This window comes from Vanellus vanellus, assembly GCF_965231255.1.
Source record: "Vanellus vanellus genome assembly, chromosome: 10".
In the NCBI taxonomy this organism is placed as follows: domain Eukaryota; kingdom Metazoa; phylum Chordata; class Aves; order Charadriiformes; family Charadriidae; genus Vanellus; species Vanellus vanellus.
This window is the reverse complement of record NC_138915.1, coordinates 16,197,434-16,269,522: the sequence shown is the minus strand read 5'-3', so window position 1 is coordinate 16,269,522 and position 72,089 is coordinate 16,197,434. Positions and strand designations below refer to the sequence as shown.

The 72,089-nt window shown below is 38.9% G+C and overlaps 2 protein-coding genes across 11 annotated transcripts; one reads left to right on the top strand and one right to left on the bottom strand.

The window, feature by feature from the left end:
- Positions 1-15,310: 15,310 nt before the first annotated feature.
- On the top strand, positions 15,311-35,989 carry POF1B (POF1B actin binding protein; the record flags this gene model as incomplete). The annotated part of the gene is made up of 15 exons (XM_082488124.1): positions 15,311-15,796; positions 21,690-21,728; positions 22,208-22,309; positions 24,197-24,412; positions 25,716-25,846; positions 26,857-26,884; positions 27,863-27,937; positions 30,607-30,699; positions 31,602-31,715; positions 31,868-32,020; positions 32,110-32,220; positions 32,940-33,068; positions 33,354-33,427; positions 33,788-33,902; positions 35,738-35,989. The coding sequence occupies 15 exons, from the start codon at positions 15,311-15,313 to the stop codon at positions 35,741-35,743; spliced, it is 1,872 nt and encodes a 623-aa protein (XP_082344250.1). The 3' UTR covers positions 35,744-35,989.
- Positions 22,936-68,639, bottom strand: ZNF711 (zinc finger protein 711). 10 transcript variants are annotated; one of them, XR_014269526.1, is made up of 16 exons: positions 68,518-68,639; positions 61,447-61,551; positions 59,392-59,922; positions 52,464-52,622; positions 49,014-49,160; positions 48,286-48,423; positions 46,869-46,916; positions 46,143-46,286; positions 44,925-45,682; positions 41,995-42,101; positions 40,844-40,889; positions 38,887-38,965; positions 35,999-36,085; positions 34,723-34,816; positions 24,302-24,402; positions 22,936-22,965 (listed from the first exon to the last, which is right to left on the bottom strand). XR_014269526.1 is itself a non-coding variant. In XM_082488122.1 (9 exons), exons 2-9 carry the CDS (start codon positions 61,523-61,525, stop codon positions 44,505-44,507), a joined length of 2,424 nt encoding a protein of 807 aa, XP_082344248.1. In that variant the 5' UTR covers positions 61,526-61,551; positions 68,518-68,639; the 3' UTR covers positions 42,823-44,504. The 10 variants fall into 10 exon arrangements, 2 of the variants coding, with proteins under 2 accessions (XP_082344248.1, XP_082344249.1); XR_014269528.1 differs by lacking the exons at positions 22,936-22,965; positions 24,302-24,402 and adding exons at positions 29,571-31,222; positions 41,509-41,568 and having other exon boundaries at positions 40,805-40,889; XR_014269529.1 differs by lacking the exons at positions 22,936-22,965; positions 24,302-24,402 and adding exons at positions 29,571-31,222; positions 41,509-41,568.
- Positions 68,640-72,089: the final 3,450 nt, after the last annotated feature.

The window sequence follows — 72,089 nt, the reverse complement described above, 5'->3', positions numbered from 1 at the left end:
CTAATCTTCAGTTGTCATGGTTTGAAACCCATATTGCATTAAGGAGTATTCACTAGTTTTGAATGTCATATTACTGGCTTGGAATATTATATAGTTACTATCTTTTTTATTGAAGCTCAAAAATGCAACCTGCGTTCATTTAATTTCTTTGACATTCTCTACTGAAGAAAGGGAATATATCAGATTGAATAGTTAATCCAGGGACTGGTTTATGTTCTTGATAATGCAACTTGTTCTGCAGTGGGTATGGACAGGTTACAGCATGCCTATAATTATATATCATATAAACACATTACAGCAGTAGTTTCTATAGGCACAGTTCCAGGAATAATCTGGGTTTGTTCTAAATAACAAATATAACACACTTGCTAAGTGTGGGAAACAGCACGTAACATCCAGTAAAAACGCTGATGCTGGTAGGACTGTCATTTGGCTGTTATGCACATAATAATACAAGAAAAAAATAATTAATTGGAGATTGTTAGGAAGGGGTTGGAGGTATTTGTTTTGCCAAATTAGTAGTCTTGAAGATAAGACCAAGTTCACTAGAAAATTCCTTACTGTCACTATTTGGCAAGAATACATGAAAGGGGAGGTTAATCAGCTGTTCTTTAAAATAATTGAAAAAAGCATGTTGTTGAGAAAGCACCTCCTTCCTACCAGTTACTATTCCTTGCCAAATTACCAGCTGCTGAACTAGTTGATGTTTCAACTATATCAAACTGAGTGATGGACATGCACGTAGAATATGCAGAAGCATTTTCTGTTGGTTACATGTGGACCAAGCTGGGAGACACTTGCAGCTCTTTGTGACCACGTTCCTTTTGTTTTATTCTGAGAGTGAATTTTCTCTACAGCATGGTGGCTCTTGGAATTCAGACATTAGCTTGTGTTACATCTCTGCATTCAAAAATAAATATACGGTGGTTTCTTCTAATGATTCCTCTCTATTACTGTTTTTATCCTTAAGAAATCTGGTTGGAACGTAACGGATACCTTTCTTTTCCAAGAACTCTTCATAATAGTCCTAGGATTTCCTAACTAGTAATGAGGATACCACTGGTGGTTTTTACACTTGTTGAAAGTGGCTCACTGAAAAACAAACACACAAACCTCACAACAAAAGAAATAGCGCTTCAAATAACTAGCTATTACATAAGCTGTAAGGAATTGAAAATGCACAAGGAAAAGAACGTATCATCCTCTCAGCTTCGTCCTAAGAGGAATAGCACTTGTTGCTTGTGGGTAGAGTTTTAGTGTAGCTCTAGTGGACCATGCTGACCCTTTTCTACGAGCCATATAGCTCAGGAAGAGCTTGAAAGGTTCCAGCATGGTATCAGTGCTTGATTGCCAGAAAGCCACTTAAAGCAGATCCAAAATCTGCAGTAGGAACTGCTGAGGTCCATCAACTTATCCTTTTCTACCCCAAGTATTTCAAAACCTGCACTTTTTTTTGTTTCTTTCTGGAGCATGAATTATGGCAAAACTGATTAAATGTATTAATTTACATCCTTGTAATCTTTTTTTTATTTTAGTGTTTTATTCAAAAGGTCTGAGGGATAGGGTTTAAACCACCCATTTATTGAAAGACAGTTTATTTTATAATTGCCATACTACAGAAGAAAGGACTGTATATATCTAATCCAGTTTCTTATGCAGGAAAGGAAAACAGTGTAAAAATCGGAGAATAAAAGTCAAGATTCTTATTCTGGGTCTGCAGCTACAATATTATGCTTTGTGATGAATCCTTTAACATCCCTTTGCTTAGTCTGCCTCCTGTAATATGGTACAAAATTACAATTTTTCATGAATGTGTACTGACTAAAAAGAAGAAAATTATTTCACATCTTTATGAGAACACATAGATGTAATACAATGACAGAGTATAGTTGTTGTTTCATTTAATGAGTGGGGACTGTGGGATTCTTTGCAAAGGTCCTCTTTAGAGAAAGAAATTTACCAGGATATGTTCCAAGAAAATATTTGGACAGTATTTACTGTCTAGAACACCTTGTCTGAAACAACTTTTAGAAACATTGGGCATGTGATCTTGGCTTGCACTCATAACAACTTTGGTGATGATGCTTATCATTCTTATTACTATTATTATTTTTATATGGCTGATTAAATGTCATAACACTTGGAAATTAATGCAGTATTTAATTACAATAGAAGGACAGCTGTTAGGTGTAGTGATGACTGTTCTTTATTTCGCTGTCTTTGAAGTTTAACTCCACCCTACAAAGCACCTTCTTCCTGATTTATTCCCATAATTCTCACTGTAAAATGCTTGCACAAGATCGATGTGTATTGCCATCCATTCAAAACAACACCAAGGTTACAAATCAGAAGTGTTTGAATCTAAGTCACAGTAAAATTGCCTAGTCACTTGTCTTTCCCAGTGCAGTGGGCTAAGATAATTCTGACATACTTACATTTCTGCACTAGTTTACAATGGAAGTTACATAGCATGCTCTGTTCTGTTGTTCTAGTATTTCCAGACTATAAGCATTTGAATTATGAAACTACGTTACATACAAGTATTTTGTTAAAATTAGCCGGATCACTTATGTGCTATATTATTTTACTTTGAAAATTTTCTGTATTTTCTGTATAGATACCTTTAAGGTAATTTCTGTCAGCTCACTTACTTTCCCTTTGCACTATATTTTGCTCAGTCATTAGCCCAATCAGCGGTGACAAAGCCATTTCAAATTTAAGATTTGTTTTCAGATCTTGTTCATATTTTAAGAATCCCAGAACTAGGTAACTTCTGCAAATTATAATACAAAATTGATCTGAATGAGAGAAGTAAGGTGCGGGACATAAAACAGATTCCATAATTTGTAAAGTTTAGGAAAAAAGTTGAAGATTCTCAACATTGTATTTTATTGTTTGTCTTCAAATGCTACACAGAGTAAAATCTATCATAATTACAACAACATTGTAAGTTTGAATTACTGTGTAAAACTATTGGCACGCACAACTTTTGGAGTTAATGACTTCAGCATTTGGCAACAAATTCTAAATTCTTGTGAAAGAATTTATAAAAGTAATTATGACACCATGCTGACCTTTACTTTGCACATAAAGAATTTGAGTCTTAAATCTGAGATGAAATGTCATCCTCTTTCCTATTTTGAAGAGAGCATATTGGAATATGGCACTCTGCTTTAATACTGTGATGGGGCTCTTGCTGATTTTTTTATAACAAAAGATTCTAGTTCCTGGCTGAACAGCCCCTTGTAGGTCGCTCCCGGAGAAGGGAAGGGTCGGTCCCAGCAGGAAGGTAATGTCGCATGTAAGCAGATAACCTGTCCCTGTGCAATCAGCTCTCAAACGTCCTGTCTGGCCTAAGGGCGGTTTGTAACTTCTTGAGCAAACAGCTTCTAGGCTAAGTGTAGAGATTTCAGGATTTTTTGAGTAGTTTTGCAAGCCCTGACTAATTCTAAATGAGTGTGTTTGGTTTGCCCGAAGAATAATAGCCTACCAAGATAATTGATTTCTCCTTTTGGTACTCTTTCAGGTATTTCTAGAGAGTCTCTGTTTTGGTTTGGTTTGTTCTTTTTAAAGTGGATGTTTCTTTGAGATTATTAGCTTTGTTGTCTTGCATTCTTTAACCTGTGAAAGGGAAAGAAAATAGCATTTTTCTCTCTGTTCACCACAAACAGTTGTAGAAGTAATGGTCTTAAGTGGCAGCTAGGGAAATTTAAGCTAAACTTGAGGAAAATACTCTGATGACACCAAGCACTGGAATAGATTGTCTACAGAGGTTATGCTGTTGCTAGAAAGGGACCGACAAACTTAAGCAGCATTTGGGTATAGCTGATCCTGTCTTGGCACAAGCAAATGTATGAAATGACCTGTCAGGGTCCCTTCCACCTTCCGTTGTCAATGAATCAAGAAGAGAAATAAAGCGTGCCTCATTCCTCTCCAGCCTCAGCAGAAGCTGAGCTAGATTTCTTTCCTTTCCCTGTCAAGGCAGAAGTTGTGACCCTGATAACCTTTAATTCTGTTTTTTTATTGGTTTATTACCTATTCAGTTTCTGTGGCTTGGAGAAGCAGGTTTTGCAATTGTATGCAACAAAAATAATCATGGTGCTTTTATAGTTCTCTCACTTTTCTTTTAAGACTGACAAAGGATCTTTAAAATATGAATGAAATTATAATGGTCATTCTTACATGCTTGAACTGTCACATCCATAAAAAATAGACCAACGTATATAAGTCCACACAGAAATGTAACAGAAACAGAGACCAGTTTTGTGTTCTCAAAATCCTGTCCCTCAAAACTCTAGTTGGAAAAAAAAAACCACAGACTTTTGACTCTAGGAAGCTATACTACATTTTCCCTTAAATATATGCCATAGGCAAATTCAGAGTTCGTCATTTAGAACTCTGAAATTCTTATTTGTGAAGCCAGGACAGCTTTTGTAGGTGGAAATATGTTTAATTCACGGGGATTGGGGAATGGTAGTTAAGCTTATTTGACAGAGAGAGCGCTCTCATGTCCGAAATCCTAAAATGAAATTCTTTGCATGTGTTTATGCATTTGGTGAAATCAGAGGTCTTTGTACTGTGTTTACTGAACAGCTTTTATGAGATATAAATACCAGCACATTCTGGTAAGTTTCTAACAAACAGAATGGTCTGCTCAATCCCAATATGGTCCTGTGTTAGAGCAGATTGGGTAGTACACTTCAATGATGGGAAATGCATTTAAATTTTATCCAATGGCGTGTACAGTTTATAAATTTAGAGACATTGTGGGTGTATGGAAGCTGATTGTATAGCATTATTCATTATGTGCCTTGTATCAAGTTTTGGCTCCTATTCTGTTCAATGATGGCACATTAGCATTCTTCTTGATCTTTGGTGCATGAAGCTTCCCGCAGAACTGGTTTGAACTAGTCACTTGTGCTTAAAGAATATTCTTTCTTCTGTTCCTGTCGTTAGAAAAAGTTATTGTTGATAGTTGATGATTTTCCAGTACTCTTCCCTGTTCATAAAACTACAGACTGGATGCTCACGGACCAGCCGCATCTCTGAAACAGTGTGATAGGTGCGATAGAGCGGGGACTGATGGATCATTTATGAAAGGCTCCTGCTGATTAGCTTCTACTTTGGCCACAGGCAGAAAGTTCTTCTGTGTCTTTCTGACTGATCGGTTGGGTTATCAGCTGACTTGCAATTAAAATAATAAGGCAATTATTAAGTCAAGAGTTCTGGAAGTGATAGCCTAAATTGTACTCGCCACAGAATTAGTAGTTTGTGAAATAGCAGCTTGTAGGGGAGAACACAGTTATTCTCTCTCTTCGCTCTCACTGTCTGCAAAGCACATCCCTCTTTCTACTATGCTGAGTTTATTTTAGCCACGTGCTTTTTGCTGTGAAATGGTTTCATTCTACTTTGTGGATAATCTTCCTTAGAGACAGAGAAGTTGGGCTGCTAGGAATGGGGGAACATCTTTTCTGTTACCAGTTAAGGTGGTTGTTTTATTGTTATTGTTATAAGGCAAGAATTTTACCAGTAGCTTTAACGGCTGATAAGAATAGCTGATAAATGAATGAAGCCAGGTATAGCATAGCCCATGCACACAGCGTCTGAAACTTGCCATCTCTTACTTAACCTTCCAGTTTTACTTTAGGAAAAAAAAAATCCAATATTCTTATCTTAAAATAATAAACCTTGTTTTTCAGATGGTATAAATTAGCATGGAAGACCCGTCTCTTGCTTGCAAAGGAAGTGAAAATTTCTCAAGTTGGTCATCTTCAATAGCCTCTCAAGTAAGGACTGCTCTCATTCCAGGTGTTACAAAATATCTCATGTTGCATTTAAGATTTTATGAAAACAGGGTAGTCTTAAAACAGTCTCTTTTATCTTTAAGATTTTAAGCCTCTTTTAATTTGTCTTAAGGCACGAACCTGTTTGTGACTGAAGATTCTAGCTTGTTCACTGGTCTAACAGCGATAGTAAGTAGGCAAATGACCATGTTGGAAAGTATTCCAAGATACTTTTATCAGTTCATGTAGGTCACCGACTAGAGCAACTAAATAGAAGTGAAAATGTTGTTGCTAGCTTCACCTGCCTTAAGGTTAGGGCCACGCACACACCTTTGGATACCTAGTCACTTCTTTCAGCACTGTCGAGCGTGCCAGTATTGAAAGAACAGGGCTGTAGCATCCTGACTCTTCATGCCACAGAAGTAGCTTGACACTTGGTTAATAAATTCCCTGTGTAACAGATAAATTGAAAATGAAAAGTTTTGTCTTTCTGAATACTGAAAATGCACTTCAGGCAGAATGGAAGTACTGTTTTACACAACACACTCCAGAGGCTGTTAATTTCTGAGAAGTTTGTATGAAGGGTCTACATTATGCCATTGTTACAGGACAAAAGAAAATGAGTGTTAAAGCATATTCTTTACATTATGCTGCAATATTACATATCACACATAGGCTTGTTTTAACGTGTGTGTGTAGGTATGCTTGCTTTTCTGTACATGTATTCCTGACAAGCTGTGCAAGAAAAGACTTTTCTTGACAAATATAGTAATGCACAAATAAAAATAGTTGCAAAAGAACAACTATGTGTGAACCAGATAACAGAAAGCAGAGCAGGAAAGCTGAAGTATTACCTATGTGAATAAGTTAATGTAGAAAACAGAATCTGGTAATATTTAAATGTAGGTCTGTACTATGGAAAAATGTTTGCGGGAAAAGTAAATAATTTGATATAAACATAAAAGCATCAGCTACTTTAGATTTAAAGAACAGCATGAATTTTTGGTTTGGTGCACATATAAACCCATATACCTGTGTAAATCTTCAGTATTCTCACAACAGGGAATCTCTTCAGAGTGCTACTTGCTTAGATTAACCAATATCCAGAGACGATAGGAAACTACTAATTTGTTAAGCTACTTTAAATGAAGAAACAGAAGACAGTTAGTGAAAGCCAAGACTCTTTAATCCCTCACTGCTCAATGGACTTTGTTCTTACTCTGTAGCCTTATATGGAATATGTGTGTATACAGACCTGCCTTGGAGGAAGATGCAAAGTATAACAGTGTTCATAAAAGATTAATCCTCCATGTCATGATAGGTTGCTTTAAACATCATTCACAACCCAACTGAATGTGGTTGTCTAGCAGAAGGTATGTGGGGGAGGTTGCACTTACAGAATTAACATTTTCACTATTTTGTATGATCTCTTTGACTCTCTGATCCAGAAGAAAATGTACAGAAATTGAGAAAAGAGTAATTACATTGAGAGAAGATTAATACTAGAAAATGCTTTCTGGGTCAAAGTTACAATACTTAACAAAATGGTGAGTTGTATGTTACCCTGCTGTGTACCTACACAATTCCCGAATTTGTTGTTGTTAAAGCCAAAGAAGTTTGACAGTCCGGTATGATGTTTCCCATTCTGAAGCTAGTGCTCCTCTCCGAGAATTAGAAATAAAAACAAGTGTGCTAGCGATAGCACAGGGTGACAGAGCCCTGGCTTTTTCTGTCAGGGGTGCTCTGTTCACTTGTCTGATGCACATTGCTGATGCACTGATCATTAATCATTCCTCTTTCGACTTTCATTTTCACAGACTTGTACTGTACGTAAATAAGGGTGAGATACTGAAGTAAGGAAGAGTTACAGGATTAATGTTTGTGCTTCCTAAAGCCCCTTTCCAACACTGTGTACATGTCACTGATTCGGGGCAGTGAGTGGTTTTACTAGCACCATGGCATAGGGTTAGTTCTGCCTCGGCACAATTAATTCTTGTATTCTCGTTCTGGCAGAGGGGTAAAACAGATTGGCCAGCTGCTTCCAGTGGGCATGAGAAAAGCAAGTCTGAGACTAGACAGTAAGTAGGTCAAAATAAAAACGCCTTCCTCAAGAAAGCCCAGCAGTTGTGATTTTGAAATGCAGTCTTTCTAATCTGGAAATTAACATTAAAATATACATTTGACTGAAAAGTTTTGATTTTTACTTCTTTCCAACTTTAAATAAAAATTAGTTATGAAACTAAGCGTAACAGCACGCTTAGTACCTATCAGCAAAAGAATCTCACTTCTTGAAGAATAAGGATAAGTTAAGACTTGTCAGGTGTCCTGTGGGCTTAAACAACAACAACAAAAGAATGAAAGAAAGAAACATTGCCCTTCAGCGTATTCCAATACACACCACAAATCATACAACACAATCAGAGAACCAAATATTCATCGCTTTACATAAGGCTCCTATCTGAATTCTTTCTGCTAGATAAACAGTCTTTACTGCAAAAAGATTTTAAAAGATAACTAAAACTTTTACGCTTAAATGGGTCGTAAAAGCCATAGAGCCTTCCAGTAAATTAAAATGGTCATAAACAAAATACCAAGTCCTATTTAAAAGAACTGTTTCATGTTGTTTACGCTGCCAAGTTGCTGATCATGCATAAAATTGTTCTCTTAATAATAAGCTGGTTAGAGTAACGCCCATCATCCAAAAATGTGTTACCTTGCAGGAGATCTACATTTTAATCAGCTGATGAAACAGATGTGGGAGGATTGTCATGAGCTCTCTTTCTGAAATCAGAGAGAAGCAAGTACAGATCTATGGGGAAAAAAAGCTATCGAGTTGGTTTCTTGCTTTCTACCTGACCAGTAAGAGACAAGTTAGAAATGCAAGATTTCTCAAAAGAGAAAGTCCTAATTTAAGGGCTGAAATTGAGTATTTTTTTAAAAATTAAATTCTGTTTTACTTAAGCAAAACCAAAGGCTTGCTAAGTGCATCCATAACCTGGAAACTTTTCCATGTTACATAAAGACAAAACCACATAAACTCTGTACTCAGAAATCGTTGAAATTTCATGTATAAATTATAGGAATATAGCAGAATTTATAACTGCTAACTTGTAACTGTTTAAATGTATTTAGCCCAATAATATGGTATAAAATAGAGGATAAATAGGTCACAACATGGAGACAAGGTATTTCAGTTAGCCTGTTTGGATACTGGAACAGTGTGGCCACAGTAGCATGAAGCAAGTTAACTTGTCCCTATTCCAGTTTCTATCACCAGATTGCCTGAGCTGTTTAGATATTTTGTTCTAATCTATGTATAGCTATGAGATACATTGAGCAAATAACTGTCTGTTAATTACACTTGTTATTTTAAGTTCCTATGATCCTTCATACTTGGCCATAGAAATTTTATAGTGGTTTAATAACATGGAGATGATAATGCATCTGAAATTAAGTATATCTTCAACCATTCTTTCCTCTTGATAGGTTATTGGGTGGAAAATATTCCATGAAATCTATAGTAGATTTTATTTACAGATGTTAAGTTCTTAATCCCTTGCTTTTAGTAGTTTTATACAGGTTTTTAAATTTTTAGACTAAAACACTCTTCTGTGTTATTTGCTTAATGATTTCAGATTTTCTTTAAAGACAGACCAGCTGTTTCTATGACACGTTTTTAGTATGTATGTACAAGTAAAAGCAAAGATAAATAAATACCCAAATCCCTGTCCTGTTCTCCCTAAAATCCAAGGTACCAGCACTTATTTTAAAGTATGTCACAATCCCGACTCCTTTATCTCCTTTATTAAAGAGGATTGTTCCTTAGGTAGTCTGTCCAGGAGAGGGAAATGCAAATTGTTGCTTTGGAATTGAATTCATTTCCTGCTCTTTGGTCATAATGAATGTAATACCTTTCCTTGGCCTGAAACTCAAAAGTATCTAGCTCCACAGATCAGCTGTTCCTTACTATGTTCTGCATGACTGCAGGCCCTTTCCCTTTATCGGTTTTCTTAGAGCACCACTGAACTATAAATTAGAAATGGCAGCATAATAATCACTGATAGGTGCTCGGAGGACTTTTGCAGTATCATGAAGGGAGGAAAGTTTAGCATCATCTCTTGCTATTTATTCTGTACTCAACTCCTTATTGTTGGATGAAATTCTGTATTTAGATACAATGTTATATTCTTAAGTTATTTTTTACAGTCATATTTGGCAAATGATGACTGGTAGTATTTCATTAAAATGAGGCATTCTGAATAAGGTCTTTAATGGAGAGCAGAAAAGTTGCTCAACGTGGGTTTTTTTTGTTTGTTTGATCACCAATGTCATGCATAGTACTGATTACCTGAAACAAAGTAAATTGACTGTTAAATAACCTCAACAATTCAAACAGGAAAATGGTTAGAACAAAAGAGTGACTTCTGCTTAAGGGTAAGTACAGTATTGCATTATTTCACTTCACAGAATGAAACACAATGTTTTGAGCTTTTGAGTTGTTGAGACACTGACAGCCATCACAAAACCAGTGTCCTTATAAAACAAAGTAATTTTATTCTGTTTTGTCACTCCGTGTACTGTTGTTATACTATAATACAGAGATGATTTTTTCCCCTCTGCTGGTATAGTAGTAAGAGTGTATTTGCACATTCCTTGACAATTTTAGATTATAAATCATCCTAGCTATTAATCTTTAGATGCAATTTTTAAGTCTAGATTTTTTGGTATATTCCAAAGATTTCAGTTTCTTTTTGAAGCGTATAAACTTAAAACTAGAACTGATACCAAAATTTATTACAAGGAACTTATTAATGGGATAAGAGAGTTTTCCTTCAAGCTTGCAACAGTCACTTCATGGTCTGATCATTAGTTAATACCAGCGTAGTAAATTATAGTCTTTAAAACATACGCTCTGTTTAGCCTTTTCTGCTAGATGAATTTTCTTACCGCTGAAACACTGTAACATGTAAAGAGAATGAAAATTCTGAAATCACATAAGAAGCATTTGAGATAGTCTCGCTAGCCACGTGTTGCAAGACAGCTTGTTCAAATACACTTCTAAATAAAATAATACAGAAGATAAAAAGTTATTGTGGATGAGTATACAGTAATGCTTATAGGGAACATATGAAAATGATGGACTCTGAGCAGCCTATTAGTGCTCTAGTGCAAGACTCTGGTCATGACAGATAACTCCAAGAAAACATCAGCTTAGTGGCAGTCAAAAAAGCAAGTCAAACATTAGAAGCTACTAGGAAAATAATAGAGAACAAAAAAGTAATCATCATTGCACCATTGTATAAATCCATGACTTTTCCACATCTGGAATACTGTGCAGTGATCTATTAGAACTGGAAAAGGGTCATGAAAAGGTCATCAATCATCCACGATATGGAAAAACATCTCTATGAAGAAGATTGAATAGGGCTGTTTTTTCCTAGCCTGGAAGAGAGAGACTTAACAGAGAAATTATAAAGTTGTACAGAAGGACTAGGGGCTGTTGAGCTGGGAGTCAGAATGGAAAAGAGGTTCTTCATGCAGCAGTAGCAGATCTGCTGAAGTTCCAGGGGACTTTGTGAGTGCATGAAGTTTACATGAATTCAGGGGACATATTGAGTAAGTCCATATATGTGAGATTGGAGGTTACTGGTGAGAAAAAAACATATTGTCCTTATGAAATACCCAGAGTTAAAAATAGTTGGTGAGTGGGAAAGTATAGAGAGAGAGAAGTGTTACACTGGCTTGTCCTCTTCAGACCCTTCTTGGAATATACTGATGGCTCTTCAGAATCTGCATCTGCTACTGCTTGACATCTAGATGGTGTCTTGATCTGAACTGGTATAGTTGTTCTTATGTTTTTAATTAAAATATAAAGAGCCAAATAGTACTGTCCTAAAACAACGTCAAGGTATTTCCTAAGGTGCTTCTTTTTTTTTTTTTTTTTTTTTTTCCCTCAGGGGAAATAGAGTATGTTGTGATTGCCGAGGCACGACCCAGAAGGGCAAAGGATGAGGCAGTACAAAGAACAACCTGTCATCCTTTCAGTATTCTCTGTCCTGAAATCGCTGCGGAAAGTTGGCAGATGGGTCTCCAGGTGCCACAGAGCCCATGCTCCCTCTACACTAGCTAGGTTTTCCCCAGTCAGACCTTTGCTCAGTACTTGTCTGTTGTTTCCCCTTCCCCACTCATCTCCTAGTGGCTCCTCTGTAATCCCCTCTGCCCCGGTGTGTGTTTGCATGATACATACATGCAAATGTACCTATGTTGCAGGAGGTTCAAGCAGGAGATCTGAGATCCTGATGTTCCAGAGGTTTCTGTATGCAGAGCATCTGTAGTTGTTTAATGAAAGAAGAGGAATCAGAGGACAAAAGATACTCTAGACCAGGTAAGCGCTGTTTTATTACAGTGTACTAGCTTTGCAGTCAAAGATCGAATTTTCTGTTTTGCCAGGTGTCAGGCTGCCACCTGTGTTTGCAAATGAGTAGATTTAACTTCACTGCTTAGTGGAATTTACATTCTTCCCCCTCTCCGTGACCAGTCACTTCTCCATCCTTATATATTTATATTATGAGCAAAGTCTGATTTATTTCTTCTGTCCATTTCATTCTGCCTCTGTACTTCCAGTAAAGCATTACTCTGTATTCTGCTCAATGACAAATATTACATACATACCCATTCAGAATTAAGGCTAGAAAGGCAGTTGAGAAGCAAAAGCTTTGGAAGAAAATTAAAAAGACATTTGAGTCAGAAAGTGCATTTTGCTCATACAAGCAGTTTCATAAAAGGCAAGATCATGAAGCCTAACCTGCATAAAAAAGGCTATGACCTCCACCAAGTAATTTTTTGCTATAAACACAAAACTTTTGATTTAACAGAGCTGGTCTTTTGAAAAGAGTGATCTACTTGTGATTTAAATGGCGAGTTCTAGACACTTGCTGTCTTGTCTGAAAATACCTTGCTTCATCTTTATAAGCAGTTAATGGTGTTAAACATTTGTTTGTTAAACAAGAGCAGAGCTCTGTAGCCAGGTTGTCCCAGCCATTTGGAATAAGGAGAGAGGTGTCTTCTTGCTTAGATGCCTTTCTCTGCCAGGTGTTGCCCCACTCTCAGCGCAGTCTGATCCAGGTGGCCCAGGGTTAAGAGGTTAATAGGAACAAAGTGGCTGCACTGGGCTATCTGGATCAGTGTCTGCAGACAGGCACCTTCCACCAAACCTCAAGTGCATTATGGCTCTTCCTTCAAAGGGAGGATCAGAAAACCGAAGCCTCTACTTACCAGCTGGTTCTAACTTCCCCTTCAATCCCTAAAGCCTTCCTTTCAGCTGAAAGCAGATTTTTATCTCTGCCTCATCAAGGTGCTTATGGGGTGCAGCTACCTGCCAGTTGGCCGGCTTCTTAACCCTGTCTTCCTCAACCCCTTCAGACAGTTTCCCACCCCCATATGACAAAGAATTTAAATAATTTAAGTGTAGGCATCAGAACACAACATTTCTTGTAGTGGTCTTCCCACATGAGTATTTTTCTCTCCTATTTTATATCAACATACAGTTTTATTCCTCCTAGCCACAGTTGTCACAGCAAGAGCAGGTAACACCCTGTACGATACAGAATGCAGTATCAGTCTTGGGTTTTGATGTATATAAAACTTTGGTCACATTAAAATTCCAGTGCTTTGTTTGAGGCTCCTTTCATTAACTGGTACAGATCACCGTGCATATATTACTTACTGTTATTATTTATGACTCCAGTAATCCTCGCCGCATCTACAAAGGTTTCCGGAAGTTATTTTGTATTTCCATTGCAATAGGATGACTTAGGGCTTGCTTTCTGCTGACCCTTGTAAGAAACTTCCAAGACACTCTTTATTAAACAGGGCAGTATATTGCATGCTGGTAAGGATCTTGAGCTGGCTAACTAACAGTGTTCTCCACATTTTCAATTACAGCACTTTTTTTCCCCTCAGGAGTATTACTGTAGTTTCTGTAGTTTCCTACTGAAGCATAAAAGAATTTCTTATGGTTTGTGTAAAATAGAGGCTAGGCTGTTGTAACCATATTTTGTTGCTTTCCAAGAGATGGTCGTTATTTTAATTGTTTTGTGAGAATCGATAGCTTTTCCAAGCTGGTGAACCAAGAATGAGGTTTTAAAATAACATCGGTTTTCTTTGCATATAGATCCTTTGAAACCAGTGGGATAGAATTTACCTCAAATGCTTTTTATTTACACTCATATGTAAACTAAATGTCCATTTGGGTTTAATGCTTGAAGGAAAAGTGAAACTTTTTATATTTGATTAATATGTCTCCAGATGTCCCAGTACCTTCAAATACTGAATTGTTGTAGGAACTCATCCTAAAATTCATAGCTTCCCAACTGTCTGTTGAGCAGATGTTGTGAGCACTTTTTAATACCTGAGACAGAGCTTTCAGTGAATAGCCAATGTAACGCCACATAGAATAACACAGCCGGTATTGCTCCATTATGTCAAAGGTGTTTTGTGTGTGACTGTACTGTGTGACCTGAAAGCATAGTAAGCACATAGGGGAAACAAATTGAGAAAATTAAGAATCTAAGGTTTATTATTAAGGATAATATTTGTTACACAAGATTCTACAATTATGTTATTGCTACATTAGCGTGCAGAACAAAGTTAAGTTCTGAGTTAGGGCTTGCCTGAGGTAGGCAAAGGAACCCAAACCAAAACATGCTTGATTGAGAAACTAACTGGAGTTCTTCTCTACGGAGAGAGATTTTAGATAAGTAACTAACGCCATCCTTTCTAGATATGGGCCATGTTGTAGTCCATCTGTAACGATCAGTCCAGTTACCTGTCCTCTGCGATGCAGGTGCAGGAATGCATGCATGTAGAAAACATACTTATTTTCCAGAAGAGTTTGCTGCATGGGGTAGAAGGTGACGGCTCCTGCAGATGCAAAGTGCTGTGTGGAAAAGTTCATAACCTCCTGGAAAAAGTATTCAAGTCATTTAATTGAGTAGCAGGTAACCATGTATGTACACTCCCCCTACACACGCTGTAAATAAATTAATAACAAAGGGCTTTATTAAACAGCATTATGCTTTATTTTTCTCTACTTTTTCCATTAGCGAGATTTCATTACGGCGCTGTCACAGAAGCCTGGAATGGGATCTGCTGCTAGGGGAGATACCCTCCCCTGCCACCCTTCGCCACGGCAGGACCCGACGTCGACAGAGGAAGGTGAACCTGCCGCGGATCAGGCCCGGGAGCTCGGCCACCCCCCACGCCCCCCGGCCTCCGGGCCGCCATGTCGCGGCCTTGCTGCGCCCTCCGGCCGACGGGGGAGGCGGCGGGCGGCCCCGGCTGCCCCCCGCTCCCGGCTGGCGGCCCGCCCGCAGAGGGGGAGGCGGCCGCGGGGCTCTGCCAGCCGCGGGTGTGCCCTGCCCTAGGCGCGGCTCTCCGGCAGGTACTAATCGCCGCCCTGCCCCGACTCCCTTCTGCAGTCGCCGCCTCGCTCCCCCCGGAGCCCGCGGTCCCCGAGCGCGGCCGGCATGTACGGGGGCCAGCAGCAGCTGCAGCCCCTCGCGCTGCCCCCGCACCTCCAGCAGCAGCACCAGCAGCAGCACCACTACTACCGGCGCCAGCAGCACTACAGCACGCTTCCCGCCGCCCGGCGGCCCCCGGCCTGCCCCGAGCCGCTGCCCCGGCCCCTGCCCTGCCGGGAGCCGCCGCCCTGCCCGGAGCCGCTGCCCCGGCCCCCACCGTGCCGGGAACCGCCGTCCTGCCCGGAGCCCCCGCCGCCGCCGCGGCCCCCACCGTGCCGGGAGCCGCCGCCCTGCCCGGAGCCGCCGCGGCCCTTGCCCTGCTTCGACCCGCCGCCCCACCAGCAGCAGGAGAGCAGCGTGGCGTACGACCGGGTGCGGACCTATGGCCCCGGCTGCCGGCGGGTGAGCACCTCCTGCTCCTCCCGGGCCGCCTCGCCGCTGGAGTGCTCGCACGGCTACCAGCAAGTCATCTCCGGCTGCGACCCGCAACAGGTACGGCGGGTCTTCCGGGCCCCGCTTCCCGCCCGGGCGCTGCCCCCTCCGCCTGGCCCGGGCCGCGCCGCCGCTGGCGCACCTGCCCGCCCGGGCCGAGGCGGCGTCGAAGCCAAAGGCCGCCCCGGGGTGCTAAGGCGGCGCCGGGCCGCCAGCCGGCGGGGAGGCCGCGGATCGCGCCCGGCGGACGGGGGGTCGGGGTTCGGGACGGGTTTGCCGGCACGGGGGGAGCGGAGCGCCGCGGGCCGCAGCGGAAAGGGCCCGGCCGAGCCCCTCACCGGGCGCCCCGCGCGCGCCCGGGGCTCTTGCTTTGAAGGCGTCGTTTTACCTCAGGCGGAAAGGAGGGCTCCGCGCGCCTGAGGGACCCTGCGCGGTGCGCGCACCCGTCTGGGAAACACCGCGGATCTGCCGCCGGGGCGGGGGACAGCGGCAGAGGGAGGGCCGGGACCGCGCACCGCTGCCCGGAGGGGTCCGGCTTGGTCCGGCCGCTCCCTGCGGGCTCCCCCCGTCACCCTGGAGGGAAACAGGTCGGCTGCAGCCCCCGCCGGGGCTGTCCCTTTGGTGGCGCGTGTGCCCCAAACCCGTAAGTTACCGCCTGGCCCGGTGGCGGGTGGGCCGTGCCCCCGGAGGGGTGAGGTGGGCTACGGGCCCGGCGGGCGGCTGTTCCCCCTCCCCCCCCCCCCCCCCCCCAGCCGGGCCCTGGCGCCGTGCAGGCCGGAGCGAGAGACGGGCTGTCCCGGCGCGGGCGGCAGCTCCTGTGGCGGTGGGCTGAGGAGAGCGTCGCACTTCCGTGAGCCGTTCTGCTCTGGGACGCCTTAAACGCGTTTCTCATTAACCTTCTCCTTTTCGTTTGAGTTGATCCGATCGGTCAGCCCCATGTTTGTTTCCTGTTTGGCAATTCCAATTTTCATTATTTTTTTTTTTAAACTTGAGCTTCTAAATACCGTATTCTGTTGCTGTATTTTTGCCCATTTTGTCACAGGCAGCCCGCTTGCGCGGGCTGTGCGCTCCCCTTCCCGTGGGTGGGATGTGTGCGTGCACACACACGCTCACTCTCCTGTGGACTTGGTGCTGCTTGTGTAAATACCCTACAGAGGTGTCTGTGCTTAATAGTTTGGTTTAAATCCATGCTAATAACGTATGCGACTACATAGGTAGGGAGGTAATAGAGTTCATTTAGCTTTGATTTAAAAGTCTTTACGATGTGTTTTAGCAGGTTTGCTGCTGTGTGGATATTCAGGCAATGGCTTGAAGGTATTGATGGAATTTAATAAAATTTTAACATATGTGATTGGTTTTTTTTTTTAAGATTTAGCTAAGATATCAAAACACTAGAAACCAATGGCATAAGAATAGCTTTGGCTATAAAACCAGAAAAGAAGATCAGAATTTATTCTTAAATAATTTTTTCCCCTATACATCAGGCTGTTGTTAGTAGAAGCAGGATTGGTATGTTACATGCAATATGGCAATGTATATTTGTTTCAAGTTGAACTTTTATTTAATTTTCTTTCCTGTGGTATAAAAATAATTGACTATAAAAAAGAATAGGAATTAAGACCAATACAAAATCTGATTTCCCTTCAAAGCCATATTTGCATAGTTTAAGGGCTGCCTTCCTCTGCAGGGTGGCCTCTGTAAATTCTGGAAAGTGAGCCGCCTCACTGACAGCTTTATATGACTTGGGTATGACAGACACATTCCTGCTCTATCAAAACTGTTAATCCCTCTTTTGCAAGACATGGGGCAGGAGTGTAAATATTGGTCTCTCACCTCCCAGATAAGTGATCTGCTCAACTAGGCTAGGTGATAGTCTGAATTGCGTTCAATTAATTAAATATTCATTAGAATAAATACTGCAGTCCCAGGTTTCCTCTACTGATAAGTACATGAACGATTTGATTATAGACTCAAATGCTGTCTCTGCTCTACAAAGTATGTTTAATTTTCCACATCTGTTTTAAGTCACTGAATCCATGAAGTCGTGCTGATGAACAGTAGTTTCTTGCTGAAGTGTTTTGTTGGATTAGACTTTATTTGAACTACACCCTCTTTTGTCTTTAAAGCTTTGTGTAGGTTGCAGTTTTCATGGTGGAGAGGGAAGGTGCTTAATAAAGATTATTAGGAAGTTATTAAAGAAGAAAATGGTAACAAACAAGGAAGTCAGCTGGGAGTAGACAGAAATTGCATACTCGGTGCTGAATGAGAGTTGCCAGAAGGAAGTGCTGGGAAGAGTGTAGGAAGTTTCCAAAGAGCTGTAGTGTGAAGAAGTACAATTCTCTTTTTGATTCACTTGCCCTTGGAGCAGGTCATGTATAGCTGCATAAACTGAATAATGTAACAATACCTAACTCGCATGGGTATTTTAACTTAACACTAGAATTGTCAGTTAACAGCAGCCTAGAGTTGTAGTTTATGCTTCTTACTGTTGATAAGGCAAAGGGCTATCTTTAAGCAATATTTAATTTACTTCTGCAGAGCTTTTGTAGCTCAGTGATAACAAACGTCTGTGTCTCTGTTGGTACACTGTCTTACTATTTAGTTACATGGTTGCTGTGTTCTGTTGTGTTTATGTATGTTTTTAATAAGCTAGAGGGAGGGAAAAATTGAAACTGATATGTGTATATAGTAGATTATTGTATTTTTTGTAGTTCAGGATTCGGTTTTCTTTGTTTTTTTTCAATCTAGCTTTGTTTTATTCTTGATGTAGAAGCCAAATGCTACTCCCAGCCATGGCAAACTTAATCTGGAGTAATTCACAGCAAATTTCGCTCTTGTTTGCTTGATCTAAAGGAATAATATTGTTTAGAATGAATTCTCTTCCAGTATGGCATACATGTGTGAACAACTCCACTGTGGTTGTGCAAAAATAATATATGAAACGGCACGCTCAAGATGTCTGCTGTCAGTGCAGGGGGCAAAATCCTGAAAGCCTTTGTAGGAGTTGCCTAACCATGGGATAAATTTTGTGAATAAGATCTTTTAGTTGCTGGGCTGGGTTCTGTGAAGTGCTAAAGGCCCTTGCCTTCTGTTGTGAAAGTAGTATAATATTAACCAGCTTGTAAGATTTGTCTGTATTGTTTGAAACAGCCCTCAAACATAGCCTGCCATTTCTGACTTTCAGCTGCCAAATGTAACTCGTAAATTCTGATTAGATGGCTGAATTAATTGTAATTAACAAGACAATATGTTATGGATAAAAGGTTTTGACATAGATTAAATTCTCACCTTAATCATTGGTTTGTCTGAAGCTAAGGGACACTTGTTGAAATAAAAGTGTATTGATTGGTTTTGCATTACATTTGCACACCATAACTGGGTAAATCCATCAAATGCTTATTTTAAAATTTAAAAATCTTAAGGACTAGCAAAAATCGTTACTAAAATGTTACTATATACCTTTTGAAATGGTCCTTATAAATGTAGACCCAGAATGACTGGTCAGGCTATTATAAATCCCAAACCCAGTCGTGCCACTGAAATCCACAATGGCACTGGGCTCTCCCCGTTAAAATCCCACCCCACCCCCCCTTCCTTCTTCCAGTTACAAAATGCTGCATCTCTGAAGTATTGCAGGAGATTACAGAGCGTAGCCTGAGCTATGCCCTTTGGGAATGATGGGAAAATGGAAATAGCCTGAGGTCATCTTCCATTGCAGTGTACCTCCTGCAGCCCGCTCACGCTGCCAAGGGAGCAGCTCCAGTGGCCTTGGGAATGGCATCTCCTTGTGCAGAGCAAGGAACCGCGTGTGGGTAGTTCAGGCTGGCACAGAGTCACAGGGTTCCTGGCTTCTCGGTTCCCTCCCAGCTTGTGCGAGTCCAGCTTGCTTGGCTGGTATGGGAGGAAGGGCAGGCAAATCCATGTTTGTATAGGAGCGAGGGAAATGTATCTGTGTCAAAGCTCTTTGGAAATGAAAGAGTTTGGGTATCTTAAAAATAAGCATAATTTTATCCAAGCAAAACAGTCTTAGGTTCTGTATAATATTCCACATATGATTAGACCATCATTTTGAATTTTATAAGTGTATTTCAACTCAAAATGCTGTAGTCTTCTCAGTTCTGAATGTATTCCTCTGAGAGCACATAGGTAATTAGATAAAATAATTTTACACGTTATCCTCTCTAAACTAGATGTGCGAGTTACGTATTCCAAAGCCCTGTGGCAGCATGGTTTAGTTCAGGCAGGTACGTCCAACTTTTCAGTAAATTGAAAATGTGTCTTAATTTCATGCACAACTCTCATCTTGTTTTCATGTGCCATACAATGGTAGTCAACTCTGAATAAGAACAATTACTGCTCTTCCATGGTACTCATATTGTTGTAGCACCAAAGTGCTCCAGGATGGACAGAGCCAGTTGTGTGAGGCTCAGTGCGAAGCTGGGAGCTGCCTCGCCTGGGTCAGAGGAGGAGCTGGGAGTCAGGAGTACGCTTGCTGCGAAACTGGTGTGAAGTGCCAGTGAGCATTCATTTTTTAAGTATTTTACTTTTTAGTTCAAATTTTGTAGGCATCAGAGTGATGTAGGAATTAGGCTGGATATTCTAGAAATTTTGGTGTTATGTCCCGATACAGAGAGCTCCACTGGTGTTGGTGGGTTCCCTTCCTTGACAGATCTACCTCAAGTACACGGTGTGTGGGAGGAGCGAGCAGCTTTCTAAGTTTTCTGCAGCACTTACGATCTTGACATTTCTTAATTACAATGATTGCTGCTAAAACAGTTTTTTTCTGCTTTGATTTCTCTTTCCTGGTGCTGTTATGATTCACACTTGGGAGATTTGGAAAACCGCTTCAGGCTTCCTAAACTTATGCAACAGTTCACAACTGGAAATCTGACCTACTTCAGAGCTGCTCTTACTGGGTTCAGAATGTCTCTGAGACTGAACTGCAGTGATAAAAACTTCCCAAGCAATGCCCACGGGTAAAGGGAAGAAATGATTTGTTATGAAAATTGAAAATTTGTACTGTGAGGAAGAACAGATAGTATGCTGTAAACTATAACAAGTTGCCCAATTCTCAGATTAGATTCAGTAGGAATTTTGCTTACTTGGATAAAAGACTGGACACGGAGACTTCAAGCAATGTGCACGATTTGTTATAACTGGTGGTGGTCAACAAAATGGAAGACTGTCCGCAATTGCTTATAGACAATGCTGGGAAAAAAAGTGAAAGAATCTATTTGAAAATGAACAAAACTGCAGTTGTTTATGGATTTCTGTAATTTAAAAAGGCATATTTCATTTTTCATTCAAGAATGTGTAAATGTTCCACATGGGCATTTTTTTCATAGGTGTCAATCATGCAGTTTTGTGACAGCTTTTTGAAACAATTGCCAATGCTTGGTGCATTGGCTAGTGACCTGATGTGGTTTGCTGGCCATTCCTCTGCCCCTCTCATTTTGGTGTTTAAGGAATATACAAATTTTCTTCCCTTGGTGAAACAAAAAGTGTTTAAGATGTACATCTATTTACAGTAGCTGACCTTGATGTGTAACAGGGAAGTCTGTAAGTAAACGACAGTGTGCAACAGGGACATGTGATCCTTGAAGAGCTGGTCCAGTATGTCAGCTTTGATTCATATCCTATTCTGGTGGCATGTACAGAAAATAAGGACTAATTCCCTCAGACCTGCAAAGAGGTGACTGACAAAAACCAAACTCTTAAAACTGAGAGTAACAGATTGAGTGCTGCCATGCTGTATATGGGTGGTTTCCTTTGGGGTGGAAAGGCCCTGGCTTTAAAACGCTTTTAGGTGACTAGTGGATCTCAATATGTTTGTAGCTGATGACCATATTCAGATTACTTTGGGAATCCACGTAGGCCTGAGCTCCGAGCATAAAAGGTATTAGAGGTTAAAGTGCAGTAATCACTGAATCTTTACTTATTTTCTTTCCTGCAGGGCACTGTTCGAAGGATTATTATTGAGAATCCAGATCAGGTAGGAAAACTGGTTAGTGCTGGAGTGCTTGTGTAACTCTTCCTTCTTTAATTATCCTGATTCGGTAAAGTGCTTAGCTGCCTCCATCAGGGGATGCTGAATATTTTGAAATTACACGGTCCATACCTCTGATTGTGAGAGAAATTACTAGGAATTGAAAACGCCACAGAATTGCCAGTCAGGCTTTCCACCTCTCAGCAGTGAAGTCTCTATTAATATGCCTCAATAACATCGCTAGTGGGGGTTAATTTCTAACTGTTTCTACTATGTTTATTTCAAATATTGTCTATATGGAAGCACAGTCACTCTGTTTCCAAATGGATATACACTCAAATATACATACCTTAAAGAACTATCTCGAAGTATGTATGTCCTCAAATCACAAAAATCCCAAAGCCTTTTTCAGTCAACATTACACTAATTCTGAATTTTCTGTTTGACAACACTTATGAGTTTTTTTTTATTAAAATGTTTTACAGGAGCCGTTATCCCCATTTCTACGGGGGGGGAATTTCTGTCCTGGAAATAATGTCATCTATGAAAAGACAATAAGAAAATATGAGCTATTAAATCCCCACCAAGTAAGCCGGTTGTTTAAATTATCTATTGCAAAATAAAACTGAGATGATAGCAGAAAAGTAATGTTCCTGTGTTCCTGGGTTATTTTTTTTGTTGGGAACCACTGTCAACATGAGAACTGCCTTGTTGAATTGTAGGACACATTCTCGAAGTAAATGAAACAATTTATGTATGTAAGGAGAGCAGAAGCTGGAAGGTTTGCAGTATTTTTACTAAGAATTCATTATTTCAGACTAATAATGAAAACTGCTGTTGTATCTCTAGCACTGTCACTCTTTACCTGAATACTGAGAATTAGTGTCTTGCAGTAGCTCCACAAGAGAATAACCAATGCAAATTTTTACACAAAATTAACTGAAAAGACAAATTTTAGCTTTAATTTGTCTTTTTTGGTTGTTTTTTTACTCATTCTTGAAAAAATATATTTGGTAAAACTGTCTGAACTTTCATCTTAATATTGGTGTTTCATCAATAGCAAAAATATTATTTCCTTTTTCATTGCTCTGAAGCAGTTATTTTTAACAGGAAGAATTTTGAAATTAAGGGTATTTCAGAGGGATTAATCTTACCTGTTTGGTTTTTTTGTTTGTTTTTTTTAACTTAAGTTTTCGTTCCATTCTGGATTTTAGGTAGATAAATTAGGTGTGATAGCCATACCCTAAAGTGGAAAGGGAAAAAAATTGAGGTCATGATGAATAATAGCTTCTTTCTTCCCACAGAATAATAAAGTGTGGAGTCGAGTCCTGGAAACCGTATTTCTACTTGTGTTTTTTGTTACTCAGGGTATATCTAGTTATACGTCAAATCAGGACTGTAGTTTTGAAGAAAATTTCCCAGTCTCCTACTACATATTGCTCTTTAGTTTATACTGCACAGTGGTCTTGGACCGTGCAAACTAGAGTTTTCACGTAAAATTAAAATGTGTTGGAAGAGTGCCCCCGGAGTGCTACAACTCTTAATGGGCGTTTAGCCCATTCGAAACCCGATGTAAAACCTCCTCAGATTCATAGAATGTTGGTATTGGGGTCCACTCTGCTCCTCTCGTGCAAGTGTGTAATGTGGATGTAATACAGTCTCTGCGCTCTGATTTTGCTGCAGAATTAGATGTTGGTTCAACCTTTTAAATGTAACTGCATTCTGAATTTTAAGTCAAAATTACCTGAAGCCTAGACTGTGCATTTATATACTTCTACATAGAATACAAAATACGTATTTCTTGAAGTAAACTTGTAACAGCCATGATGGAGAGAAACAATTAAGTTTGCTGAAATCAGTAACTTTCAGTGTTTTGGTTGGAACATAAACTAGTTTGTAGTTAACTGTTTTGGTGGGTTGTTTTGTAAATAGCATTTTTCTTAATTATAAAAACAAGACAGGTGTCCCTTCTATATTGTATGCTCTGAATCTGGAATTGCTGAAAGTATTTGTAGAGGAAAATGTCTTGAGCCATTTCATGTGCTAAATTTTTTTCTAACTGAAATAATGAGAACTCAGTTCAACTGGAGCTTTTTTTTTTATCTCTAAAATGCTTAATGAAACAGGATAAGCATGTGTTTTAAATTAAATAATGGACTTCCCCATTGCCTGAGTACCTTAAGAGCAACACCACAATGAAACATACAACTCAGGAAAGATGTATCTTCAGTGCTTCTCAAATTTTAGTGGCTGCAAATGAAGAGTTGGTGAACTGCAACCTTGAAGTATGAAAGCATGAGGCAAACTCATGTTCAATTAGCAAAAAAAGCAATTTTATTTGGATTATTAAAATACCTGAAACTGTCATCAGTCTTTCCATGAAAAACACATTTCATTCCTTTATATATTCATATTAAGCTTCTGTCTCATTAAGATGTGTTCACCACCTTAAAAGAATCCATTCTTGTTTCTAGGAGAAGCATTATCAGCTTTCCCACCACTGTCAGATTCCCCAGCAAGCCGATCAGTGCCATGTTGTCCAGCCCTGCCAACACTCCGAGCAGTCCCAAGTCACTCACCAGTGCCAGCAGACACAGACCAATAGCCCCTGTGAAATAATTCCGGTCTCTGTGAGCGATGACTGCCAAGGAAATACAGTGAGGAGGGTAACAGTGCAGACCTGTGAACCGGTAAGAATAATTTGCTGAATGTTTTGCTATTTACAATGTGTTTTTGTTTTGCATGCAGAATACAGAACTCTACAGATACATAGAATTGCTAATCCCCAATCTCAAAAGATTTTGTTCAAACTCATAGTAGGGTCATTAAGCCCATTGTAAGTAAACAGCAGAGTTGTCTCTGTTGCAGGTAACTTCTTTGGATGCTGTGATTGCAGACATTGTCTAGAATTTTCCAAGACTTTGTTACGTGCCATTAAGGGGAAAAAAAAAAAGGCTGTTCTATCCTATTTCTTAGTGTAGACGTGTGCTTAATTGTACTGACTGATCGCCATTCTGTTGTCCTTTAAATGCATTAAGTCTTGCTGGTTTGTTTAGCTCTTTTCTTTATCAGGGAATGTTACCCATTGATTGAGTGAGGTTTCATCTGTCTTTGTACAACAAAGATTGGGTAATATAAGGTCTATGCCTCTGGTTTTGGAGAAAAGATACTTTATGAACTGGACATGTATCAATTCAGGATTGCTTTCTATCTAAACTGATCAGTAAGGATTTCAAATATATTTCAATTTGATGTAGACGTATTTGACATAGACTCACTGGAAGTACAAAACTAGCTTCCTTCGCCCTTCCTTTTACAGCAGGTTGCAAGTTCTGGAGTTTGTAAGGGCTGTAGGAGGCTTGCTATACACGTACACTATTATTTCAGCTGGGGGAGGGAGGGTATCAGTCCTCCTATGCATCTATTCAATATATAGGTGGCAAGACAAATATATTTGGTGACCTCAGTGTTAGAGCTATGCGGAATCTTCCATAGCCAGATACTCCCATAAACCAGCTTAGGTACACTGAGTTTGGGTTGCTGTTTAAATTCTTTTATTGTTCACATATGTAAACATTTGAACTGTGTCAACACAAATACCATTTTTTAAGTGGGGAATCCTGTACCCAGCTGGTTTTATCTGGGTGCTGCCCACAGGCGTTTTATCCACTACAGCCAGGGAAACATGTATAGTAATGAAAGATTTCCTAATTCTCAACACTTTCTATATTAGGATAATTATGAGGATATTGCTGTAGAAGAGAATACTTAGCGTATTTCTTGTTGTTGTAAAGGAAGTAATTTATTTCTGGATGGTTTACTGAAAACTGGAAGACATGGAAGCCTCAATACCAAGGAAAAGAACAGTGTTAACAAATTGCAAATTAGTGAGAGCAAACAAAACCAGAACCATCATACTTGAAACATTTTCATGTTCAGCTTTCATTCCAAAGAAGGGAACTCAATTATGGTCTTCTTGCATACCTTCTGTAGGTGAATTGCTCTCAGGAAAATAACGACCAGCTGGACTGCCGCTACTTTGGTGAGCTTCTTGCTGAACTGAACCGCAAGACCAACGACTTGTACAGTTGCTTACTACAACATGTGGAGAAGATAGGAGGAAGGTATTGGCATTGTATCTGTTCTATCATGTCGGTGTTCTGGAAACCCTAGCATTGCACTGGTGCGAGCACAGTACTGTTTGCAAGTTGGTTTGTTTTTCTTTTCCTGACTGGAATCAACTGTGTGTTTTGTGCATTAATCTAATTTGCTGAGTATCTGAGGACATAAAAATGCTGTAAAGCAAGTAAATTTATTGAATTTGATGCTTTTTCAAATTGTTTAGGCTAACACGCAGTAAGAATTAGGTATCCCACGCCTGTCTCTGTGTACAGCAAAGAAGTATACTTACAGCATGCTCCAACATATATTTAAATTGCCATTTCTTTTGTTCTGTCATGCTGTTGGCATGGATTAAATGATGGCTACCATAAGGCATAAAGCTCAGTATCTTCATACAAATTAATGTTAAGCATGTATTCTGCAGAGCCCTATGGATTATCTTTGAAAAGAAATGCAGCGGCCAGTAATCTGAGTCCTCACAATGTTCTCACCCTTTCGTCCCCATCACTGTGGCTTCATTCTTCCCCCTTCATTCCCCATTCCCTTTGGTGCTTTCCAAGTTCACTGAAATAAGAAAAGTGGTCCCATAGCAGGGGAAAAGTGGAATATAAGCATCACCAAGAACCTGATACTGCTAAGTAAACACTTCAGGCATGTCAATATATTGCAGCGTAGTTCTGGGTAAACCATTACCCAGCCAGTTAAGAATGTAATTGGGTTAACCCAACACAACTGGGATAACTGCCCAAAGGAACGGAGATAGTTAGCCCATGTTAACGGTACTGCTGTTAATATTCCAGTCTCCTCAGGTATTTCTACGTGGAGTCATATTTAACAACTCGTGTTGCCTTGCACTTTAAAAGGAAGGTTACAGCTCTTAATCTGATGAAGAACCTTCCTTGCTTCATAGTTTAAAGATAATATTTTTATAGTTGTCAATGTGGGCATGAATTCTTAACGTTCCCAAGAAGCTTTCTGTTAACTGGTCCCTTGGATTTTGTCTGTTTTGCAGGAACCATGACATTGAATTTACGTGTCAGGTAAGCATCAGGCATGCTCTTAGCAAGCTGTTTTGTGACATGTAGTGTTAATAACAATGGTGTTGGATCTTCAAGGAAATTAAGCCAAGCCAGTTTAAATGAAGGATGTTGGTCTTTGTTAGTTGATTCCTGCTTGTTACTAACACTCAGAGCCTGAAACCTACTGCTAGGCATGTATTTGCAAATGTGATAATACTGAAAGGAAACTATAGTAATTTGCATTATTCCAATATGAGAGTCAAATTTTGAAAGTCTTTCCTGTTGTTTCATTGTAAAACAAACTTAACACAGCAACATGTATTTGCACTGTGCGTTTTTTGTGAAGGATCTTTCACACTCTTGCCACTAAAGCTGCTCTTCAGCAACGTGTGCTGCTGTGCACTGCAGGAGGTGAATACTGCCTCTTGCAGAAAGGAGAGGAACGTAAGCTGACAGAACAGACTTCCTGCGTCTACAGAAAGCTCACTTATGTGAATTAGGCCATGACAGAATCATCAGCACTGCTGTTAATTTTAAAGGAATCGCATATATGTCTAGGATTCAATTACATGAAGCAATGCCACTTAGTCACTGGCAGTATCTCCTATGACACACTGGTCATCGTTAGTTTATCGACTGCTCTTGGTTTAGAAACACAAGATTTCTTCATATCACAAACTGCTGGGAGTTCTGTTTTAGAATCAGCTGTCATTTTCTTGAGAGAGGATTGCTTTGAATACTGCTTGTAAAATAAATGTTAATCTCAGTGATTTGAATATATGCTTCATGTATCGCTTCATCTCAGTTTTTATATGCCACACATACATAAGGGGTTTGGAATTTTTCTGGATACACTCTGATCTATTTTTATTCTTATTTGCCTTGTACTAAACATGTTTTTCATAGTAGACCCATGTAATTAATGAAAAAAACAAGTTATGATCTACCAGGCAAAATTCTTAATCAAGATGTCTCCCCTTTTCTCCCTTCTTTGCTTAGACTGAAGATATTGAAGATTTGATTCCCAAAGGACTGTCTGAGGCAACAAAGCAGCAGATTCGTTATCTCCTCCAGGTATGTGAGTGAGGTGGAGGGGGTGTGTGGAAACCTACAGTAACTTGAAAGAGTGGAAGCTGCCTTACACATACCAGGGATTTTGTACATAACATACTTCACTCTGTGTTCTGCTTATTCCATCTTTTCTAGTGTAACGGGTATGGAATCATACAGGTGGTTCCAACTGACACGTGGCAGCTGGTTCCACAGGCTACTTGTGTATTTTAAACTGAGCTTTACTGGGACTTTCTTGCAGTTTCACTGGAAAGCATCTTGGCTTTTGATCAATCCTAGGAGAACACAGATCTTTCATCTCTTTATTTGTTTGTGTGGTATATTAATGCTTTACTGTAAAAGCTAAAGGCAAATAGTAGGTGCCTTACTGAATGTTGACGGGGATATCAATTGCCAACTACATGTAATGCTTGTAACTTAGGTCTCACCTTCTATAAACATTCTGGTTCAAAACCTCTAACGTAGCACTAAGTTTGGAGGCATGCTTATGACAGTAACAAAACATAAGCGTTTCTGGTTTGGTTCCATTTATAAACAGCTTTTGTGTTTCTCCTGATCTTGTTCTTTAGCTACCCAACCATCTCTACTTGCCTTTTCAATCCCCAGCCATGTGAGTTTGGCTGTAAGGCAGACAGGAATGCAAGGTTCCGAGAACGGTTGTTTATTTTGTTGCTTCCTAGCACTGTAATACTCTCTGCAGTGTGTTTTTTAGAAAAACACTTGACCACTTTATGAAGTGCTTTGAAGACAGCTGACTGGAATTGGCCCCTGCCTTTGATAGAACATTAAAACAGTGCTGTAGCATGACTCCCACTGTCCACTCCAGAACCATTCAACATGTAGGTATGTTAGAACAGGATCCAAAACAACCTGCGCTGCTCAGCAGGTGTGCCTAGACCTGATCTCCCTGAGGTGGGAGTAAGGTGATCCCACCTGAGAACTGCAGCTTAGAATCAATTCCTGCTAAAAAAATACATTTGGATGAAATTGTGAACAGGCAACCTGGTCTGACTTCACAACTGATCCTGCTTTAAGCAGGAGAGCTGGACAAGGTGACCTCCCAAGTCCCTTCCAACCTGAATTATTCTGATTGTTTTACAATGGAGATGGACACTGACACCAGAATATTTCATGACCTTATGTTCGAACACTGTCCCAGGAAGGTGGTTCAGCTCACCTCTGTGGGAAGGAACTGAAACACGTATTTTCTGTTTTCTTAAGGCCAGCTGTTTTACATTCTCACACCTATGCCTCAAAAAAATGCAGCTAAAATGACTTTTGGGGAACCGGATTTTGTCAGCATACATACACAGTGTGCTCTCAGCCTACAGACCCCACAGGCCTCTCGGAGAGTTAGTTGTGTGGTGTGTTTTTACACCTGAGAAGGCCTCTGAGGGAGCTGTCAGCTGCTCAATAAAGACTGTGCTGGGTGTGCCCAGAGGCTGACGTCTAAGAGCAGGCAGCATTTTGCTGTAGAAGTACCAGACACCTATGGAATTTAGCAGCCTCTAGCACTACGTAATTGCTGAGTGAGGTGTTACTTACATTTTTATAGTTTAAATTCAACTAATTCGATTTAATTCCTTTTAATCTACTCCTGTAGTGTATTTCACAATAAACCCAACAATACAAGAAGTCAAAACTGAAATTCCACTTTAATTAAAAAACAAACAAATAGGTGAGTTACACTAGAAATGTTATTTTTGAAGCCTTACTACAGCCTTTATCACCAGTGGGGATAAAAAAATATGACAAGGGCTAATCACCGTATTGATGAAGATCTTGATAGTCTTCTTCAGTTTGAATGATCAGCAAATTCCTATTTTAACAAATAACTTTTAAGGGGAAGTAGCAGAGGAAGAGAAACAGACAGGAGGATTTAACTTTTGTCTGGACAGTAAAAAATACATCTTTTGCGTACAATATTCAGCCCTTCCAGATGAGTCAAAACTTGAGGAATCATTTTATGTGTTCTTTCAAAATCTATTTTTCTTCTTTCAAGTATTAGAAATGCAACAGTTTGTGTTTAAACATGAATCAATACACAGCTGTTAACATGTAGTGAAAGAAAGAAGAGAACAGCGTTGGGCTGCTGTGCACTACGCCTGTCTTTTTCATCCAGCTGACTCCTTTAATCTTCAGGATCTTTTTCGTTTAAAGGGAGGAGTGGGTTGTATGGCTTTTTTTTTTTATTTTTTATTTAAATTTTAATTAAATTCTCTTGCCCTTGGGCTGAAAGCATGCTTTGCCAGATCTCAAAGATGGTGACTCATTCCTCTGTGGCTTCTCAGGTAGGGTTTTATTTTTTAAAATAAATCTCAGTCACAAAGCTCTGAATGGTCAAAAAGTAACCATGCAATATTAACACACTTTTTTTTCTCTTTATTGGTGTACAAATGCAGTTCTTTACTTTCCTGTTCCTTCCATTTTAAAAATGGTATCCTGTGTTACAAGGCAATAATTAAAAAACTATGCCATTTGCAGAACAAAGTGCATGAAAACTTGTTTTTTGTAGACACTGTGGGCACTTCAAAGAATGACATGCAGTAGTTCCAAGAGTGAAGTTATTTTCAGCTGTTAGCAAGTTTTCTGTTCTACCCATTGTCAAGCGTATTGTAAACAAAGCACAGTAATTAATCAGAAGTATACATTTTCATTTTTTTCCCTCCTAGATGAGAGTGACATCAGATAAATCTTTGAGACTTGTGCTTTCCACTTTTAAAAATTTACGTGAAGAGCTCTGCCATTTGCAGGATGACTTGGGGGTAAGCCACATTTTTCAGTTCCCATAGTCTCATCCATTTGTTCTCAGCTGTCAGGAGGAAGTCCATCATGATGAAATTTCCACTGTGAAGTCCAGGCTTTAGGTGCTTTAATGGCTGGTTTATTAATTGCCTTGCAAGACTGATAGAGTTAGTTTTCTTTCTAGTGGTGGTTTTCAAGTGTTCAATTTGTTGAAGCCTAAAAAATGAAATACTTTCAAGGAAGAAAAGACTCTGCTAGTGAAGGTGGATTTAAAGCTCTGATTGGTACATACAATGCATATGTATCTACACAGGTGTAGATGTATGGAACTGTGGTTTTACTTTTAACGAGGACAAGGTGTATACACCAGGTGCGTATTTGCTAGCGCTGTTCCAGGAACCAGGAGACTTCAGTTCCATTCTCTCCTGACCAAGTTGTATTTCCCGCTTCATAGGAAAGCTCTTTTCAACTGGTGGCTTTAACAATTTGAGAGGTTCTGCAGGGTACAGGCAGCCCAGTTGGGAACCCGGAGCTCTATGGCTGCTGAGACAGACAGTATATAATTGCAGTTAGGAAGGCAGAAGTGTTTCCCACACCAGCCCAAGTACTCGGCACCACTGGAAACTTCACAGCATTCTTGGGTGAAATGCAAAGTTTAGGGAGGGAAGAGGGAGTTTGAACTGTCATCTTTAACATAGAACAAGAAGTCTGTGCAGTGAAGTGCATATTAGTTTGGGGTGACAGATACTATGGTCATGGGCAACTGTGTGCTATGTAGTTAAAAAAAGGTGTTTCAATAAAATTGAGTATTTGCTCAGTTCTAAACCATCACTTACTAATTATTCAGTATGCTGCACTTTGAATATGAGAAAAGTTAACTGAAAAACTGCAGCTATTGACTGTAAACACTTTTGTCTTACAGAAGTTAGAAACTGAGAGTGTCTTACTTAAGAAGGATTTGGCTTTTAAAGATTCTCAAGTAAAAGAATATGAAACTATGTTGGCTTCTCTGAGAGAGAATAATCGTCAGCAGCAGGTAAATCCAAAAACGTTATTTCCAGCGTAAGGCAAAAACAGGCCTTCTGAGTATTCTGAGTAACTGCTGCCCGATATATGTTTGTGTATGCATGTGACCGTGTTATTTCCTTAAGGAACACCGTGCATTCATTCCACTTCTGTGCTTTCCAGCAAGGACTCAGAGAGAGTACTGTAAAATGCCGCTCTCTGGAAGAACAGCTCCTCTCTCTTCGGCTCAGTGAAGGAGAAAAGGAGTGTCAACTAAAGGAACTGGAGTACTGCAAGCGTACCTTGGAGCAAGAGATCCAGAGCCTTAGACTACAGGTAATAGGCTCCCTTGATACAGATGCATTAATGGATGAAAATTAATAACGAAAACTCTCTTCTTAAAAAAATTATTTCATCTTCTATAGACCTGCTCTAATCCAACACTACAGACCACCACAGATGAACTCTCTAGCCGTTACGTAGAGATGATCAATAACTTGAGAGAGGATAAAGATCGTGAGATCCGTAATCTTAGGGTAAGCTGATTACCTTGGCATGGTGCATTCCTCACCCTGTACAACTGCAGCGAATGGCTTCTTTTTTAATTAAGGGACAGGAAACATCTACCGTACATACTTTTTAGATATCTTTTGGTTCTGCAGTTACTTTACACCTAGACGCTAATGATGGCTCAGAAACCCTTATGGGTAGAACATAAAACTGTGATTTAAAAAAAACAAACCCACCATTCCTTGGATGTAGGAATTAGGGATGAATCAGATTAACAGTCTTTCCTAAAAGGGTATTTTATGTGTCCTGATAAAGTAAGAAACTAGCCAAAAGACACCGAACAGAAAACAAAAACACAGCCCAGTCAAAAACATATGTAGGACACGTCTCTCGTTTAAATCATTGTAGTAATAGTTTACCACCCTGGAAGCCAATCAACTTGTTTGGTGGTGTATTAGCTTTGTTGAGTTATAAAACTATTAAATTGATACTGGGTAGAATTCAGTCCACTTAGCGCTTTCTGAATGTACTGTGCAGCTCAACATTCTTATTTGAAATTAATTGGGTCTTACTGTTCATGATTTTAATGAAAAAATAATAATAATAATAATAAAAAAAAAACACCACAAAAAAAAAACCACACAAAAAAAAAACCACCCAAACATCCGGAGTCCTACATAGATACTGAAAGGTCACCTGCAAGGAGCACCCAACACCTGACTGTTCCTTATCCTATGTTTTACAGTCTCAGTTATGCCAATTCCAGCAAGATATATCCCGGAGAGAAGGAAGTAACAGCGACTTGCAAATAAGGTTGCATGAACTGACATCGATGTTGGAGGAGAAAGAGGCTTTTATCAAACAACAGCAAGAGGTAAAATAATAAGACTTATTTCTCTTCTAAGAATTTTTGTATTTAACCCTCCGCTTACTGTGTAGGTGGAGACTTCCTAGGAAGTCACTTGTACTCTCCTGGTTCAGGAATCAGGGTTACGATTTTTTTTTTACCTGATTCCTTTTCCTCTGCCAGTCTTTTGGAAGGACGGGCCTTTTCAAACTGCTCTTTGGAGGAATTTCTGCAAATATTTTGTGTGACTTTAGTGAACTATTACTTCAGAAAACATTATTTCATTTGAATGTTTACTTTTGGTTTTTTCAGGACCTCTTCAGATTGAAGCATGAGAAATTATCAGGCAGTCAGTCCCCTGGTGTAACAGCTATCATCACCAAGAAGTAACGTAGTTATTCACCTTTCCTCAAACTGCACCCTTTTCATTTTCCATTGTATATAGCCTCTGCTAACCAAGTTCTCGTGTCCTGAAAATGTCTTAATACTGCCTGTTTGATTCAAAGGGGAAAAAGTAGAGATAGGCTTTCCCATCCGGGGAGGATTCAATACTAAGCATTGTAATAGCAATGGGAGGGGAGGCTAGCACGGTTAAGTGGCATTTAAGTGACTGTATTAGCTTTTTAGGTACTAGTGAAAACCTTTGGGGATTAAGACTGGAAGGACTATGTGGGAAGATGAGAGTTACTGATCTGGATACAGTATGCAGACTTCAGCTTACAGGTTTGCAACTCTCTTTAATACAGGTACAGGAATCAGTATCCTATTCTGGGTCTCCTGTCTGATGACTACAAGGTTACATCACCTGTCAATAAATCACAAACTATTGTAATTGAGAGGACCGGAGAGATATGGAAACATGTAAGTTTACCTACACATTAAGTATTCAAGTCTCTGAACTTCCTAAGTATTCAATTTAACTTCAAAGAATGTATTGGCCAAAACTGACAGCTGAGAGAAAAAGCCATAGTGTTAATTTAACTTGGCTGCAAAAAGCAAAGATTGAGTGATTAAAGTGAAGGAACTGTACTGTCTATTGCAAGATGGCAGTAATTGTTGGGTGGAGTATGAATAAAGTAACCTTTTGTTGTCTTCTCTGATGCATAATTACCTCTAACAAAAGAAGTGGTGTTGCTGGAACACCAGCCTCTGCCCTGCACAAGGCAGTCTTACAGGCATCACTGTACTGGGAATTTTTCCGTGTTGTGCTCCCAGGTGAAAGAGTGTTTTGGGAGGGCAGTATTTCTGAGTCACCAGTATTAATGACTCCAAATTATGACTACACCATAATAATCATCATGTCCCTGAAACTTACAGTGAGACAGGGCAATGACTAATTCAGGAAATGCAGAAGAGTGGAGACTTTTTAAGGAGTGATTCAAAGTAAAAATACAGACTAGGCCTGCAGGAGCTGTTTGTGTTACCGGGCTCAAGGCAATGTTGCCAAGCCTGAATACAAGGTAAAGGCTGGAGAAAGATCAACGCGGCCAATTCACAACTGCGGGGGGATGGAATGGAATGGAATGGAATCCGATGATGCTGTCTGCAGACAGAGTATGGCAGAGCAGCACAAATAAACAAGCGTTAAAGAGAGTAGCCTTGTGGGGGACGCGACCAAGAAAAGACAATTACAAGCAGATGAAGGGTAGAACATCTGGCACGCTCTAAAAGGGTACGTTACCTGGAGCATGATTAAGAAACGAAAAGGTAGAGGTCACTGGCAAACAGCAGAGTTTTATTACTGTTCTCTCAAACTCATCCAGTTGCATTGCAACCTAGTGAAACGCCCAGGAATTAAACATTAATAAAGAAATTACAAAAAAAAAAAAAGCCAACCCCCCCCCCTTAGCTTACTTGAAAAGTCAGTCATACTTTCCATTATAAAAAATGGAAAAGATGAGCGTACTCTGCATTTGAAGAGATCAGTATCATTAAATAAATTAGAACTGTTTGCAAGTTTCCCAAGCTCTCTATCAATCACCACTGCAAGTTTCAGCTGAAACAAAATAACTCTGCTGCAAGATAAACTTAGTAAGTTTGAGAAGTGCCAATTTAATCTTTGCTCCAAGCTTCACAAGTACTGCTTCTGTGTTTCTGTACTGTCAGCCCAGTCTTTAGCTCTGCATTCATTACTGAATAGCAATGCCTACAGGTATCTGCACAGGGCTGGTTTTATACTGAAAATAAGTAGCCCGTACACGATACTGTCTTTCAAGCAATGATTATTTGTCATGCTCAGTCCTTCAGGATACTCAAATGAAAGTACTTAAATGTTGTTTGTATTGCTGATTACTGGTTATATTAGAGAAAACTTGCAGGGTAGAAATTTTGTAATATTTAGGTATAACTTCCTGTTCTTGGTTGTTTTCCTTAGTACAAAAAGCTGTTGTCCTGGGTTTTGCGTTCACTGGCGACAGTGAATCATGCCAGGTCTGACATCTGCCCTTGCTGAACAAAACCGTTTACAACTTAATGATACAACTTTGACCTTGCCAGTACTGGTTGCTGGGAGCGCTGACACACTCAGCGTTTGTTAAGGAGGAAAGGCTCACTGGCCACTTGAGACACTTTAAAAAATCAGGCTCTTAAATAAACATAGAATTAAATGAGGCGTGCTTTATATACCAGCCAGTTTTGTTTTATATACAGAAATAAGTTTGTCTATTTTCTTCTAACAAGCTGCTTGTTTCTTTCAGGAATGAAAGAAATCCCTAAGCCATCAGAGCTGCTCAAAGGAGTTCACGATGACTAAAATTGCTTTACTTCCTGCTGTTTTGCATCCGAAAAAGGTTCAGTCTGATAGTGAGGAAGGCTGGGGAACACATCAAGGACACGGAAGCACGAAGATGATGGTAAACACTGTTTCATCCTCGCCATAAAGAACTCTGTTACCTGTGTCTATAATCTGCCACTAACGGCTGTGTACAAATGTTATTTGTACTTTTTCACGCACTTACATTTTGTGTGAGGTGTGCTGTGCTTTTGTGGACTTCAGTTTTTCTTGGCATGACTAACTTCTACTCTTCAGCCAGTCCTGAAGGAACCTGAAAGACAAAAAGAAGTCTGAAACCTTTTCCTTTTTGTACTCTTCACCCTATTCTTCTGTCCTGTCTACTCATGCTGAGAGGTGAGAATGACAGAACTTTAAGTCCGGCACATACTGGTTGGCTGGTTTCAATATAGATTCCCGTTTCATGTACTGCTGCTGACTGAAGAAGCAGCAAACCCCAGAAACAACCTTCATGGTGAACTTAAAAAAAAAAAAAACTCACTGAAAAATACTTACACCTACCTATGTAGGGGAAGCTAAAACACAAAGGCAAATTACTTAACTTACTCCAGTTACACAATTCCTCAAACAACCTACTGAATTGGCAAATACCAGACTTGACTTACCGAGTTCAGTGAAACGACTGGGCAAACGCTAATTTTGAAGAACATTATTGACCTCAGAGCTGATGTATTTTCAGCTGAACCTTTATAAGCCCCCAAACCAACCAGAAGTATTTATGTGCTGTGCTTGAAAATTTGCAGAACTTGGTATATATTTTTTTTTTACAGATAAACTTACTTTGAAAATAGCTCACAGACTAAATTTCATTATCAGACCAACCTTCCATTTACAGTTTTGGCTCCTCGCAGGACCACAGAAGTTATCTCAGCATTATTTGGCATTAATAATTTCGTAGTTGTCTAAGCAACACAGTACAGAGAATCACAGGGGAAATTCTAACTATGCAATCAACAGGTGCTAGCTCTTTATCGGGGTTCTTGCTTTGCTTTATTTCTGCACACATATATTTCTATTCACAAATAATATATACTATAGACAATGTTTATTGGTGAAAGAATGCTGTAGGCTATGTGTAACTATGAAATAAACCTAAATGTAAACCTTCTGAATCATGTCTGTCTGTACTGGAAACATCTTCTGTCTATGTGATAGGCTGGAGGGGGTTGTTTTGGGAGGTGTAATACTGCCTTGTTTTAGACAGCTTGTTCCTCTAAATGGATGTTTGCAAGCAAAGGAATAGTGTTAGGTTGCTTTTCTTGCTACTGATGCGAGTCCTCCACTCAGTTAATGCTGGGATGTCGAAGACGACCTCATGCTCTTCATAACGGGGAGGAAGAGCCAAGCATAAAACCTGCTCCCTGCACTGCTCCTGAGCCTGTCCAGCCTAAGATGGACCTGCAGTGTCAGAAGCCAGTTACGAGTTTGTACCATCAAACAACAATCACTTTAGCCTAGCTTTATAGAAAGGAATTTTAATTAGCTAAAAGTTAAATATTGTCATTTGAATGAGGCCCCTCTGAAATCAATAATTATTAGATTCTAAAATAACTAACTGCCTCATTTCTGTAGAGCAGTTAAATATAAGGTACAAGGACATAAGGAGTTAACACACTAACGACACAGTCGTGTCAAAGTGTATTCTATCCCAATGAACAATTTAAGCTATACTGTCATTAATGACTTTTACCTTTGGTGACTTAAATGATAAATAAAGAACACCACCACATTTGTTTAATGCCATCACACTGTTATCTGTGCATAACTCTGCAGTTGTCCCAACTGAAGGAGACAAAATAGTTTGCTGACTTACTGTGGTATTTGCAGTGATCTCAGCTGGGCTTGACTAGTTGGAAGCATCACACAAATAGCTCAGAAGAAGCTATGAACAGCAGAAACGTGAGCTATTAATGGAAGTACTGTGCACTCAGCCACTGCAAGGGCTGTACAGTGTAGTTAGTTACTCACCACGCCATCCAGTAGCACTAACCAACGTTTCTGTAACTCCCTGTGCCTCAAGACCATGCAACCGCACTAACGCAACCAGTAAACGCCCTTAAAGGACACAAACACACTGGCTCTGAATGGTCAGACCTGCTGGGCGGGGTGGTCTAATTTTATGAAAAAAGCCATGATTAGGCAAATGACCTGTTTTGCATATACACCTGGTATTACAGTAAATTTGAAAACCCCGCGATTGTTCTCCATACCTGAAAAGGCACGTAGCATACATACAGCTTAAAAAAAAGCCCAGTTTGCTAATTAGGAAAGACAGATGTCAATACTGTACTGTGCAGCACAGATCAGCTTCTCTAAGGTATGCTCGTTAAAGTATTTTAAGACTTCTGTACACACTACAGAGCTGACTGTCGTAACGACACATTTTACTCACAGATAACATGAAGCAATAGATCCTTATCAAAAAGCTGAATTAGACCAGGAGATGAAGCACAGTGGCTGTGTGAGGCTGGTTTTGATTTAAAACGAGATTTATTTAAGGAGCAAATTTAGTATTTTTTATAGAAAAAGTATTTTATTTTCTGTAGCCTCATGTATTGCCTCTTTCCTGTTGAACTGAAACATTTTTCCCATTTACTCATATCTGTAAATCCTAGTTATCACCCTAATTACAAACTTTAGACAATTTTTCACCTCAATTTCAGGTAGGTCCACTGACACTTCTACATTTTTTCAGAAAGAAATTAGAGAAGTCTAAGACAGCATTTACTTCCTATATTTAGAACAATTTACTTAACTGCCCTATTAAGAATGTCTTTATCGATAGTTTTGCTAAATAAACTCCCACTGCCTAAAGAGATTTGATACCATGCAGAGTTTCTTGTTCTTACACTGAAGAACAGGAGAAAATTGTCTTCTGATTTCTATTAATTACTGACTTTTTCTTCCACACAATCAGTATGCGCTATGGAACACTTTACCTGCCTCAGCTGTAAAATAAAAGCCAAATACAGCCGTGGTTCACAAGTGACTGACACCGCAAGCGTTGTCTGAACAGTCGACACAGGCTTTGAGTTCTACATCAAGGTAACTTACCTTTACCTTGAGAGTACTCTGCTGGTGTTCTGTATTTTCTCTCTCAATGTTATTACGTTTAATTGTGGGGATTTGAAACCTGAAGGAAAAAAAACAAACAACAGATGATGATCAAGACATGAGTAATTTTTAACTGCTCCTGGCTTTTGGCGATTTCTTAGTCTGGTCAGTCAAATGAAAAACCACAGTACGCAAATCTAACATTTTAGAGCCACCCTTCCACGTGTTTGTGAAACTTGCCGCTTGCTCAAGCAACCAAGATGTGCTTATGCATCACATACAGCACTGCAGGAGCAAGCAGAAGAGAAATCAGAACATGGTCAGGAACAGCTGAACTATCTCTATGTTGTGCTCCCAGGCAGGGAACTGCTTTACAGCACACGTCACCTTTCCCACTCCTGGTAGTGTGAAGTGGCATCTTGTCGCAGCTGCTGGGAAAGGTAATTCACCGTATTAGTGTTGCTGTAGGGACAGATTTGGAACAATCTGACAAGCAAAGACTGTTTTCAACAAAACAGCTTCAAAGTCCTCACTGAAAATGTAGCAAAAGACAAGGCATACATAAACTTCACTAAGGAAAGCACAGATGCATGAAAAACGATCATGTCTACTAAAGAGTACCTTGAAAAGAACAGAGATCATGCAACTTCGCAACAATGACAGAAGACATCATTCAGAGTTTTCAGGACAAGTGATAAAATACGATACCACCAACTTTTACCATTCAACACTTAAGTCAGAAGACTTGCAAGGCTTACGGGTGGTGGAAGTCTCTCTCCTTCACTTGCTTCATACCACCGCTTAGGAACTCATCAGCTTTGAAAATGAGTAAGCGGGGCCTGCCTGGAGAGCACTTCATCCCATCCCAAAGGCTTCATCAGTTTGGGTAACAGAAGGCGGTTTGCTGCCAGCTCAGGGGAGGGAGCCAGGCAGGGTAGAAGTACAGACTATAGAGAGCAAGGATCTGCAGAAGTACTGAGATACAAGAATTTTACTGCAATTTGACGTGGTGCACTTTTAAAATCATGACACCTCCATCGTAAAAATAAAACAGCCTAAAACAGCCATCACAAATTCTCTTACATATTTACTAGGAAAGTGCACTGGAAAGAATCTAGGAACTGTGCCTCAAACTGCTGAGGATTCAGGTCAAATTTTATTCTTATATTTCAGAAGATTTAAAATGCCACTTCCTAGTAAAATCTTACATCAAGAATACCAAACAACCACTTGCTTTAACACAGCATTTCAGTTACTGGGGAACACAGTTGTAGGAAAAAAGGGGGGGGGGGGGGGGGGGAAGGTTCTACCTGAGTCTTATCTTCTATTGAATGAATACGTACACAAGATATACAAAAAGATCGTAAATTACTCAAACAACACACACAATGTAAAAGCACTGCATATAATACCAATTCCTCTCGGGTTTTTCTTCATCTAGCAGGCACATTCCTTTATTTTCCCTTCCCTGTCCCCAACTTCTACACCTTTTCATCCACATCCCCCATGTCACACCTGCAGCACATTGCACAGGCCTTTTCTTGTCGATTCCTTTCTCCTTCCATCCATCACGTGATTACTTTTTTTTTTTTTTTTAACCACTAGAACCCTCCTCACAGCTTCAACCCCCTCCTTTGCCTATTCACCATCCAGCTTGGACAGTTACAAGAAGCTTCAACGTCTGCACCTATATAGAAAGATGTCAATTCTGGAAGAAGGAGCAGAAGCACTGGTGGGAATTTCAAACCAGTCCAGCCTCAAGTCATTAACATCTAAGCAGCACTGGGCAGAACCAGCAAAAGGCCAAGTAGAAGCACACACACTCCCAACAGCATCATAAACTACTGAATTTTAAAACCATCGCTCACAAGTCAGACAAACTTATTTTTTTTAAACTATTTGAAATTTAACAACATACGGGTAGCAAATCTCAAGGCTCTCCCTCTCTTTGACAGACCTTGTTTCCTTGTCTTTCTTCTTAGCTAGGTTTCATTGTCCATGCGCTGCCAAGAGAAGAAGAGACAATTACTCTAAAGAAATAAATGTTCGAAATGCTAATGCAATAAGCCAACCAAAGAAAAGCGGTAACTTATCTTAAGACCTCACAAAGGACAAGGCTGCCCGTAACCATCCTGCTAAGTTTAACACCTCCGTTTCTCCACCCAGCCATCACACACAGCAGGGCTCACACACGGAAGACTGCAACTAGTCTGCACCTGCTTCAAGTCCTACATATGTTCCCGTATTCATACAGTAGTTGATAATAACCAACATTTGTAGTTTTTCCAACCACTACTCCCTCCCTCACATCTTGAAAAACATGTTCCTCACAGATTTTAATGCTCCAAAAGGTATGATTTTTTTTTTCCTAATTAAAAAGAAATCTCATTAGACGGACTTACAGACTGTTAAACCTCATTACCAATTTCAACTTCCGTAACACAAAGTTACAGAACTTCATCATTCTATAATACAATGATTCTATAATACAATGATGAAGCTGTAAATGAATAAAACTTTTATCCAGCATATACTTCCTGCTGTATGTATGTTATAAAAAAACTTTTGTGCCCTTTTACAGCAAGAAAAAACTAGATGCAACAGAAAATCTAGGTAACGAACCTCATGCCCCACCGTGTACCATGCTCTTAAGAACAGAAGATACCATTCACCGACTCTGAGCTAAACAAAAAAAACCAAACAACGAGCTTACACTAAGCAACTGTTCATCACACAAAGAATTAACCCACATACTTAATATGTATATGTACGTATGATATGTAAAGGTCAAAGCCTTTCACTGCACTCCTTGGAAGGAACACTACTGTTATCCTCAAACGTGTGTTGTAAAACGTAAACGTTAATATAGGTCACCAGTAAATACCACGTATGAATAATGACAGGTATCAAAACATGATGTGAATGCAATGCCTAAAGGCATTACGTTCAGATTTCATACTGCTGTCTAAAATGACGATTCTCCAGAAATTTGATTTCTGTCATTTCTACCCCCCACATTGTGTTCTGTACCCCATGGACTCTTAAACAATGTGGGATTAAGTCTTTTTACAAAGTTGGCTACAGAAGATGTTTAAAATACTCAAGTACCTGATGATTCTGTCCATCTGTAAGGTGGACAAATGAGCCCGCATGGATGTGTGCTTTGCCACAGTCAGAATGCCATCTTCAGTCTGCTATGAAGAAACTCCTTCAGTCTATGCATTCAATACAACGTTCAGGAATAAAGCATTAAAATTGTCAACAAAACAAAACTTTAATCTCTTAAGATTTTTTTTAATGCTATGGCCTCCTCCTTTGATTGCTGGACATACAAAAAAACAGTACTATAAACAAAAAAAGCAGATAAATAGGTTCATGTCTGCATCATTTCTTAGTACAAAACCTACAAGTTCACTGGCTAAAAGACTGCTGGAAATCCTTGATGAGGAGTTCATTTAAAATTGCACTCTCCTCTTAATTTCTTTAATCTATTACTGATGTCATAATTCAAGTATTCTAATATTCTAAAAGAGAGGGAAATGAAAAAAGCAATTATTTTCAGTATTTCATTTTGCAAGCCGTTCTTGTTACATGGATAAAAAGAAAAAACCTACCTGGCGTTTCCCAAAATATATGAGTAGTTTTATGTTCTCTTTACTTAAAGGAAAAAATTTCAAAGGAACGTCAGTATCACATTTGATAACTATTTTAGAAATAAGCACAAGTACGTTACCTGTAACTTTAAAGGGTTAGTCAAATAAAGCCCCAATACTCTCCCCTCAATAGTCTGATAAATATACCTCAAGTAACCTGTTTACTGGAAATGTTATTACATATTAATTAGTGAATCATGTCATTAGAAATATCAGGCAAGTTTACACAGACTTTCCTAAACACCATAAATGAAAAGCAAACTCCAAAAAAATTGGAGTGCAAGAGATGCATTTTATTGTATGCCCGTTACGATGAGTAACACATTTAGAAATAATAATCCCACATAACAGTGACAATCTTATTTTACAGCGTGTACATCATTTTTTACAGCCACATAAAACACGTATTTTTCTAAGAGATTTCCCAAATTTAACTTTCTGAAGTTTAGAAATATAAAAAAAATTTATTCTCAAGGAACTGATTCTCATCTGGTGCAAAAACAAAATATGAACATTATCTGAAACACAAAGCCACAATATAGCATGAAGTTACAATTTATCATGTGAATAGCGGTGTGCAAACATGAAGCAACTAAAAAAGTAAAAAATACACATTATATGCGTAACATTTATGAACAGGTTTTTCATTAAATAGCCCTAGACCAGCTTGTTATATTAAGCGCCATTTGATTTGCAGCATGCTAACACAAAGCATTGTTTAAAGGGATGCATATTTTAAATGTATACACTGTAAACTGAAGATCCACCTTCAAACTCTAGTGGCAGCATATTTTTCAGGTTAAATACTGCATATATACTTTCTTACAGATTGAAAATGCATGTTTATAGTATGGTATAGATTTTATTAAAGAATTGATTAAAAGGTGAGATTTTATGTCTATATTGAAAATTTCGTATTAGGAGGTAGGACAATAATAGTCATACCTGTTACGAACACTGCCCTCAAGAACTTCTAAGTACTTTGAATTTTAATTAAAAACCCTTACATTTTTCAACTTTGTTTTTAATATTCTTTTTAGAGAAGATTTTAAAGTAGCGAGAAAATAAATCAGTGTCGAGACACAACACTATGAGCTGCATCCATTTTATCCTTTAAAAAAAGTCAAATTCAAAGTTAATTTTGTTATATGTGCCATACTGAACAACATTCAACTGTAGTTTCAGATAAAAAAAGGGAAATTATATACATACACATCTTTAACCCTAGCACCAGAACACCACCTTTGAGATCATAACATAATGCTATATTTTAAACATCATATCCTGCAATAAAATAGGTTAGCAGCTTTGAAAACCATTAAAAAAATTACTTGTTGGACCTAAACTAATAAAGGAAACAAAAACGTTTCCCAATGAAATGTTTGTTTGTTTTTTTTTTTTTAAAAAAAGAAAAAGAAAAAGAAAAAGGGACAACCTCCCAAATTTGACCAATTCTGGAATTTAATTTCCAGGCACAATTTAAAAACATTATGATCAAGTGACTGACTAATACTCTCCTTTCAAAACTGCACAAGAAGTCAGACTCAGTTGCCTTTGCAAACAATTTGTAAATAACCCCACCATACACCTGAACCCTTTTCATATCGGAGACAAATGCTGTTACTGACAAATGGATAACACAATCATCTTCTTCATTTTGTCTTCTATAGCTTAACAATGTGTAATACTATTAATTTGAAGACATTCATTCATCTTTCTGCAAATTTAAGACATTCATCCATCTTTCTGCATTCTATAGTGCTCTTTAGGTTCTGATAAGCAACAATCATAGGGCTATGAGATCCCCTGTCAACCCTAATACTTTTAAGACTTTTAATACAAAGAATGTAAAGTTATGATTTAATATCAAGCTTTGAAACCAGGAGAAACAGTTCATGAGATTTTTTTTTTTTCCCCAATTAGCATATCACAGTTTCTAAATTGCTTCCTTCTTGAGATCATATATTACATTATGGCCTCTTTGTGGTGCCTCATTATATGCTGATTTTTTTCAGATGGTCTACGGAATCCCTTTTTGCAATACTCACACCTATGTGGATAGTCTTTTGTGTGTATTGATATTACATGTCGTTTAAAGCCTGACGCATCCGTAGTGCTATAGTCACAATACTGGCATTGATAAACTTTTCTTCCACTGTGGGTCTTCATGTGCTTCTTAAGTTCATTTTGCTGCCTAAATCCTCTTTTACATCTTTTGCATTTAAAAGGCAGGTCCTTGGTGTGAACTGAGAGGATATGCCCACTAAGTACAAAAGGATCTGATGTTTTAAAGTCACAGTGTCTACACTGATGTATCTTTTTACCTTTATGGGTTTCACTATGCTTTTTGAGCTCAGATGGACGATGGAAGCCTTTTTCACATACCTCGCATTTGTGGGGAAAATCCTTTGTGTGAACTGAAATAATGTGTCGTTTCAGGTCACTTGAATTGGTGCTCTTATGGTCACAATGTGGACACTGATGAGTCTTATGCCCTTGAAATAATTCTGTGTGCTGCTGCAGTTCTTTTTCATCTGTAAACGCCTGGGGACAGTGCTCACATTTAAATGGCAAATCAGTCCCGTGTTTGGTTTTGATGTGAGTTTTCAGATTGGACTGATCAGCACACCTGAAGACACAGTGCTGACACTGGTATGGCTTTTCCCCAGTGTGGGTCCTCATATGCTTTTTCAGCTCTGATGGGTGACGGAATCCTTTCCCACACTCCACACATACATGAGGGAAGTTCTTACTGTGAACTGCAAGTAGATGTCTATTGAGGAGTCCCTGCTCTGCAGTTTCATAGTCACAGTATTTGCACTTGTGTAGCTTAGGCTCCTTGTCCCTCAGTATTAGTTTATTAGAACTCAATGGGCTTGCTTCTCTGTATCTTCTTGTATATTCTGTAAACTCATGGGTTTTATCAACTTTATTTATAAGTTTATGGCTTTCCAGATGATTGTGGAAACTTACTTTTTTATTAGTTGTAAAGTCACAGTCTGTACACTGGTATTTCTTCTTAATCATATGATCTGGATGATTCTTCATATGCCTTTTCAAGAATCCTCTGGATTTAAATTTTTTCCCACAAATATGACAAGGGTAAACTGTTAAGGGCTGTCCATCAGGACCTATTATAACAGCTGTTTTTAAACAAACAAAAACAAGTTATGAAGGAAACAAGTTTACTGATTAAGTTTTAAATCAGCCAGCTGCTGTTCAGATTTCATGCACTTACACTTGCAGCAGAGAATGGTTCAGTAGTTTAAAAACAACCAATCCACAGGACCTATAGTTTATATGGTTTTGTTTTAGAAACTGCTCAAACAGATCAGTAATGTCATATCTGCAGCGAACATATCCATGATTACTTTCTAATAGCTTGCAAAATTCAAATGAATTGCATCAGCCCTAAGTGTACTGATTCTGAATAGCAAAAATTACTACATTTTCTATGCACAGAATTGGAGGGGGGAAGGACACAGGAAATACGCAAATCATCACTTCTATTTTTTGATTCTGCACCAGCTTGAAAAAAAAAAAAGGAATAGTACAGGAGTAAGTGCCACTCCATGACAATACGCATAACCATACAGTGTTTACCTGTTTGCCATTGCCTGGCCTCTCCTCTCCTCCTTTTCTTGGTTTTTTGTTTTAGCACTCTATTAGTGCTAATGCTATCACAAATCTGCAGGTATTGTGTTGCATTACCGTTTTTGTTTTCTAATCGTGTATCCAAGTTATTTCCTAGAAACAAAAATTAGACACCATAAAAAACCTTAAATAACTTTTTTCTTTGGGACTGATGACTGGAATTGCACAGCAGCATATCTACTCTTTTAAAAAAAAAATACTGCCCACTCCTTTACCATGAATGTTACAAAAAGAGTGCCAATATAAAGCACTATCTGTCTTTCCTAGCAAAAGTCAAGAATATAATTGTCTAAACATTGATTAATTTTCAAGTATATTCCTTGATTTCTCATACTTCTGAAGACAATTAATTTCTTATGAGTTATGCTGGTTGTTTCCTTTTATTTAACTTGGTTTTACTTCTTAACAACTGCATTATCTCTTTTCTGACTACAAAACTGTATTAAATAACCTGGCAGATCCTCCCGACTTCCCCACCCACTCTGAAGGCCTACAACACATCTGGAATTGTTTTGATTTCAAAAGAGCAGAGAAAGACTGTGGAGTCTTTCAACATATACTTTATGGATAATTTTTTGCATTCACTGATTAGGAGAACTGACACATAAATGTAGATATTTTCAAAGACAGCAAGTTAGTTTTAACACTACACTAAGCACAGTTACATGTTCTTACCTGTCGCTTGACCATCTTCGTATCTTCTGGGTAGCCTTCTTTCATCTCCTGCAGAAAATGGTATTTTAGTCATTATAAATTAAAATTCTTTTTAAAGACAATGGCTTTGAAAGTTTGATAATGACAGAAAACTAAACTATCCAGAGACGTGCAGTTCACAATCAGTTCAGAATTTTGTAATCATGAGCCCCAGGAAATAAAATCACATCTTTGTGAACAGTTAATATCCACTAAAGCTGTGTTTGCATTCTTACCATGCTGACTGTCTTTCCTGCTTCTTATAATTAATATGCTTGTTTCTGCAAACTTTTAACCTCATAAATAACCTCAGACACCAATCCAGAAACGAGGTTATCAGAAATCCACAATGTTCTTGAGATCGAAGTACTTTATCTTTCTGGAGTAGAACTAGGCAGATAGGAAGACTTACACCTTATCAGCCGCTCAGCACTCATCTATATGAGGCACTACAAAGTTCTGGGAGGTGGAGAAATAATACCTTAAGAGTGTATTCCTCATTTTGGATTGAAAGTGTTTACTGTTATGTGCCAAGGCACTTTATCGGCCCAACTACTGTGCTCAAAAATATTACACCAACGAATTTTAACTAGTTCTAACATAAACCATGGATGACCTCACACTTTCTTAATATACATCTAACATGCCAAAATCTGAGAAAAGAATAAATATGAAATAAAAGAACTTTCAGAATTCACAATAAACCCTGATAAGACACTTCTATTAGTTGAAGCATGGCTGCAGAGAACAAATCACCTCTTTTTTTTTGGTTCTAATCTGAAGGACTAACACGCTTAAAACCAGTATATAAACTGAAATTATTAGGAACATGTTTACACACTTATTGCTACTATTCCCTTTTTAAAGTTATTTCCCCTTCCTCCTAGGTAATGTAAAATACTTTAGGCTATTCTTGTTTTTGTAAAATCTTCAACAGCCAACGTAAACAACGACTAAAGCCCACGCATTCTGTACATCTGTACTGGAATCAAGAACAAGTATAAAAATTCTCCTAACAGCTTTCCTTTCTACTTCATAAAAACATATAGCAATCCATTCATTTTATGCAAGACAATTAACTACTAAAGCAATCGGAAACTGTTTTGATAGGCCAGCATAGGAAAAAAAACCCAGCAATGTAAAAATTGAGTTGTTTTCTTCATATTGAACTGCAAAAAAAACTAAGGACCTTATGTGTAAAAGGTCATGAATGATGTCAAAATAGTTTTTCACATCATTTAATCAACTCTGACACTGCTAAAAAAACGAGAAGGAGCTGTTTCCAACCCACTAGGGAAAGGTGAGAGATTATCATCACACTTGCACTGAGATTCTGGAAGATAGATTAGGGAGAAAATAATGGAAGGGATATTCAGAAAATAAGTATACAGATTCCTACCGTAAGCAGCAGCCCAAGCAACAGGGACAAAAGTTTTATTCACGCCAGAGTCTTCAAGCTGCGTGTCCGGAAGCGATGTAGCTTCTTCTTCACCTACAATAACTTCCATATAAACTTCATCTGCTATTTCAGCACAGCCTGGATTAAAGGAGAAGAATAAATCTTTAATTTTATTCTGCTCATCCGAAATTTTCCTTCATTTAATTTGCTCTCCAATTGATACCCGTTGTAAATTACTTTTCTTCTTTTGTCATTTAGAACCACCCCTTCCCTTAGGGGATCATTGTTTATTCAGACAATCCTTAAAGAGAGAAAACACGTATCAATAAATGCAAAATAAATACCAACATAAATTCAAATATACAAACTTATAAACCTGTAACTGATGAAATTTATTTGCCACTTTGCCAGAAAGCTGTTTAAACAAGGCAATTCACAGTAGGAAAACAGAAAAATAAGAAATTCGACTAACCTCATTAACTTCATCCACGGACATGTTAAATTTAATATAAATAATGAAATGACTGCACACAGCATGCACAAAGTGCATTTATCCACATCACTTTAAAACAATTATAGCCTGCTCTTTATTTTTAGGGAAGAGGAGCTTAGTTTTCTACTACTTCAGGCTGAAGAATCCTTCAGAAAAATTAAAAGTCCTTGAGAATGATGTTTATACTGTTGTATAAAACAGCATGAGAAACAAAAATGTTTCTTATTATGCTTACTAATATCTTCATCTTCCTGAGAAGAGTCCTTAACAGCCATGTAAACCATTTTTTCTCGCTGCATTCTACCAACACCTCCTTGTTCAATTACTCCAGCTACAGAATGTCCATTGTGAAAGTCACTCTCTGTGACAATTTCTGTCCCACCTTTAACAAAAAGAAGTTAAACACATTAAGTAAATGTAAAAAAACTCACTATTAAGATTAATTTCAGATTTAAGTATTTTTTTCTTATTTACAAAGCTATTTTGTAAAACAAGTAAATGTTTTCACATCCATGTCTGTCATAAAATCATGCAAGTTTGATACTTACAGGTAGATAAGAAAAAAGTTCAATCAGTGTCTCCTGATAAATTCGAGACTGAACAACTACTACCCAAAGCATCAAGAGCCTTTTATGCATGCTAGCAGTGAACTTAGGTGTGACTGGAAACACACACCTGCCCGGGCCCACCAAAAGAATTACTGTAATTCTCATCTTGCCCAGAACACAGCCTTTAAATTCTCTCTTGAGATGCAAACAGCTAATTCTTATCTCCCTCTCCCAAAATCCTGTTTACCCACCTTTGCAGAAACTGATTCTTAGGTAATTTTTCCTACAAAGATTCTAATGTGTATTTCCCAGACTTATTACACAAGATTGAGGAGTAACTTACACTGCGGTCACACTTCTCAAACCATGATAGAGCAACTGCTACTGCCAACTATTTCAACAGCAAGAACATTATCTAGAACAGACAGGCTACCAGGGATGTAAGGTGCTGCACCGAATCCATGGAGACAACACAATCTGAAGAGTAACAGTTGGAAAGAAGGAAATGAGAAGAACTGCCCACAGGGTCACGCTCCGAGTGGCTAACAAGCTTTGGCCCACTAACTTACTTGAACAGAGGCAAAAGAACAAGTTCCAACCTGGAACTTGATATTGATGTTTGATTCAGAGAGAGGTGGCAGAAAAATACTGATGCTTAGTCTTCCATGCATCTCAGGGACTGAACAGTGAGTAGAGAAGCTGCAGACCATGGCAGAACAAGCTAACATCAGGTATACCAAGAGTTCTTGTTCACTACCATGAGTGGTCCTGATGGAAAATGCTCAGCTAGGTCTGAACCCAAATCAAATTGTGGGAAAGTAATGGAAGATTGGTGAGGAGGACTGTAAACACATTCAAGTGACTTGCAGCTAGGGTGTAGAAAAATATGTATATCATACTAATCATTGTTTAGTCCCGTGTGCTTGACAAGTAGAACATCTGTGTTCAGATCACACAGGCCTGTGATAGACTCAACAGCACCCTATCAAACATGCCTGGGATTCCTGCCCTGCCATGGGAAAGATCAACGCATAGTGGTAAACTACGCCTGCATGAATCCCTGAAATACAGATGAAAACAGCAGGTTTCGTAGCTCTCTAGCAAGGACCGAGCTCTGTGATGCCTGAGTTCCTGCTTGTGTGCCTCTGCCTGAGTGCTGCTTCAGGGATCCCTCGGTTTGCAAGACAACAAAAAAAATTTACTCTTTACTTGCATTTCATCCGTGGTTTTGTAGTTGTTCCTGCATCCTGCCTGTGTCAGCTCATGCACAAATACATTGACCCATCACTCCCTGTAAGTGTTTTGTAAATGGAAGGCTTGGCTAAACATCCTTGCCACCCAAGCCCATTTTTAAAATTTTTGTCAAGAGCGGCTTTGCCATGACATTTATCCAAGTAACTAGACTGCAATGCAAATGGATGACACGTACGAACAGCTCTCCACCCCGCACCATGTATGAAAAGATCAAGAGACTACTGCTAATGGGTAAATCTGAATCTTGGATATTCTTTGTGAAGACTGTTATCTCAGTTTCTTTATTCCTTAATGCTGAGCAGCAAACACACATTATCAACACAATCAGCTCTTTCCAAGGGGAAGTACTCAGCAGTAATGAACAGGGTAATTTGCCAAGACTACCTTATGGCTGTATCGGAAGCACTGAGAGTAGCTCACAAGAACATCCCTGCTGCAAATTAGTTTTCAGCTATAAGAGATTCCGATTCTTCCTGCTGCTGCATTAGCAGTCTGTCCCTTAAGACTGACAACCTATCCCCAGAAGAAGAAACCGTATTTCAAGAACAGGGCCCGGCAATTCATGTAGGAACCGGCAGACGAAACAGATGTCACGATAGATAAGGGATGTTAACGTGCTGCTTCTCTAGATTCCCTCCCTGTAGTCTTAACAAGCACATGGTCTTCACAACCTCTTTCTCATACTTGAAAGGAATTAAGGATCAAATACTGAAAATCCCAGGGCGTTAACAGAAATACTAACCTTCAGCCGAATCAGATACTGTCTATTCAAAATGGGATAGCAAAATATGTAAAGCTAATTGGCAATCTTGTGAAGAACTTGATTAATAGGCTCCAAAATCTACACTGTATCACCCTGCAAAAGATACCAAGCAACTCAAAAGACAGCCTTAGCTAATTCTGAACACACCCTGAGAGAGAAAACCAGAGACAACCGCACGATTGGCTAGCAGTTTGATCATCCCAGGAACAATCCTCTTCTGCCATTAACTTGAGCTGAAAAGAAGACTTGTTTCTCAGAGAAGAAAAATAAAGGCAATCATACAGCAAAAATTTCTTGAAGTAACAGTTCAAGCTACTTGAAAAACAGTGCCAGGGTAGTTACTAATTGGAGGATTTTTCTGATCTAATCCATAGTTCTGTCTAGTCTGAGCTTTTTCACAGCATAAGCCAGGCCAATGCTACCAGCCTATGGGAGACGAACTCCCTCCTCCACTCCAGAAGAAGAGTCAGGCTGATTTGTCCTGTGAATGGCTCTGGGGCTCCAGGCTAGACACGGTCCAGTAAGGCAGAGTTTCAGTACCTAAATGCAAAGCGTAAAGTGGAATGAGGCAGAGGTTTCAGCTTTGAGAACAACCGTAAGGGGGACTCTGCTTTTACAAGTTACGAAGAACAGAACATGGGTTAGCTGTACCTCTACTTGCAAAGCACCTGGAAGTGCTGGATCTATCCTTTGAAAAAGAGAACTGCAGAGCAATTCTGAGTTTCTTGGTTAGGTTTGGAAATAACTGTATGCCTAAAGCCCCAGCAATCTTCCCCTCTGCATGAACGCCACCAAAGACTGTTCAATGACAGGAATCTACTCTAGGGGCTTTTCTGTACTGACACAGTCTTGCACGTCAGAGAAAAGCAGCAGCTGAAAAACAGCTGCAGACACCCAACCACTTCTACATTTGGGCTTTGGTTGCCTGAAAATAAATACTGCTAATCAAAAGAGAACTCGAGACTACTATACACCCAGTATTTACTGCATATGGACAGCCTCCACAAATGTCACATTCCACAAAACATTCCAGTCAGTGGATTACATGAAATTAAGAACAAACAAAAAGACCTTGAAATACTTCAAATTACTGGAAGTATATGTAGAATTGAAAAGGTACCTATTTCGACATCATCTTCAGCTTCAGCTTTAAATATGTACACTTTGATAACTTCTGAACCAAAACTGTCATCTTTAGCAACATCATCATTTGTCACCTCGGTACTGATTTTCAAAGGAGTGCTTCCTATATGGTCCAATTTTTCTCCAACATCATCCACTGTAAAGATAAGAGAATAATAATGAGGTTCAAACACATTTTTTAGAAGTCGAAGTAATCAGCAGCATGATGTTCTCCACTATTATCCCCATGCATAGTAAAGGTTCGTATTCATAAATGGCCTTCACAAAACAGTTCATCTCAAGATACTTAAAACAGATTCCAGAAGTTTAGTACCCATTTTATGCAACTCAGGAAACATACTAAGAATTACAGAATGAAGAACACAAGAGAGAGCTTGTCATCAAAGAGAACGTGGTAATTGGTTATGTCTGAAACTACTACACTTAGAAAGCAAAAATGCATCAATAAGTAAAATTAAACATCTATCCAAAAATGTTAAAAATTAACCCAGAATTGCCTGTTACAGTCTAAGAGTCCTCAAAAAAGTTTCACTACTCTAAGATACTGGTGACTAAAATTTAGTAGCTGAAACTCTTATGAAGAGTGATGACTTGGAGTATATTCGCAGTAAAAGAAGTGTGCATCAAAAATTTGACTACATCTTCACCTAAAATAAATTATTATTTTATCCACTTCTTCACTTGAAAACATATATATTAATGAAGATTAGTGTATAATATAGAGCTGATCAAAAGATGCAGTGACAATAAATTCAAATACTACTATGTGAAATTGACTTCTGATTCTTTATGTGTGCAACTTAGTCATTGATTATTTGGTCTACATATTCAAAATGCTCATTTTATCTATACAACAACAATTACATTCAAACTATTAAAAGTCTAGAAGTAACACTACTTTGGTAAAAAGGGTATCCACACAGATATCTATATCTATACCCCAAACTGCCAATAAGGAGGCCGCTGAACGAAGCATCTTTCTGACTTATGTACTGCCAACACGCTTCTCTCGGTGGATAAAATTAGCTCCTGTGCAGATGGCCAACACAAACCTGTGCAATGCTTAACACCCACTCAAGTCCTCTAAATAGAGGAGAATTCCACAAAATGTAAACAAAATCTGAATTAAATACGCTCCAGGGAAATAGCTGCATACATAACATTAAAATATGTACATAGTAGGTAAAAAAAAAACAACAAACCAATTCATTAAAATTAACATTAAAGTGACAGTAGTGTCTCATGACTAAGAATAAAGTCTATTCAATGGGGACACCGAGGGCTCTGATTACTGAGGAAAGGATGGCTTACCTCGGGATGGCTGCAGTGGTTCCCAATCCCCCTTTAAGTTTCCTGCCCTCAGTGCAGTGATGACTGCTCTTGAAGAGCTGCATTTAACTACTTCGGCCTACAGCCCGGTGTACTGAGGTAAGCTGGAGTTAGTTTAAGCTTTTTGTAATACTCCAGGCAGTCATGCGAGGCGGTTCAGAACCTGCTAGAAAAGGAGCAGATGCCTTTCCCACAGCAGGGCAGGAATCCACCACAGCAATCCCAAACTAAGCTTTTCCCACTCACGGACAGGATTCCACAGAAACACCCATCCAACTGACACCGTTTGTCATCCCCACACTAAGGAACCTTATTTCTATTTCACAAATCTCCGACTCTATCAGAAGAGTTATTGAGGACAGAACTAGATATAACGTAGGTAAGTACAAATAAGCATTTCATTTCATTTTAGAACCTCTGAGAATTATATATTTTGATGAAAATTACACAGAAAACACTAAAAAAATGATATATTTTAGCTGTTTCTTTCATAAAGAGATTAACTGCATTGCCAAAAAAATATCAAACTTGGATCAGTAGAAATAATTAATAATTTCCTCAGAAAACTTTTTTTTTTAATAAAAAACATTCTAAATATCTATTAAAATCAATGCCAGCAACATCAACACCTTAACCTGTTAAAATCTGCCATGTACTGCATGGCGTTCATGTTACCCTGCAGGACAACGAGAACAGGAAGAGTATGAACATCACAGACGAGAAAGCCACAACAGAGCTTGGCATATTCCTTTGACACTTAAGTTTACCAGCATCAGGTTACTAGTACATCTTTACAGGATGGGAGTATGGGAGTGTTACTGCATCTGCTAATCCTCTACTAACAGAAAAAGGGAAGATGCTAGAAGATACCCATCTTGGAAAAAGTATTTCCATACATTTACTAGGTTTGAATTTATTAAAGACCATTTTCTTTTCTGCATGGCTTTTAACATTTGTAAAAGTTTCTTATCCATATCCTCCAAAATGATACACATACATTTAATTTTAGTACAATGAACATTTCCACTGCATGTACAAGTCTTTGAAGGACTAACAGTACAAGGCAGGTTATGTATATAGCTGTATGACTAGACATGCTGTCAAACGCAGAAAGAATATTTAAAGGCTGGGTGGAAGAAATCACTAATTGTATGCTGCTACCGTAATTTTAGAATTGGCAGGTGGTAGTAAAATTATTTTCAAACCTGCAACTCAAGCAACACCAACTTTTTATAAACTCATAATTTTTATAAACATAACACATTATCAGTTTAATACAGAAAATAAGTATTTCCATACTGGAAGGTTATTTAAAAACAGCAACATCCTACCGAACAGTGCAGTAATCACATATATGTGCTAAGAAGTTTTCTTTATGGCAAAAATTTCCAACTATTTAACTAATATTGGGTGACAATGACTGTACACCACTATGTATCTGGTGAAAGAACATAAGAAAAAACCACACAATTTTAGATAGTTGCCTTACCAGGACATCAATTGCAACACAATAAAGAACACACAAAGAAAAAAAAAAAAAAAAAGAGTAATTTTACGATTTTTATAAGAACAAATATTTTCAGTCAAAAATATAAAGAAAAATACATGTACATAGCATATACATCCACATGCTGTGTTTTACCATTTCAAGTAAAGCCACCAAATCTTCAGTAGCCTTTAAAAACAGGGAGCCCTGTCTTAAAGGGGCAAACTTACATTATTTTTAAAATTAGCCCACACCATCAAAGATCCCGTGTATTTTCAAAGATCTTCAGTCTCTATAATTTAAGCTAAAGTAATGGAAACATACCAGGAAGCCCATGTATCCAGGGCCTCTAGAATCACTTCTCTAAAAAAAAACAAAAGTGCACTATAACAAAATTTGAAAAATATAAACTGGACTAAGAAAACAATACTTTAAATAGACTTTCATTTGTAAGACATTGCCTTTTGTTTCAAATACCTCAACAACAAAAGACAGTGAATCGACAATTGCTATTGCTTACACTGCTGCCTCACATGAAGTAAATTTCATGGTTTCAATCTATTTTTAAACACATTTAGATAAGGGGAAAACAATCAACACAGCAGGACATATAATCTTTGTCAAGTTCCAAAACCCTAGGACTCTTTTTAAAAACAGATAGTGAAAATATTCTATTGTCTAAGTAATATGACTTCAGTCACAGACTGCTAATCCATCAGTGCTAAATTATCTGATGACTTTTCCCAGTGATAGTTCTCAGGAACAGGAACGCTTACTTTATGTCAATGGAATATGAGTGTCTTCCAGATCTGAATCATCCACCAGAAGCACTACATATTATTATCTCGTCACTTAAAATTAACTGAAAAAACACAACAGAGAACGTTTATAAATATATGCTGAATCCCCCTGAATACACAAGGTTTAAAGGAAAACTCAGCACACTTCCAATTTTAAACTTACCTTACTTGGCTGTTTTCAGGTGTGTGATGTCCAGATTCACTGTGGATTGCCAGCTCCCAATTCATGTGATGCCTCAGCATGCACTATGCTGGTGATATCACACCCACCATAGGAGCCCGTAGGGATAACATGAGGGCAAGATAAGTCCCGTGGCTTTACAATTTTTCCTATTTTTCTAATGTCTGATATGCTTATTTTACATCCCATAAGTTACAATATAGGAGTATTAATATTAAAATGTTTAGCAAATTATGTAACACTGTATTGTAATACACTAAAAAGGAGGTCGTGGTGGAACAGTACCTTACCCCTAAATGCCAGCTCCAGTGTTGCTCTTTGGTGGGTCACCAACATAGTGCATGCAGGGCCAACACACGGATCGGGAGCTGGCAATCCGCTGTGGGTCTGAATATCGCAAACCTGAAAAACAAAAAAGGGTATGCTTTAAGCTACACATGTGCTAACTCCTCCCTGGCAAAATGGGATGTACTATTCATAATTTTCCCATCTCAGGATGATATGGATTGGGTTCATGATCACACCATATGCATCAATTTTGTATTAATTTCCTTTTTAACAAGTCCCTTTTAAACAGGTATTCTGGAGATTTAAAACAAGGGATCATGCATATCCCGTGGCATTCGTTGTGAACATATCGAAAAAAGATTTTAAAGTCGTATGCTTATAAGGCTGATTAAAAAAACTGAATTCATCTGCACCGAGACAGCAGAGTAGTGATAATCCTCTAGTGAAAATTTCCAATTGCAAAACCACATGCAGCTAGTTTACAAAACTATCAAGACAAATGTATTCTCCAAATAGTATTTACACAAAAATATCATTGCCAGTAGTGTATAAAATAGCTACATGGGAAAGTCATATTAAAATGGTGAAAAATCACCTTTCAGTATATTTAAACTGCAACTCCCAACAAAAGAGGAAGATAAGTTAAAATTCCACACTCAGCTCAGCTTCATGACCTAAAATATATTTTAGAAGTTCCCAAAACATGTTCCACAGAACAGCTGGTGGTATTCCCTAAGGGCATTATCTGCCATTTTATATAAAATCCCCCCCCCCCCCCTTTAGATGCCAAATTTCATTAAAAGACAGCTAAGTATTTTGAGATTCTTTAAAACTAGCTTTTTTATATGATTTACATTATAAAAACGTTCAAGTCTTATATGTACATCCCAAAAGAAACAGAATAAAATTAGCTTTCTACAATATTTACTGAACATTTGACAATTTAAAAATCTAAGTCAATAAAAAGGGTTTTAAACTGCTTAATAAACTGAGGCATTTATCTATTCTACACAACAGATTATCTTCATAAACCTCACAAATTCAAGGCTAATTTAGAAACATTTTAAGAAAACCCAAAAAATGAACAACTGCGTAAGACTGATTAATTTTTGCTGAGAAAAGAAATCAAGAGCAGATACTTTGTTGGGTCAAGCTGGCATACCCGGCATAATACAACCTCAAAAGTTAGCAGAGACAAGAGACTGCCTTAATTTATCTAAAATGATTACTTAAAACAAAATTCTAGATTAATAATGTAGCTTCCAACTGTGATTATTCAGGCATATGATGATTATACATATATGTAAATCTAATTTGCTGAAAACTAGGCCTCAAACTTGTTTCAAAATATTGCAAAAGCCATCGGTAGGCTTGAGAACATCTGACAAAACTATACGTATATCACACTTATCTATCTTAGAAGGAATTCCAAAGATGACTTTACTTACAATTACAAAGGTGCAGTTGGAAATACCGCAGTTACAGAATACAACTCATCGTTAAGTACTCTGTCAGAAAGGAGGAATTTTTTCAATGAAACAACTGACTATAAAAATGGTGTTCCTTTATTTACAAACACACAGGAATTTTTCTGTTGTAGGTCTAATTTGCTTTTAGACTGAGGATTTTTTGGTTCTTTTTCCAAAAAACCCTTTTTGACTTCTATTAGTAGTGACATATGGCATTACAGTAATGATAAAATGATTAAAAAAAATCATTGCTATCCATCCTATACTGAAGAAAAAATAAAAACCAAAAATGTATTTTGCATAACGGACATAAATGCTATGAAATATTGAAATCATTATAATCACTAATCCATCATGTCCTGTCTCGAAATTTTTAATAAATGCAGCTTGCTGTGAGCAGACTGACACTTTGACACACTTGGCATTGCCATTTCTTTTAACATATTGCTTCTGACTAAATAAAATCTGTTTTGACCTACTCACATTTCAGTAACTAATTTGGAGAAGTCAAAAATCTAAAATGAACTATCATACATTTTATCAATAAAAACTGGTATCCTGAATATAATTTAAACATTGAATAAACATAATAGACTTAAGGTCCTTTCAGTAGCTCTCACTCAACAAGTAGTATAGGACCGTACAGTTTCCTCAGAGTTGAATGCTATGTGGAAACTGAAATGGGCAGCCACTTTCCAGCGTTAGAGCCAATCAACTAATGCACACAACCCCTTAGTGTCAAGTTCAGTCCAGAACAGCACAACATACAATAAAACGCCTATTATAATTTTTAACAAAGCTAAACAAACAATATTTTGTGGACACATAAGAGAAAATGTTATGAGTCAGATATCTCAAAAACCCGTTTCTTTGTTGGATTCTAGTGATTAAACCCAACACAGTATTTTTACACGAATGTACGTAACACAGTAATATCACAGAATCACAGAATGATGGGGGTTGTAAGGGACCTTTGGAGACTACCTAGTCCAACCAATATATGTGTGTATTTTAAGAAAAAGTATTATACTCAAAATATGTGGAATGTTTAAATTTCCAACGTTGTTTGTTTGTTTGTTTTTTAATTTTCAGGAATATCTGGTTTCAGAAACACAAACATACACACTCATTCATTCAACAGCATGAATGTCATTCTCTTTCCTGCTGTATCAGCGATAATGGATTTTTCATCAAGAAAACCCAAATCCAGACACCAAGAATTAACTGGGTAACAGACTATTTGACAGTTCTAGTACAGAATGCAGCAAGAGTCCAGTTACAGTAACCTCTCCCCACCAGACCACTTCTACTTCAGATAATCTCCTGTTTATATCTACCTTTGTTTAACTTACAAGATATCATTAAGTAGTCTTCAGATGTACTCTTGCCATCATCGTCGTCTTCTGTTTTTATAGTCATTGTGGAGCCAGGAACAGTACCAGCTGCTTGAATGACTGCTTCAGATTCTGAGTTTGTTACAAGAACTTCTTCTGAAACCATTGTAGGCGAGTTGGCTCCTGACACAGAGTCTTGCACGACATGCTCCAAATGTCCATCAGGACCCGTAACAAGGTCAGCCACAAAAACCTGATCAGGAACTCTAACGGTTTCCGTTATTAGATCAGAAGTCAAAACATGATCACTAGTATCTAAAGCTTCTTCAATGGCAACATCAGTTTCCAAAACAGAATCAGGAACAATTACACCTTCTGTTACAACATCAGTTTCAGTGATGATGTCAGGTCCTTGGACAACTTCAGCTGCTAAGCCATGATCAAGAGTTATTCCATCATCGGTAACAACATCAGAAACTAGGACAGCTTCGGGGACTGATACAACAATATGGTCTCCATCAATATGAGCAGTGCCAGCCATTCCAGCCACTATGAAACAATTATGAACGAGGAGAAAAATGTTAAAATTATTGCATTAGCGATTAGTTTATCTAAGGAATGGAATAATTGTATAGATAAGTTAAACACAGATGTACAAATCTGTTACTTTTCAACAACCCACATTTTGCATTTCACCCGATAAAGACTATCCAATGTTTAAGAAAAACAAAACATGCCACTTCTTTAAGACATAATGTGGAGTTTGCCCCAAAATTTGGGTTTCAGAAAGCTGGTATGTTAAAAACTACTGGCCAGTTTGCAATTTCATCCTTTTTAAAATTCCCGTGAGAAAACGCCTGATTACAATAGCAATCTGAACCTTCACAAAATTCCTGCATGATACTAGATGTGTGGTAACAATACATTAACTGATGTTATAATAAAAAGACACTCAGCCTTCAGACTGCATGAGCCTTGATTAAAATAAATACTCGGCTGTATGCAATACTTATAGTACAATTTCCAACAGCTTGCCACGTTGCAAGGAATGGCTAGAGGCAGAAAGCTGTTTTTCATTAACAGACTTGACTGGCCAGTCATATTTGCAGACTACTTTTCTATAGATAAAAAAGAACGCACAGTGAATTACTTTAACATACCCATAGCGGTTTTAATCTTAATGAATAAAACACTGGTTCTTATCAGAATGAAAAAAAAATATTCAGCATTGTATTGCAAATTTAATTATTTTGGTATGCTCTGAGGGATATTAATTCATGTTAGAACAAAGACATGGTCCTTCCCAATATTTGAGGTCATCTCCTGTCATAATGCGAAATGGAGACCCACAAAGAAGAGTGGAGATTTCTAGCTGTCCTTTTACTAAACCTTCAAAATTGCTGAGGTTATATAGCACTGTCACCAAAAGAAACAGTGTTCATTCAAAAAAAAAAAAAAAAATCACTTTAGAAACAAGTTTTCTTACATCAGTACAGTCCCAGGATTGATGTTCTTGACAGAAGACTTCTAAGCACATGTAGATGTGCAGATTCAGTTAAATCTGTAAATTGCTGTCTACATAATAAATTATCTGTTGTCACACAGACAAAGACATTATTTCCCACCACACTGACCAAAATACCCTAAAGGAGAACTGGAGACAGTAATCAAGGTAAACACACAAAAGCTCCAATGTTGTTTATGCCCTCTACTGGATCTTATTTACATCTCCTGTGTGCTGGAGGTGTAACAACTAGCCAATGTGGTTTCAAGCAGAAGCACACGCACCACAAAATCACTGAACTCCACATAACATTTTCTGTCTCATCTAGAGCACTTTTTTTCAGAACTACTTCAATATTTTGGAATAAGTGACTATTTCAAGACCAGCAACCAAAGCATACACAGACGCATAATACACCACCTTAAATTTTGCATTTTCTCAAAAAAGTCATGCAAATAGCATTAGTATATTAGTCAACTCTACATCTTGGTATCATTTGTAAGCATATATCAAAAACTTGAAAAACAGTCTTGATTTTATTCATTATTTTTAATAGTTAAAATGTTTACCAAAATCCTGCATAATCATAGTGTGAGGCATTTTGGATTCTTGTGTTTGCAATCCAAGACTTCCACCACCTGGATCCATATTCAGTTAAGTTCATTCACAAATAACTGCAATAAAAGCAAAATCAGAATTTATATTAAATAGCGTTACTGTGTTGATTAGCTTTACTGGATTAATGTGTCACACTGATAAACACAGAAAAGTACTTACCAAAAAATTCAAGAAAAAAGTGTGCAATACTTAATATAATACACTTTCTATATTTATTTTTTAGTATTTTTCTGACCTAAAATCATGAAAATGTTTCCATCCATAAGTAGACCTACAGTAGTTAAAAGAATTACACATGCAAGTGAAACCAAACATGTCAGTGGCTCCTGGTCAGGACTTAAGTTTTTTTATGTAGATCTTTGGTTACTGCCTCACCTAGAACAGTTCCGTTTATAATCTGTGAAACTTAACTGGAAAGTGCTTTCTGGTTATCTTCAGCATCCAAAGGTACAGACTTCAACATTATTTCTCGGAGCAGTAAGCACAAGAAATGCCTAAAACTTCAACTTCCCCGCTGCAAACTGAACATTGAAATATTTTTTCAGTTTTACGAGACTAACCCCCAGAGGGTACCAGCCCACTGACTGATAGCAAAGATCTCACCTGCAACACCAGCAGTAGCATTGGGCTGTAGTAACAAAACAATATAACACGTTAATAAGTAACTGAACCTAGTTACAGGTAACTTATCTAGAAGCAGAAACTCTGTCAAGAAGCAAGTTAACGTTGCCTTAAACTGTAGCTAAGTGCCGGTAAAAGCAAGACATATGTCAGACATCAGCAGCACACACGTGCTATTACTAACTACATGCCTTACCACAATAACGTGTATTAGCAAATATGCACAAAGAAGTCACCTTTGCTCTATCCCTTTCTGTATATACTCTCTAATTATCAAGACTGGTGATTGTGGATTTGTGGAGATGCATCAAAGAAAGTTGAAAATTGTATTGGGAATATCAATTTTTCAGATTCTTTCACAATTTTGTCTCTATCAGATATTTCAAAACAAGTTTTAATGTGTAAATTTATTTGGACATTATGTTTAATTACAGGTAAGCGTTGAAAAAGCTGCGTAGTGTGCTAGATTTATGAGAACAGAACTGCTGAAGCTGCTTTTCTCTTCCAGCGGCTGTGTATGAACCCCTCTATATCATTAAAAAAGTCTGACATAAGGCCTGGTAGAAAATTTAATCAGCCCTCAGTCATATTCACAAGTGCAGTGCAGAACTACCCGTTATAACAGGCAACAGCTAAGCATATGAAAGGCCAACTTATTTCAATGTCTCCATTGCCGTGATACTTACTGAAGAAACCACAGTGCTCAACAGACTTCTGTGCTGACACCATTCACTATTCCAGTGTTAGGACTGTATTATCCATATTGGTTGACATTGTATTTCAAAACTGTCAGGTTATTCTAGAAATCTTATCTTCCAAAACTGCCCCTTCTGTGCTGCCTCGTTTCTGCTGCCAGGGAAAAGCTGGTTCTTTGCAGCTATCTGCAATATCCCTCTAACAGAAAACAGGTCCTTTAAGGCTTCTGATAGAACAGACGAACCAACTCTTTGTAAACTCCCCACTGTTACGCTTCACTGTCACAACTTTAGCTTGATTTTCTTTCTTTTCTTTTGTTTCTGGCAATTGCTTTGCCTCTTCTAATTCCCCTTAATGCTTAGGGGTTTCTGTTTCCCAACTGCTTTTTTGTCAGACTTGTTTATTTTCCTCAATCTTTTAAAATTACAGCTGTTCCCCACACCTTGCCACACAGCCATACCAGTTTTACTTCTGAGATTCTCGCATTCATTAAAATGCAATTCCAATTACATCCAAGCATTTTCACACATGGAGAATAAATGTTGAGCTTCTCACTAAACCCAATTTTACCAAGATCTCCATTTCTGGTATCATATCTGTCTTGAGGATGCTGAATCTCTTTCAGATGGTACAGCTACACAAACTTGCTTTCAGCGAAAAAGAAAGCATGTTAATATTTCTTTGACAGAGTGTCTCCATAAAACACAAGGAAGGAAGGATAAATTAGCATTCCTCCATGTTATTTGCATTGTTACTAAGCATTAAAGTGCAGGAATTCTGAATTATTTTGCAATTTGTTGCAACCCAAAAGACTTTTACACAAGTTCTCAGTGCAGATGAAATGACTCCGTAGAAGCAGCTACAGGAGTACACAGGAGCAAGGCTTTCATAGGTGAAAAATCTCTAGCTTAAAAAATCCACATTGCACAAGACTAAAACCTTGTACTTTCCTGCCCTCTCATATCCAAGAATCAGAAATAAGTCACAGTATCACACAGAAAATGAACGAGTTTTAGGAGCTGTGGGGAGTGAACACAAAATAAGAGCTCAAGTCAGAACTACCTGGAACTGAGTGGTGCAGAGATTAACAGGGAAGTACAAATGCTTTTAAGAGCAAGTCTCAAAAATACAGTACTTTCCTGTTACATTTTGCTCTTCTGGATCTCATAAGAAGTTGACCCCTATCCCACTGCAATAATTTGCTTAAGTCTGTGCATCTAAATCCAAAATATGATAGAAACTTCAAGTACTTTGTGGTACAACATATTTGACAATGAAATATACCACATTAGGAGCTAACAAAAGTGAAGTAAGACAAACAATAAAATAAGCCAAGCTGTAAGAATAAATGGTTTAAGTGCTTGAAATCTCTGAGATACAGCTAAGACAGAATCAAGGATCCAGAAAGAGCCAGGACCTAATGCAACTCACACTGTCGCACTAATTCAGAAGTAAACTCAACTTTGCAGTAGACATGAAATTAATTTCTCTTAAAACATGAAGCTCTGTCAATAACAGGCACTAGAATCCACAGTAAAAGACCCTAAAAACTGAACAGATCAAAGCATCTTAATGCCAGTTACTACGTTTACTACAACACTGTGTCTCACCAGATCTGACAGCGCTGGATCCTTGGTACCAAACTAAGTCACCATTGAGAAGGGAGATGCTGGCATTCTGTCAGTGCCATGGGCCGAGCTGCGCTGGGCTGACCCACAGAATCGGGCAGTCTCTACTGCGCCAGGTACCAGGCTCGGTTTGCATGTGGAAATGGATGCTCCAGATGTCATTCAAGCCAGGCAGAAAGCCAGCAAGGTGAGACGATGTGAAAAGTCAATTTTGGTGCTACATTACTTTGCCTCCTTTTTTTATGACTGTGTGAAATGCCTTCATTTCAGCAAGTGATGCAGAATGCCTACTCTGTGCAGGCCAAGACACACAGGCCAGGCAGGTACAATTTTTTTTTTTTTTTTTATAGGAAAAAATACAAAACAGAGTCACAAGAGAAAGAAGCAGCACGTGAAAAAACACAATATGCTTACTGCATCTTCTTTGTCAAGGAAGGAACTGAGCAGAGATTATTCCTTCTTTTGTACTCTCAAAATCCTTAAGCGAAAGATGCAGCAAGCAGTCCGCAATGCTGGCAAATTCAAGAAAAAGTCACTGATCCAACCCAAGTTTGCAACTTAACTGAGAACGCAAAAGAACCAAAGAACTTGTATCACCCGGTGTCACTATCATCCCTTCAACACCTTCTCCCCGTTTTATCCACTCAAACCTGCTTCTCTCAAATTGTCGTTAGAATCTACAGTACTAACTCATGGGGACAACAATGACAACATTCTTCTTGCAGAGCTATAAGAATTCCCCAAGGTAATTTCTTGATGGTTTCATAAGAGTACATTAGTTCATAGACGAGCTAGTATATAAGTCAAACATCAATGAGGAAAGTAGTCAAAGATTTAACTAACCAATTCCAACCATACAATTGAATCCCAATATGGTTTTAAGTTTCAGCTCCAAAATCAAATTCTTTCACCACTGTAAGAATTACAAAGCAACCTCAGAACCTTAATGAACTCCTAAATTGTTGTCACAGCCATCTGAAAGTCTTAAGGTAGCTAACAAATACTTGCTATTACAAAATAAGACACAGCTCTAGACCATGAATGGCTAATTTAATATAGCAATTTCAGAATTAGTGGTATACTCTACAACTTCCTGACCGCAGCCTTTACACTCAGACAACCCTTCCTTTTTAATGTAAATGGATACAAAAAATTATCTTAAATTATATAAATCTAAGAGTACAGGAAGAATATTTCTTCCTTCTTAATAAGCAATTTAATTTATTTTCAGATTATATAATTAGATGCCCAAATACACATGTATTACATATTGTGCTACATAGAAAATTCAATACCAAGTAAGACTACAATTCTAATTGAAATTAAAATTTCTGCAAGGAAAGCTAATTATCACTGAAAAGAGTATTCTCCCAGTAGCTAACAGGACTATAAAAATTACCAAAGTTATGGGATGGCACCTTCTGCGCACATAGTACTATGAATACTTTAAATTTCCACTATAACCAGAGATGGATGATGACACTCTAGCAATAAACATGCTGAAGCTGTACCTTGGTTGACGCAGCTGGTATACAACCATCACTTAAGCATACTCTTCTAAACCCTCAAAGCAGACAAAGGACAGAGTTGCTTTAACTACACAATCACATATTATTTTTTTTATGTCTACTTTTGGGTCTTAAAGGAATACAGTAACAGCACGAAAACCCCTTACTGCTAATGCTGGAACAATTAACAACAGATAAGGCCTACAACTCTGCTACAACTAGCTACTTTTGCCCATAGATTTCAGTAGTGTAGATTATTTAGTTTTACACACTAGATATGCATGCAAATCTTATTATTGGGAACAGCAAAAAATGTAGTACAGTGATTAACTGTGGTTCTTCACAGCGTCTTTCTGTAGTACACCATGTTATGTACCCACACAATCATAGAAGAAATGGTCCAATCGTGTGTTTTAAAAACAGACAGAGAAATAAGTCAGAAAGCCACAATTCTGTATACTGTCATAATCCTGAACTTATCCATACCTCTTTCGCTTCTAACTATTAAGATCTCAAGTTTTCCTCTCAATTCCCCTTCTCCTCTGTATATTTAGAAGAAAATACTGTGGAAAATGCTTTATTAGCATCAGCCAATAAAATAATATCACTTTACAACATTCCATTAATATTTTAATTGATTTTTTTAATTATAGCACACTATCTTGCACCAGAGATGAGTAAATTAGCATCAGATCCCAAAATAAAGAATTTAATAAAAACCTAAAGTGAGACTCTCAGAGCAGTATCTCAAGGTTATATTTTTAAAATATGTATGTAGTATCTGATATTGTTTTGCTTTTTTGAAAAATATAGTTCTCTTTCTAACTAGCTTCAGAAGAAGGTTGATTTTACCCTTTTTCAGTTCTTTATGCCAAAGCTCTTCCTTAGACAGGGCTCAGCTGAGACCAGGAAATGAATTTCAGAGTTTAAAAAAAAAAAAAAAAAAAAAAAAAAAAAAAAAAAAAAGGGATGCATGACCTCTCTGTCTATCGGCAGGAATGCTACTGTAAATTACTACTGTAAACAATATTCTTTAAAATCAAAGATAATGGTGGGCAATTTAGGACTATCTAAGAAAACACACACCTACCATGGCAACACTCGACTGAAAAACTGGTAAAGGCCTAGGCCCTTGTAAACATTGCTCTTAGTATATACATTGATTTATTCTTAGCTTACTCTTCCCATAAAAACAGTATAATAAATTAAGCATTAATATTTTAATTTTATTTGAGAAAGCTTTTAGAAAACACCCTAAATTGAGAGACGTTCAGCAAAGTATTTTAAGAAGGAGGGAAAAAACTGAATGCCTCAGCACTTCTACACTTCCCAGGGAAAAAAGGGTGTTATTCTTGAACCCAGAGGCACAATGAAGCTCCCAATCAATATGCTAGCTTTCAGGCATAGTTACCATATTTAAAATTTTTATAACATAAAAAATATTTCTATAAAATGCAAATTACAACTTGATAAATCTACATCAATAAAGAGTACGTATTTAATACCTTTTGTTACATTCTAAACAGTGTGGTCCTACAAATGCTAAGCATCTCCCCAGTTTACACACACAATTATTCCCAATGTGTTCACGTAATACATTTTCACCTAAAGCATATTTGCACGGCCAACCCTTAAGTACTCCTTTAAAATAGCGAATGTCTTCTAAGTAATATCTAGAGTCTTGTTTGCATATAATAAAATAAACCACAACATCATACTCTGTCTGGTGTTTGAGATGTTCGTCAGCTGAACATGACATTTTGATTAAACCAAAAGGACCAAGCTCAGACATAGAGAAATGTAATACAATAAACACACGCGTATGTTCTTAAAAAATCCAAACCAGATGCTTTCTAATTATCTCTTAATGTTCCAGTTCAAGAAGACTACAAGAGAATTATCCTCCCCTGATAATACTTCTGGGTCTGGGTTTTTTCCCCCCTAATTTTTAATGCAGCAACCAGTAGAAATGCAACGAGAAACATTCTTGCTCACGCAGGGCGCTTAAGCAGAAGAACCCGATTCATAATGTGCAGGTTATCACAAGCCCTTCAGCAGAAAAAACACCAGGTATGAAAAACTAACGGGACTCCACGGCTACGGCGGCGGCTCCGCGGGAGGGCTGCGCCGCGCTGCCGCCGTCCTCCGCGCTCCTTCGCTCTTTTGGAGGAGCGCGGAGGATCGCGGCAGCGCGGCGCAGCCCTCCCGCGTCCGCGGCGGGACGGGGAGGCGGGGATAACCCCTGTCCCAGCGGCGCGACGGCCCGCGGAGCCGCAGCCTTCCCCGCCCCGCCGGCCGACATCTTGTTTTCCGCCATTTTCTGGCGGCCCAAAAAGGCCCCTCAGCCGCACAGCCCGCCGCCGCCGCCCGCCCCGGCGCCCGCCCAGCGCGGCAGCAGCCAGCGGCGGCCGAAGCTCGTCGACCCGCCGAAGGGCGGCAGCGGCCGGGCGCGCTGGGCGGCGGCAGGCCTCGGGCGCGGCCTGCGGTGAGGCCTAGCCGCCTCCATTGTGTGTGTGTCCCTCCCACCGCCCCGTTCCCCGCCGTCCCGGCTCCCGACGCCTCGGCTCACCTGTGCGGCTTCCCGCGCCGCGGGCTGGGGCCCGGGGAGGGGGGGGTCGGGCCGCCGGACTCCCGCCGCCGCCGTCGCGGCCTGGCATTCGGGTGCGCCGGGTCCGGGCCTGCACCAATCACAGGCTGGGCCGGGCGGCGGGGCGCGAGCGCGCGCGGCCTGCTCCCCTCCCCCCCTCCTTACCACCTCCCCAACCGCTCGGCCTCGCGGCGCCCGCCGCACGTCAGCGCGCGCCGAGCAGGCGCAGCCGCCGCGGTGAAGCCGCTGCCCGCAGTCTGCCCGGAACCGCCGGCAGCACCGCACCGACAGGGAGGGGAGGGGGCCCGGGAGGTGTTCGGCGTAGGGACACCCCCGGTAACGCCGCCGGTGCTCACAACGCCGTCCGCAAGCAGCGGGAAGCAACGGGCGGACCTCGCGTGTTTCTGCTTCTGCACAGACGCTCCGGGCAGAGGGCGAAGCGCGCGGGCGGCGCGAGGCCTGAGAAAAGGGCACCAGTAGAGCGGCACCGTCCGCCGCCCGTCGTGGCGCGGTTCTGTGACCTTAAACACACAGGGTTTTGGTATTTAAGACACATTCTTGCCAGTGTTACTTGTCTCAAGAATACAGCTAACAAAAGAAAACCCCGACGCTGAGAGTAAATTGGAAGAAACTGCCGGCATAAATCACAGTATTTTCACCGAGTTTGTTTGTGAGGTTTTTTTTGTTTGTTTGTTTGTTTTTTTGTTTGTTTGTTTGGTTGGTTTGGTTTGGTTTTTTTTAATCATTTTGTGTACGTCTGTGACTACCAGCATCTCTACACAAGCTGTCCCCTTAATAAAACAGTGTGAGGTCTAGCAAAAAAGAATGAAGAAAAAAAAAAAGTCTTATAAAGAATTAGCACGAATATACCTTAGTAACCTTTGTTCAACACCTAAAAATGACACACACTTAGAATTGTAAATATGCAAAAATTGGGGCTACAGAAGCCAATAAGGCTCATTCGCCAATTTAACTAAATGGGTTGTAACTCTTAATTTTTCTAAACCCGCCTGAAGCCAAGAGTATTTTAGCACACCCCCCCTCTGGCTTAGGAACTGGCTTCTTGGATTTGCACACAGACAGTGTTGAATAGATCATTGTACTGTAACGGTCGAATTTCAAACACCATCAGGGAAACACATGCACTTGTTTTCTTTTTCCGGTTGAAATATAGATAACTCAGAAATTATTATTTGTGTTACAAAATTTTGCCTTTACAGTTACATCCAAAATTAATTTTGTTCATAGACAGTGGGATTCAGCTAAATGTCTAGTAGGATGTCCAAAATGGATATGGCAGATACAACGACCTACAGAAGACTTGCCCTCTTCTAAACAGAGTGGGTCACCAAAGGGAATGCCACAGAGCATCAAAAATGGCACCAAGCACTGTTAATTTGCAGTTAAATACAGAGTTAACAGTTTGTTTTTTTTCTTCTGGAATTCCTAAAAGATTCTTACTCCTGGACTTTCACCTCCTTAGCATAGAACTTGGACATCTCTCCTACATCTGACCCTCCTCCCTTTTTTTTTTTTTTTCTTTTGAGGGGTAAACAATAGTGGGGTAAAGCTGTCCATAACATGCAACACACCAAAGTAAATACAGTATTTAGAACATTCTAATCAGTTCTTCCAGCTCTGTCAAAAAGATAGACATCCTAATGAGAAAATAATTTCAAACTGATCAACACAATCAAGGAATGAGAGGAAAAAATACCCAAAAAAGGTAATCACAAAACTGAATACAGGGGAAATGGCAAGAAAGAATCTCACAAGGTGATACAATCAGAAAAGCAGAACTACAGAGAGATTAATTATCCTTATCTTCAACAAAAACCCATTAGTGCTGGATTCTGTCTTCTGGAGTAATATCAAGGGAAATCTCAAAGGCAAAATGAGCATAAAATAGCAACAAGCAACAACAAGGTTATTGCCAACAGTGTGACACAACGTTCAACATCAGACCCAACATGCAAATTTGCAGAGCGAGGCAGCAATTACAGGGAAAATCTATCCACAGCATCAGTCAGAAGCACAGAACAAAAAAAGCCCACCAAGACACCAAGATCACAGGAATCCAAATATCAAAATGTGAAGCAGTGAGTCACAAGGAACACACAAAAGCCGAAACACTGTTCTGTAAATCAATTTAAACTGTTTATATTTGACTGGGAAGTAGCACATTATAACCACGATACCTAGCAGACGACCAGAATTGCTCCTTACCCCTCAGTTCAGAACACAAAGATTTCAAAGAGTTACAGAGCTTCTCTGCTTTCCAGGTAAGAGGCAAACAACTAAACCACAATGCTTGGCAGATGGCATATTCAGAAAGGTATTCCTTAATATTATTATAGTTGTTAGAAGTGACACCAGAGTATTTCAAGCAGTTTCTTCATGGTTTTCTTCAACATACAACTGCCTAATGTTAATATTGATGACCTGACCATGAGTAGTTAGGCATGGTAGCAGCACGCCCATCCATGTAGCTGATATCCTGCAACCCTTGATCTGCCTGACACTAAACAGCAGACAGCAAGTGTCTGATGAGGAAAGCTTCATTCTCTGTGAAACTTTATTCATTTCAGTTTAAACAGCATGAGTGCATACCTTCCAGATTGCTCTTCTCTTGCCAGCACCATGTAGATTTGACAGGATTGCCTTCTCTCTTTCTCCTATTCCTTTCCAAAGGAGTGGTGGAATATCAAATTGAACACTCAGATTCTGTGATCACTTTCAGGTTGGTAAACAGAGCTAGAGATCAACAACAACCAGAGTTTGTTAAATTATGGCACTACTGGAGGCTAAGAAGCAACAGAAAAAAAGCAATTCACTGACAAAATTCACTGACACATTAGGATCTGACTTTCTGGGGTCAGAATAGTTTAAACTGATAGTCTAGGATATAAACAGATGTGCTAACCTGTATGTTTCTGAAGGTAAAAGGGAGAACCCATTTTCACTTCTCTTATTTCTGATAGAAACTGAAAAATAACCGGATGATAGTAGGATGCTTTTACTGACCATGCCAGCTGAAAGAACAGTGGGTGAGACAAGTAAAAGCAAGGGTATTCTTCCATGCTTCACCTCTGGTGATGCCAGAACAAGGCGCTTCAAGTTGGCTGTGCAGATATTAATAATATGAACATTTAGCTTCTTTGTGCTTTAATCAGCAACAAAATTCTTAACACATATGTACAAGCATTGCTCTAGGCTGTCTGCAGTCTCAGAAGATGTTGTAATGCAGGTTTACAAGCAGTCAACATTCAGAAAATCTCTGGATTCTTTTCAATGAATTTTGGTGCCTGTGATTTCAACTATCCATGAAAAATTCCACTGCCAGTATTAGATGATTTAGCATTTGGCAAATCTGCCCTCAATATATGCTAGGTCCAGACTTAAATGCCCACAGATATGTTGCAGCAGTAGAAGTAAAACCAGTGAAACTTACCCACTTTGGATATTTGTTTACATTGGGGGAGAAATGAAAAAAAAAAAAAAAACCAAACCAAAAAGAGGTCATTGTGGCTGGAGATTAGAGAATACCAGCTAGG

What these genes read in the sequence shown, in the direction of transcription:
- ZNF711 (XM_082488122.1), bottom strand. Translation starts at nt 61,525, where the DNA reads ATGGATCCAGGTGGTGGAAGTCTTGGATTGCAAACACAAGAATCCAAA. An exon ending in CGAAGATGGTCAAGCGACAG is followed by an intron (nt 46,287 to 46,868) that starts GTAAGAACATGT and finishes TTTTGTTTCTAG; the next exon opens with GAAATAACTTGGATACACGA. An exon ending in GGCCAGGCAATGGCAAACAG is followed by an intron (nt 45,683 to 46,142) that starts GTAAACACTGTA and finishes GTTTAAAAACAG; the next exon opens with CTGTTATAATAGGTCCTGAT.